The 72,089-nt window shown below is 39.4% G+C and overlaps 3 protein-coding genes across 4 annotated transcripts; 2 read left to right on the top strand and 1 right to left on the bottom strand.

Moving 5' to 3' along the window:
• Positions 1–44,663: 44,663 nt before the first annotated feature.
• Positions 44,664–51,378, top strand: LOC110912530. The gene is made up of 12 exons (XM_022157263.2): positions 44,664–45,173; positions 45,270–45,371; positions 46,674–46,754; positions 46,886–46,995; positions 47,078–47,213; positions 47,711–47,809; positions 47,903–48,008; positions 48,094–48,455; positions 49,539–49,718; positions 49,826–50,023; positions 50,681–51,010; positions 51,083–51,378. Exons 1-12 carry the CDS (start codon positions 44,901–44,903, stop codon positions 51,173–51,175), a joined length of 2,070 nt encoding a protein of 689 aa, XP_022012955.1. The 5' UTR covers positions 44,664–44,900; the 3' UTR covers positions 51,176–51,378.
• A 313-nt stretch (positions 51,379–51,691) lies between these two features.
• Positions 51,692–57,380, top strand: LOC110912531. 2 transcript variants are annotated; one of them, XM_035984239.1, is made up of 7 exons: positions 51,692–51,925; positions 52,907–52,981; positions 53,274–53,509; positions 53,599–53,857; positions 56,088–56,267; positions 56,734–56,889; positions 56,992–57,380. In XM_035984239.1, exons 2-7 carry the CDS (start codon positions 52,952–52,954, stop codon positions 57,157–57,159), a joined length of 1,029 nt encoding a protein of 342 aa, XP_035840132.1. In that variant the 5' UTR covers positions 51,692–51,925; positions 52,907–52,951; the 3' UTR covers positions 57,160–57,380. The 2 variants fall into 2 exon arrangements, with proteins under 2 accessions (XP_035840132.1, XP_022012956.1); XM_022157264.2 differs by lacking the exon at positions 51,692–51,925 and having other exon boundaries at positions 52,263–52,981.
• Positions 57,381–66,615: 9,235 nt separating this feature from the next.
• LOC110914245 (protein FAR1-RELATED SEQUENCE 5-like) lies at positions 66,616–70,302 on the bottom strand. Its single transcript, XM_022159051.1, has 5 exons — positions 70,284–70,302; positions 68,731–69,565; positions 68,227–68,485; positions 67,455–68,024; positions 66,616–67,335 (listed from the first exon to the last, which is right to left on the bottom strand). Exons 1-5 carry the CDS (start codon positions 70,300–70,302, stop codon positions 66,616–66,618), a joined length of 2,403 nt encoding a protein of 800 aa, XP_022014743.1.
• Positions 70,303–72,089: the final 1,787 nt, after the last annotated feature.

Raw genomic sequence — 72,089 nt, 5'->3', positions numbered from 1 at the left:
GATCGTGTAATACATATAAAATCGAATCTTGGAAATTCGAGTTGTCACATTATCCCCATCTTGAAAGAAATTTCGTCCCGAAATTTGGTACGCACTCACTGAGGAAGCTAGGTAAGTTACATCATTCACTGGTTTTCCTGGGGTGTCACATCATCCCCCCGTTGATTTGGAATTTCGTCCCGAAATTCAGTAGTAGTAGCTTCAGCCTCAGAAGTGGATGCATTGGTTTCGAATAACTGGGGATACTTTTCTTTCATCTGATCTTCGCGTTCCCAGGTATACTCTGGACCACGCTGGGAGTTCCAACGAACTCGAACAAGAGGGATTCTCTTGTGTTTGAGGACCTTAACATCCCGGTCCGTGATTTCAACTGGTTCCTCGACGAACTGCAACCGCTCGTCGATAGTGAGTTCCTTAAAAGGAACTATAAGGGTCTCATCTGATAGGCATTTCTTCAGATTCGACACGTGAAATACATTGTGAACTGCACCGAGTTCAGCCGGTAGGTTTAATCTGTAGGCTACTTTGCCAATCTTCTCTATGATTTCGAATGGTCCGACGTATCGCGGATTCAGTTTGCCTCGTTTACCAAATCGAACCACACCCTTCCAGGGTGAAACTTTCAATAAAACCCGGTCCCCGACCTCAAATTCCAATGGCTTTCTACGCTTGTCCGCGTAGGCTTTCTGACGGTCGCGTGCTGCCGCCATGCGTTGCCGTATCTGTGCTATCTTTTCTGTGGCGTCCACAACAATCTCTGGACCCGTAATTTGACTATCCCCCACCTCTGCCCAACAGAGAGGTGACCGGCATTTACGTCCGTACAATGCCTCAAATGGAGCGGCTTGAATGCTGGTGTGGTAACTGTTATTGTATGAAAACTCCACTAAAGGGAGGTGTTTTTCCCAGCCGTTGCCGAAGTCTATAACGCATGCCCGAAGCATGTCTTCAAGAGTTTGGATAGTTCGCTCAGACTGCCCATCCGTCTGAGGATGATATGCTGTGCTCATGTCTAATCGTGAGCCGAAGGATTTGTGCATCGCTTGCCAAAGCTCTGACGTGAATCGTGCATCGCGATCCGAAATAATAGAAGTGGGCACTCCGTGCCTCGAAACAACTTCTTTCAAGTAGATGTCTGCTAGTGTAGAAAACTTATCCGTTTCTTTGATAGCCAAGAAGTGAGCAGACTATGTGAGTCGATCAACGATTACCCAAATAGTGTCGTTCCCACGCTGGGATCTAGGTAAGCCTGTAACAAAATCCATGGAAATTTCCTCCCATTTCCACTGTGGTATCTTAGGCTGCTGAAGTAGACCAGCTGGTTTCTGATATTCAACCTTGACCCTCGCACAGGTTAAGCATTTTCCAACATACGTAGCGATGTGAGCCTTCATACTAGGCCACCAATAAGTAGTGCTGATGTCGTGGTACATTTTATCCGACCCTGGATGTACCGAATAGCGAGACTTGTGAGCTTCATCCATTACAAGTTCGCGTAAACCGCCATAAAGTGGGACCCAAATACGCCCCGTTACATAGTAGGCGCCGTCTTCCTTTTGTTCCATGCGTTGCCTTGAGCCGCGTAAGGCTTCAGCTTTGACGTTTTCGGGTTTCAGTGCTTCTAACTGAGCAGCTCGTATCTGTGCAGGAAGACTGGACTGAATAGTAAGCTGTAGCGCTCGCACGCGCTTAGGTAGGGTGTCTTTCCGACTGAGGGCATCAGCCACAACATTGGCCTTGCCTGGATGATACTTGATGGCGCATTCATAGTCGTTTAGAAGTTCAACCCATCTCCGTTGACGCATATTCAAATCCTTTTGCTTAAGAATATGCTCGAGACTCCTGTGATCGGTGTAAATCGTGCACTTGGTACCGTACAGGTAGTGTCGCCATATCTTAAGCGCGAAAACAACAGCTCCAAGCTCTAGATCATGCGTCGTATAATTCCGTTCATGAACCTTGAGTTGCCGAGAAGCGTAGGCTATAACTTTATCCCGCTGCATCAATACACAACCAAGCCCCTGTATCGATGCGTCACAATAAACCACGAAGTCATCCGTGCCCTCTGGCAATGAGAGAATAGGTGCGCTGCAAAGCCTATCCTTTAAGTACTGAAAAGCGGTCTCTTGCGTATTACCCCATCTGTAAACGACACCTTTCTGTGTTAGCATAGTAAGTGGTTGCGCGATCTTGGAGAAGTCTTTAATAAATCGCCTGTAGTAACCCGCCAAACCCAAGAATTGGCGTATTTCTGTCGGTGTACGTGGTGCTGGCCAGTTTCTGATCGAATCAACCTTGGATGGATCGACATGAATCCCATCCCTGTTTACCACATGGCCTAAGAAGTGGACTTCACGAAGCCAGAAGTCGCATTTTGAAAACTTTGCGTACAGTTGCTCCTTTCGAAGAAGTTCCAAGATAAGGCGTAAGTGCTGCTCGTGCTCCTCCTGACTCTTGGAGTAAATCAAAATGTCGTCGATGAAAACAATGACGAACTTGTCGAGATAGGGTTTGCACACCCTGTTCATAAGATCCATAAAGACTGCAGGCGCGTTCGTAAGCCCGAATGGCATGACGAGAAACTCGTAATGACCGTAGCGAGTTCTGAAAGCGGTCTTGGAGACGTCCTCATCCCGGACTCTCAGCTGATGATACCCTGACCTTAAATCAATCTTGGAATAGTAACACGACCCTTGCAACTGGTCGAATAGGTCATCTATGCGCGGAAGAGGATAACGGTTCTTCACCGTCACCTTATTGAGTTCGCGGTAGTCGATGCACATCCTGAACGTACCGTCTTTCTTCTTTACAAATAACACTGGAGCTCCCCAAGGCGAAGAGCTAGGACGAATAAAGCCCTTTTCCAAGAGCTCTTGTAGCTGCTTCGACAGTTCTTCCAGTTCGGTTGGAGCTAAACGATACGGTGCGCGGGCTATTGGTGCTGCTCCAGGAGCTAACTCAATCTGAAACTCGACTTGACGATGAGGAGGTAAACCAGGTAAATCTTCAGGAAACACTTGAGGAAATTCACGCACAACTGGTATATCCTCCAGCTTCTTTTCCTTTGCTGATGAGTCAGTGACAAGTGCCAGAATGGCAGTATGTCCCTTTCGTAAACATTTCTGCGCCTTTAAGTAAGAGATGATGCCAACCACAGCACCACTCTTGTCACCTTGTACTTCGAGAGGTTCCTGACTGGAGCGAGGAATACGAATAACTTTTTCTTTGCATAAGATCTCCGCATGATGTTGGGATAGCCAATCCATACCGATGACGACGTCGAAACTACCCAAAACTATGGGTATGAGATCAATCGAGAAAGTCTGACCCGCTAGAACAATACTACAACCCTTGACTACCTGTGCGGCTTCTACACTTTTACCATTGGCTAGTTCTACGACGTGTTTGGTGTCTAGGGGTGTTGGTGTACGTTTTAATAATTTACTCATTTTCAATGACATATAGCTTGTATCAGCACCCGAATCAAATAAGACAGTAACATAAATATCGTCGAGAAGAAACTTACCCATAACCACATTGGGATCATTCACTGCATCTCCTCGACCCAACACAAAAGCACGACCACGAGCTTCATTGCCGTTGTTGTTTCCCCCGTTGTTGTTGTTACCATTACCCTGATTGTTGTTATGATTGTTGTTGTGATTGTTGTTGTTCCGGTTCCTGTTCAACTGAGGGCAATGCCTTTTGAAGTGACCCTCTGTACCGCAATTATAGCACCCCTTGTTGCCCTGTTGCTGATTCTGTTGTGCTGGTAGCTGCTGCTGGTTCTAGTTCGCAGGTCGAGCGCTTCTACAATCTTTGGCCTCATGACCCATCTTGAGGCATCTTTGACAACGAACCTTATTACACTGGCCACCGTGATGTTTGTTGCAGGTGTTACACTTTGGAAGGTTTCCTCGATACCCTCCCTGTCTGTGGCTGCCTGAGGAGTGCTGACTGGGACTCTGGTAACTGTCTGTCTTTCGCTGTTGAGCTTGCGACTGCACTGAAGCTGATCCCTTGCTAGAATCCCCATCCCATTTTCTCTTACTTTCGCTGGGAGTAGCAAGTGTAGTAGAAGCAGTAGTGGCTGCAGTAGCACTGATACGCTTTGGCAGTTTGTTCTGATCCACTGCCTGATCGGTGATGCGATGAGCGAGACGCTGGATTTCCTGGATATTGTTGAGGTTAGCCGAGGTAACGTGGCTTTGTATTTCTGGTGCCAAACCTTTGAGGTACAACTCAATACGCTTGTATGGAGGGTCCACCATAGTTGGACATAACACAGCCAACTCATTTGATCTCTTGGTGTAAGCTTCGATTTCCGAACCAACCATTTTCAAGTTATACAACTCGTCCTCCAACTTGTGAATGTCTTCTCTAGTGCAGTATTCCCTCTTGATCAGTTCTTTGAATTCATTCCAGGGTGTAGCGTTAGCAGCTGCCAACCCTAAGATCTGCACTTGTGCGTTCCACCAAGTGAGCGCAATCCCTTCAAGTGTGCCAGTGGCGAACTTCACCCTGCGAGCCTCAGGGCATTCACACATTTCGAAAACCGACTCGAGCTTTTCAAACCAGTGGAGGAGTCCAACTGCTCCCTCCGTGCCACTGAACGAACTAGGACGACATTCCATGAAATTCTTGAAGGTGCACCCAGGTTGTTGCTGAGCGGGTTGACCTATTGTGTACGAATAGGGCAAAGTTAAGTACGAGAATTAATGTAGGATCTAAAGATCCTAGTGTCTATACTGCAGGGTATACTACCTGCTTGGGCGGCTGCAACTGCCGCAGCAACGAGAGCCTCTAGCTGGGCTTGAGTCATGGTAATTCGTGCGGCCATTGATCTTCACATCAAAGGCAGCATAAGTGAGAAAGGTTCGCGAATAGTGCGATGACAGAAGAGTGTAAGCACATAAGTATTCTCATGCAATGACAAGTTGTGAGCAAGGTAATGTAAGCATACTACGAGCAAAGTTCTATGCAAATTCTAGCATGTAGGCAATAAACATAAACCTTATTACCTAGGAAGTTGAGTCTTGCACGTGGAGCGAAGCGTCGTTGTGGATCGTTGAGAGCACTGTTCTGGTTATAGTCTGGTTTTAATAAAAACGTTTTTCCATATTAAAACCAAGTTCTCTATAACCAATGGCTCTGATACCAATCTGTCACACCCCCAAAATCCACCCGCGGAGTATCACCGCTTGGGAGCGTGACTGACCAGGATCAAGCCACCAATCATATTGAACATGCATTTAATATTAAGTAAAATAACTGAAAACCATCCATTCAATACAAAAGGTGATCAAACAAATCATCGTTTCAAAATGTAGCGGAAGCATAGTAAATAAACCAGTAGTAGTTAACAGTTTTAAGTGTCATAATAGCTCAACAGAAAAGCCACGATCCTTGTCCACAACGACCCGCTTCTCCAGTGCAAGCTCCAAGTACCTAACGATCTGCAAGGCATGTAACAGAATGATCAACAAACTAGTTGAGCGAGTTCACAGAAAGTAAATGCGTAATAGTAAGTTCGTTTGTAACAGGTGGCTCTACTGGGCCGTTTGTATGTTCTATTGGTGGTGGTGTTCCACGTTATTGGTGGTGGTGTTCCACGTTGCTGGTGGTGGTGTTCCACGTTACTGGTGGTGGTGTTCCACGTTACTGGTGGTGGTGTTCCACGTTACTGGTGGTGGTGTTCCACGTTACTGGTGGTGGTGTTCCACGTTACTGGTGGTGGTGTTCCACGTTGTATAACCACTAGACTACTCGTAACTATAGGTATCCTTCACAACCGAGGATAGTAAAGTGGTAGTCTAGTCATAGTGTCAATAGTGTATCTAATCAACCTTTCAATCCCATTCCCAACACCCCGGGAATCCCATGCCTTGGTAAGAGTGTGAACTCACCTTGGTTTGCTCGGTATGCTAGGTTATGCACTCACAAGAATTTAATCACGTCCTATTGTATGCACGTATAACAAATCAGTTCATGTTCGCAATGGCACGCATGCAATTTAATGTTCACATAGCAGTCAGTTTGCATATCAGCACAACACGTATTATTGCACGTATACAAATGTTAACGTTCATCAAGCATGGCATGCCAAATAAATCAAACATATAATTCCATCTTTCAAAGTAGGTTCATAAATCCCTAGTATCTTTCGAATCCAGCTATTATCTTTCGACAACAGTTATCACAATTATCCTTCGGACCGAATGTTATCTTTCGGTCAAAGCTATCTTTCGGTCCAAACTATCTTTCGGTCAAAGTTATCCTTCGGTCAACACTACTATGGTTCGAAGGACATGTATCTTTCGGTCACAACTATGTTTCGAGTAACTACCATCCTTCGACAAATAACAGTTACGTTTACACACAGTTTCCAAGTTTATCCGATTATCAATTAACACAATTTTCACAAATCAGCTAACATCAACAAGATCAAACAAGCATAATTCCCATGTTTATCAAGAACCCTAATCTGAATAACAAGATCATTCAAACTATCCAATTTACACATAGGTGCCGATTACATAAACATGTCCGATTACAATATTCGGCCGATAATAAACCTGATTAACATAAACATCTTAACGACCATGACAATTCAATTCGTATATTATCCGATCATCGTGCAAATAATGCCCGGTTCTAACAACATATTGCAATACTAACATACACATCCGGTTATCATAGCCGATCCACAAAACATTATCATTGAACATCATCAAAACAGATCCGATTAACATATTAACAATATATTGCAAGACAATTTATAAATCACGAAATCAAAGCATCATAAACCACATCACATACTAACCGGAAATCTGGATTATGGAATGAAATCCTTCGAACAGAGAGTAGGTCTGCTATATGCCGTCACACTCACACACAATGGAACTAGGGTTTTTGAAACTACTGCCGGTTTACATGCATCACGTATATAAACGTATCACAGGAATGGGCCAAGCCCATTAGAAAGGCTGGGCCGAAAGATGTCGAAGGATCTCTTCTTGGCCCGAAGGATATGTTTCGAGACCCTTCAAGCCGAAAGTTAATCTTTCGGATCGAAGGATATGTTTCGTGATCCTTCGATCCTTGAGCCATGTTTCGTGGACCTCCTTCGAAGGTTGGACATCCTTCGAAGGTTGTTTGTGTGATGTAATGTGTTTCACACTAACTAGTTTACACATTTACAAGTTTCACAATGTAACAAACAAACAACTATGTACAGTCAAACAATCAAAACGTATAAAATTTCATGGCAACCAAACGTGCAAATAAACAACTAGTCAATACATGATCGTGTAATACATATAAAATCGAATCTTGGAAATTCGAGTTGTCACAGAAGTGATAGAAAGTTGCTAACACTCTGTCATTTCTTGCAAAACAGAAAACAAAAAGAAATCGGGGCACCAAGCAACGACGTGTCGGTAGATTCAGCAACACCAACGAGTAAACTGCTGTCAGGGAGCAAAACATAATGTCTACACAAGAATTCTGGCTTTTCTCAGACATTACGCATCTCAGTGGGTAACACGTTGCGGCATATGGCTTAATGGTCTTGAATCTTGCGTTGATAGATTGCCAAAATCTGAGATTTCGGGTCTTTATATTGGTAATTCATTCGGAGGATATCATAGTCGTTCTTCTGCTGCATCCAGATACATGCTGACCTAGACGCTATGATATTCTTTTAATAATAAGTGCCTTAAAAAAAATAAAAAAAAGGCCAAACCCTTTCTAATAAGCGCCATTCTTGGCCAAAATCCATAATAAGCGCCATTTTTGGCCAGAATCCTTTGATAGATCAGTTTGGCAACTCTGCTGTACGATGGTACTGACCTGTTAGCCGAACTGTCTGTCTCAGCCCTCGATAGCTCTTGGAATCTCTGTTGTACGAAAGTACAGACCTGATCTCCGTTCTATCGTTGAAGAGAATGAAGCCAATATACTCACCTGTTATGAAGAATCTTTGTGCATACCTTGATCGCAGGGGTATGTCCTAATGTGGGACTCACGAGGGCGTAATGATTCTATTCTCAATAGCTTGTGTGGGGGCCATCGAAGACTTGTCAATATTACCGAAAACATGATAAAAGCGCTCTCCGAAGGCATGTTGAAAGAAGGATGCATGGATTTAAGTGGACAAACATACTGGCAGTTTTTCTTGTGCCCTGGTTAGTAAAATAATAATAATATATTAAGAATTTGGCAAGTGTTGGCAATATGATCTTCTGCAGGTAAGTTCGGTGAGCGTCGGATATTTCAAGGAAATTTGCATTAAGTGGAACCTCCCAAAGCAAGAAATTTGAAGTTCGGAGTCAAAATGGCCCAATTTTTAGCATTATTGTGAATATTTCAAAATAAACAATGTTTTAATCAAAAATGGGCACGTTTTTCGAGAAAGTTTGAAATCAACGAGCGAAATTAAAAACTATTTGAAAATGCAATCATGGCGGCGAAATTAAGATACCAGCGAACTTATAAGTTCGCTGGTTATCCTAAATTCACATATAAATATATTTTTTTTACCGTCTTTTACCATTCCAAAATTTTCAAACTTCTTTCAAAAACGGTTTCATCTCTTCCCGAGTAAACTTTCCGGTCAATCTAATAAATCAACACAAGATTCAGTTTCAATCAAGATCATCAGGTATGTTCTAATTTATCCTTCTTTCTGTCATAAATTCTACATATTCATCCGTTCAGATCAGTAATCCTTGTGTCAATCGATATGTGGGTTTGGAGTTTCAAGTATCTCTACATTGTTCTTGACATATCTTGAAATTTGTTAATGATATATGTTGCTTATATATGACCGGTTTTCGTCACTCATCGGAATGTCATGTATCTGCTTTGAACGATATGAATACTTGTAGAATCAGTGATAAAGTGGGAAAATTTGTTAAGGGTTTAACAAGGGTTTAATAAGAAAAGTTTGAAGCCAGCGAAATTAACATGAATGTGGCGAAGATAGCGAATTTAAGTGGGGAAGATCAAAAGTCTCGAACGCGAGTTCGAGCAACCAGCGAACGATCTATTTCGCTCGAGTAGCGATCTAGTTCGGTACCTTCGCTGGTAAATTGTTTCCGGAGACAAGACCTTGTCATCGTTTAAGTTCGCCAGCAAAATAAAAACCTAATCAGAATTTGGCTAACTGGATAACTGACGAACTTAGCGAAGACATGAGCTTGGTTCATGAGCGATGATAGCGACAATCAAAAGTCTCGAACGCGAGTTCGAGCATCCAGCCACATAATCTAAATCGCCCGGATAGCGATGAAGTTTATGGTCTTCGCTGGCAAGTCGTCTCCGAAACAAGACCTTGTCATCGCTATGTTCGCTGGCGAACTTAGACGCTGATCTAGCATTTTGTCTCGAGGACTAGTGCCAGCGAAGACATTTCATGACTTTGCGACGATTTTAAGTTAATTTTGCCAAATTCTTTTTGTAAATACTGTTTTGTGCATAGTTTATCATGTAATTATCCATTCTAACTTGCCTCGTTTTTCGTGTAATGTGCAGTATGGTGAAGAATCTGGAATGGGATAAAACGCTAAAGCACAATCAAAGTATAAATCTAGACGAAGTGCCTACTGATTTTGAAGATGTAACCAGATGGGTGCGTTCCAGCAGGATCGGATATGCTGTGGAGACATCTGTTATAGTCTACAATATCCACATTAAAGAGTTTTGGGAGAATGCTAAAGCAGAAACAATCAACAACAAAAGAGGCATAGTATCGACGGTTCGCAACAAAAGGGTAGAGGTGACTGAAGAGCGAATACGCCAGGTTCTAAAGTTTCAAGACAATGATCAAGATCCGTTAAGCCTGAGTCAAGATGATATACTAGACGGCTTTCGAAGAATGGGATATGTTGGAGATTTCAGCCATAAGAAAGAAATAAAGAGAGGCGGACTAACCAGAGACTGGAGATTTATTGTTCATGTGATCTCCATGAGTCTGGCACATCGAAAGGGTGGCTTTGACGGTTTAAACTTGGAATGGTCGGCGGCTATGTTGAATCTGTGCGTCAATCAGAAATTCAACCTCTCGGGCTTAATATTCAACTACATGCTTGAAAATGCAAGTGGAGCTACGTGGGCGATGTATCCTCGATTCATTCAAATGCTTATCAACGATCTACACAAGGATCTCCCGAATGATGGAAACACTTACAAGTTTCATGTCCCCACCAGCCGTCAATACACTGAGATAAAGACAAATGAATGGGTGCTGTTACATGATTGGATGTACCGAGCAGAAAGATTACCAATCGTCAAGGAAGCTTACAAGAAGTACAAAGAAGTTGTTCGGGAAAAACAGTAACGAGCTGCGCAAGCTCAAGCTGAAGCAGCCTCAAAAGGAGAAAGTGCTAAAGGAAAGAGGAAAGGAAAGCAGGCGGCTGAAGACGAGCCTGCCAAAAAGAAAAGGGCGCCTGAAAGTGGTGAGCGATTTATGGAGGCAGGTATTAGGGCAGGCGAGTCAGAAGCACAACGACAGCACATCAGAGATTTGAAAGTGATTCACGCTCTGCAAGAGAAAGAGAAAAGAGATTGAAAAGAAAAGAGATATCCTCCTCTGAAAGACCAGAAACGGTTCCTGAGGAAATTCAAAGAATGAACGAGTTTGTTGACACCTTACTTGTCTATCCTGATGAAGTCCAAGCAAGTCAAGGTCCTTCCACAGAGACTCCTGTAAAGCTGACAAGAATTTCAAGGCCGCCAGTACCTCCACAAAGGGTTCGCCCCTTTCAAGAACTGTACGACAAGCTAATTAAAGACACAGGGCCGTCAGTTGCAAAAGAAATCTGTCTGTTGAAAAATCAAGTGAACGACACAAACATCCTCAGGGAAAAGCTCAAAGATCAGAGGAAGAAAAACAAGGAAATGACTGCGTACATGGCTAAGCAGTTGCAGTTCATCAGATTTCAGCAAGCAGGGCTAGAGAAATTGTACAAAATGATGCGAAACGTGTGTGATAAAATGAAGGTCAAGCCCATGTTCACTTTCGACGAAATCTTTGACTTCGATGCTTTTATTGAAGAAGAAACATCTCGAAAGGAAAAAGAGGCTGAAGCCAAGAAGAGGCGATTAGAGTCAGTTGACAAAGTATCGGAAGGTAATGAAAGTGACGAAGAAGAAGTAGATCGAGATGATATGCCAGCAAAATTTCTCGAATGGGGTCTTGAGGAAGAGGTTCTTTATGAACAAGAGAATGGAAAGACATTTGCTCCTGAGCACCCCGAATGGTTCAAGAAGGAGAGAGAACGACTTCCGGATTTTTATCAAGTTATCACTGTGGAAAAGACTAAAGCTGCCGATAAGATTATCAGTTGGATGTATGATAATCTTCGAGGAATGTTCGTGGTGAAAAGACGGGGTGGAGTTATACAGTATTTTCAGACCGGCTTTGACCTTTTCTCTCTTCCAAGGTGGGATCTACGAGAACTTGGGCGTCTAGACTTACTAAACCATGAAGACAGATGAATCGGGAGGGATTTGAACGAATAATCGCCAAAGAATGTAACAAGGGTTTCCCGAATCACACTCCGCAGCGCCCTAGACGCAGAGTATCAAAAACCACCATTGATCCTGTTACCGGAAAAGGAAAAGTGACGTGGGTGATCAACCCAGCCAAAGTTGTCACTAGAATTAAGCTTCCAGAAGAAATCCCTGTCGCTCTCAAGGATTTCAAGAAATGGTTTTACGACAGCAAGACCGGTGAAGCTGTGATAAGGTCGAATGAAAATGTGGATATTCGCATTCTGGATCCAATGGATGTGTTTATGTTTGGGCTCTCAGACCTGACTGTGCTGAACGCTAGCCGTATTAATGTTGGAGCAGGCAATGCAAACTTGGAAGAGGCAGCGTTATTTCAAAGAGCGGTAGAACGTGCCTGGAGATTGAAGAGAGAAATGCTGGATATGGTCGATAAAATGGAGAAGAGGAAGGAAAAGGAACAAAAGAAGAAAGAAGCAAGGAAGAAAAAGAAGCACGAGCGAACGAAGGAAGGAAGTTCTGTTTCAACAACTGAACCCACCACAACCTCACAAACAACACCAACACCTCCGGCCTCATCCACATATGAGGCCACTAAGGAGGACCAACCAACTTGTGAAGCTACTGTTACTCAAGAAACTCCGGAAGCACCAACCGAGACAGAGGCACCACCAGAAACAACAACTAACGAAGAAAATCCAACAGAGCCCGAGAAGCAAGCTACTGAGAATCCAGCCGCCACAACTGAAGAATGAGAAGATAAGTATGCAACGATCTAGGGGGGATATTGTTAGAACTTTTGAGATCGTTGATACTTGTGCTGGATCAGTTTAGTCTCAGTTTGTAGCTATTTTGAATGTATAGGGGCTTGTTTTGTAATTCTCTAGAATTAGGAATCCTGACTTGGTGTAGTTAAGATTCCAGCAAATTTATAAATTTGCTGGCAAGTCAGGAGCTCACTATAAATACCCCAAGCATTGTAACCTAGCCAAGCTTTTGGCTCTTGAATGAATATTGGTGTTGTTACTTTCTCTTGCTGATCTAGTGCTCAAATCTGATATCCAAGGTTGTTTATTGCTATATCTCATTGTTTGGATTCAATACAACACTTGTTGTATTCATTAATCCATTAGCTTCCCTTCATCTTTGATATTTCTTAACTTTTCATATCTCAAACACCTAATCAATAGGTGTTATGGGTTAAAACAACCAGCCACTGTGATCCGGATACGTTTTGGGATCTACACCTCTTACCTTCAATGGTACTGAAGGAGTTGTAGGCCTTCTGCATTGGATTGAAAAGACTGGATCGGTGTTCGAGATGTGAGAATGCCCTACCGACAATCGGGTGAAGTTTGCTACTGGTACTCTCGAAGGGAATGTGCTTTCCTGGTGGAATGCGCAAGTGCAGATGCTTGGATTGGCGGGTGCCAATGCCACTCCTTGGAATGATTTCAAGGATATAATCAAGGAAGAGTACTGTCATCGGGATGAGATCCATAAGCTGGAAATGGAGTACTATGAATTGAAGATGTCTGGATCCAAAATTGAAGCTTACACTAAGAGATCCAACGACTTGGCCGCTCTCTGCCCCAACATGTCGCAGCCTGCCTACAAAAGGATTAAGCTTTATCTGAAGGGTCTGGCCCCTGAAATTCAAAGTTTGGTGATCGCATCCAATCTCACCACAATTCAGCAAGTCATTCGTCTGGCACACCATCTCACAGACCAGGCTGTCGAACAAGGAAAGTTGCCCAAAAGAATTAGCGCTACTACTGACGTTTCTGGAGACAACAAGCGCAAGTGGGATAACAACAAGGGTTCTACTCCACACAGCCTCAAGCTCAGCAAAGGAAGGTCGATGGAAACAAGGGTCCTAATCAGCAAACTGGTGGTTATCAAGGATTCCGACCCAAGTGCGACCAATGCAATATGCACCAATATGGGCCTTGTGAGAGGAACCGTTGTCAATGGTGCAACAAAATGGGACATGCAGCTAAGGATTGTAAGAGCCCACAACCAGTGAAGCAGAACTAGAGACCCCAGCAGCAACAACAAAGACGGGGAAATGTCAAGGGGTGTTTTCAGTGTGGCTACAAGGGACACTTCAAGAGGAATTGCCTGCAATTGAACCAGAACCGCAACTACAACAATCAGGACGCGGGAAACAACAACAACAAGAATAACAACAATGGTGAAAATGGCGCAAGAGGGCGCGCGTTTGTGATTAGCGCAGGAGAAACAAGGAACGACCCCAACGTTGTGACGGGTAAGTTCCTACTCGATGATCTTTTTGTTTCTGTACTGTTTAATTCTAGAGCCAACGCTAGTTACATATCATTAAGTGTTAGTAAGATGCTTAAGTCTCCGCCGACTCCTTTGAACGCTAAGCACGTCGTCGAATTGGCCAATGGTAGAAACATCGAGGCACATCATTAACGATTGTAAACTAGTATTGTCCAGCCAAACTTTTTCCATTAATCTCCTTCCTATTATTCTTGGAAGTTTTGATGTCGTTATCGGAATGGACTGGTTATCCTAACAACGGGCGGAAATACTCTGCCAAGAGAAAATTGTTCGTATCCTCGTTCTATCGGTGAACCTCTTGCTATTCAAGGCGAAAGGAGTGGTGTTGTTGCGGGCGTCATCTCATTCTTTAAAGCCCAGAAATGTCTACGAAAGGGGCATACCGCTATTCTAGCTCTTGTTACCGATACTCAAGCAAAGGAAAAGAAGGTTGAAGATATCCCTATCGTTCGCGATTATCCCAAACTATTCCCTGAAGAACTACCTGGCCATCCACCTCATCGACAAGTCAAATTTCAAATCGAGTTAACTTCTGGAGCAACACCTATAGCTCATGCACCTTACCGTTTAGCCCCGACCGAATTAGAAGAAGTATCTACGCAACTTCAGGAGCTGTTAGATAAGGGTTTTATTCGTCCTAGCTCTTCACCCTGGGGAGCTCCAGTACTCTTTGCCAAGCAGAAAGATGGCACTTTCCTTATGTGTATCGACTACCGCGAACTAAACAAAGTGGCTGTCAAGTACCGTTATCCACTTCCTCGCATCAATGATCTATTCGACCAACTGGAAGGGTCAAGCTTCTATTCTAAGATCGATCTGAGATCGGGCTATCACCAGTTGAGAGTCCAAGATGAAGACATTTCTAGAACAACATTCAGAAATCGTTACGGCCATTATGAGTTTCTTTTATGACATTCGGGTTAACCAATGCACCTTCGGTTTTCATGGCTCTCGTGAACCGAGTGTGTAAACCTTAAATCGATAAGTTCGTTATCGTTTTCATTAACGACATTCTGATCTATCCAAGAGCCGAGAGGAACATGAGCAACACCTTCGTCTTGTTCTAGAACTCCTCCGAAACGAGCAACTCTACACCAAGTTCTCGAAATGCGACTTTTGGCTTCGTGAAGTCCATTTCCTCGGACACGTGATCAATGAAGCTGAGATTCATGTTGATCCAGCTAAGATTGACCCCATTAATGTGACACCCCGTTGAAACGTTCGCACTCATACTAGCTTGACAGTGGCTGCCTTAACTTTCGGGATGAAAGTTCTTAAAACTTGGGGATAATGTGACACTTTGGGTTTTCCTGAGCAACCTTCTTGTATTAGCAATGTGTACGTATGAATTATTAAATGAAAGATGTGAATTATCTGTATATGCTATGTGTTGCTGATAACGTGTATGTAATAAATATATATATATAAGTGTATAAATACTAGTGGGCCGAGACCATGACTCGATACCACTCGGTCTCGAGTGAACCGTAAATAGTTGGGGCCGGTTGGGCCGTAAATAGTTGGGGCCGGTTGGGCCGCAAACCCACTTGGGGTGCACCACCTAGTATATAAGCCTAAAACCCTCACACACTCTCCTCTACCCTCTCTCTCACCTCATCTTCTCTCTAAAAACCTTAAACCCTAGCAACACCACCCTCTCCTCTTGTCTCGGATCAAGTGTAGCAAAGATCAAGCTCCTGTCCTAGCTCGAAGGTCCTCCTTTTCGGCTGATTCCATACTATTCTCACACCAAACACCATTCGGTTAGCATTTCACACTTTTAGAATTTGTGATGCTTGATTGATAAATGATATGCATGCTTTGTTTAAATGTTTTCCATGAATAATTTGTATGAGTAAATAATGTAGATGATCGGTTAAAGATGTCGAGTGATTATATGTTCTTGGTTGGAAATGATCTACATGTTAGTTATGCGTTAAATTGAATAAGAATGTTGTTAAAAATGGTGTGCAAGATTCTTATGACAAATGCATAAATACACTTGAATCTAAGGATGAACCGGTGGCTATGTGCTAGATATAGGACAGATGATGATGATTGAATTGTGACCCGGTTTGGGGTTATGTTGGAATGAATGAACATAGGTTTATAGGACGAACATGTTTGATTTAATATGATGAACTGTTTGAATGTATTATGAACATGATATGAAGATTTAAATTGTGTGTTTTGATCTGTTTTGAATAAAGTTTAGACAAGAAAACATGTTTGTGAACCCACATTGGATAGTACACAATATCATGAAATCAGAATTCCATTGGTTAGTACAAGTCTTGGCAGGTATTTCAGAAACTTCAGACAAGCGAGTCGAGACCCTCGGTTGCGACTCGAGACCGTCTAAGTGATGGCTCGAGACCATTAGGTTGCGACTCGAGACCGCGGTGATTGCGACTCGAGACTGGACTCGAGACCTCTAAGGTTGCGACTTAAGCCGGCACTACTCGAGACCGGAAGTCTATGACTCGAGACCTCCTGGTTGCGACTCGAGACCGCATGTTCTCGAGTCGAGACCACTTAGTCTCGATCGGGTTGTCTGACTTAGTTATTGGGCCACCAAATGTGACAACGTGTTTTGGGCTCATATCTGTGCTACTGTGCTATGTGTTGATTGAATGTTTAAGGATTGGAACAAGCCCAATAACTTGGATGATGACTGTATGTTATGCATGCTATATGTTAGGTTATGTGTAAAATATACGTGACATCTCTATACCCAAACCTGACCCATACTGGTAACCATGCTAGGACGTAGTGACCAGCGTGCTTGACCAAGTAACCTAATCTGCCGAGCAACCCAAGGTGAGTTCACACACTAAAAGCATGCGTCCCAGGGAGGGACACGAACAAACTGCCAACTTTGGGAAAAATACTTTTGAACTATTATTTCCGGGGGAAAAACGAAGGGGTACTTTTAACTTACTATCTCCGGGGGAGATACGTTTGGATATTATTTATAAATCACAACTAGCCAAGCTAAACGAAACTCTATCAACTTAAGTCCCTGCTTACAGTACCGATTAATCGCCGGGGGCGAACGGGTTATTAGTTGATAGCGCTATTAGGTTTGACAACCTCACACCGTGACCGGGGGCATCGGGCGTGAACTAGTAGACCTTGCATCTTGGTCAATGACGATAGACATTGACTCGGGGCACAACAACTTTCCGTCAATAGTTTCGGTATCTACAGATTAGTGAGCTTACAGATGGGGTAGCTCCCCATAACGTGATTATAAATGCTTTATCTAAACAACTTACGTTTTTAAAAACTAAAACTTGACACCTCGTGGACTCGCCAACATTATGTTGATACCTTACTGCATGCTTTGCAGGTACCCAGTGACTCAGGAGCTTGCAGCTTGTGGATGTGTAGTGGTCGTCTAACCCGTGTGTTGGGTTCTAAACAAACTTGAACTAAGAACCTTGTTTTAAACTATTTTGTCTATGCTTCCGCTACTTATCTGAACTACCACTTGAACTTAAAACTTTGAACTTTGACTATGATATTTGCTAACCTGGTGGTTGGTGAGTATTACTTATTTTATTAACTAAATTGCTCAGTATAATTGGTGGCTGGATCCTGGTCAGTCACGCCTCCAAGCGGTGGTACTCCGCATGTGTATTTTGGGGGTGTGACAATTAAGAACTGGCCTGTACCCAAAACCCCAACTGAAATCCGTCAATTCTTGGGTTTGGCGGGTTACTATCGTAGATTCATTGAAGGATTCTCGAAGATCGCGCAACCCCTCACAACTCTAACTCAAAAGAATTGTCACCTACAAGTGGGGTGATGCTCAGGAGTCCGCGTTCCAGCAACTGAAGGAAAAGTTGTGTAGTGCACCTATCCTCTCGTTGCCCGACGGAACCGACGATTTCATTGTTTACTATGACGCGTCCATCCAAGGACTTAGATGTGTGTTGATGCAGCGCGAGAAGGATATAGCTTACGCATCACGTCAACTCAAGATTCACGAGTAGAACTACACTACCCACGATTTGGAACTAGGAGCCGTAGTGTTCGCGCTCAAGATATGGAGACACCACTTGTACGGTACCAAATGTACGATTTACACTGATCACAAGAGTCTCCAGCATATTCTGGATCAAAAGTAGTTAAACATGTGACAACATCGATGGGTGGAAATCCTAAATGATTTCGAGTGCGCTATCAAGTATCACCCAGGCAAGGCAAACGTCAGCCGTAAGGACACCAAGCCGAAACGTGTGCATGCGCTTTAGCTTACTATTCACTCGAACCCTCTCGAACAGATTCGTAATGCTCAAGTCGATGCTCTGAAAGAAGAGAACCTGCTAGCAGAATCCCTTCGCGGCATGGAAAAGCAACTTGAATGCAAGGATGACGGCGTCAACTACTTCATGGGGCGTATCTGGGTTCCACTATATGGGAATCTCCGAGAGCTTGTAATGGATGAAACTCATAAGTCTCGCTACTCGATACATCCAGGATCCGACAAAATGTATCACGACCTCAAGACCATGTATTGGTGGCCGAATATGAAAGCAATCATCGCAAGGTATGTCAGTAAATGTTGGACTTGCGCTAGAGTTAAGATCGAATACCAGAAGCCGTCTGGATTACTGCAACAACCGGAGTTGCCGACATGGAAATGGGAACAAATTTCCATGGATTTTGTTACCGGCCTACCAAGGTCTCAAAATGTCGGACCTTTCGAAATCACTGAGAGAATCGGTAAGGTAGCTTATAAACTGAACCTACTTGAGGAGCTGAGTGCGGCACACAACGTGTTCCACGTGTCGAATCTAAAGAAGTGTCTGTCAGATGAAACTTTTATCGTTCCTTTCAAGGAACTCACTATTAATGATCAGCTGCGTTTCGTGAGGAACCAGTTGAGATTATGGATCGGGAAATCAAGACACTTAAGCGCAGCAAGATACCTATTGTCCGCGTTCGTTGGAACTCTCGTCGTGGCCCAGAGTTTACATGGGAAAGAGAAGACCAAATGATGCGCAAGTATCCCTAATTGTTTAAAGACATGGAGCCCAATAATGAAGTTACTAGTTTCTGCAGAATTTCGGGATGAAATTCTCAGTGATTACGAGTGCGCTATCAAGTATCACCCAGGCAAGGCAAACGTCAGTCGTGAGGACACCAAGCCGAAACGTGTGCGTGCGCTTCAGCTTACTATTCACTCAAACCTTCCCGAATAGATTCGTAACGCTCAAGTCGATGCTCTAAAAGAAGAGAAACTGGTAGCAGAATCCCTTCACGGAATGGAAAAGCAACTTGAACGCAAGGACGACGGCGTCTACTACTTCATGGAGCGTATCTGGGTTCCACTTCATGGACCGTCTGGATTATTGCAACAACCGGAGTTGCCGACATGGAAATGGGAACAAATTTCCATGGATTTTGTTACCGGCCTACCAAGGTCTCAAAACGGAAACGATACCATTTGGGTGATCGTAGATCGCCTAACCAAGTCTGCGCACTTCCTCGCGATCAAGGAAACAGACAAGTATTCGAAACTTGTTGCCATCTGTTTGAAATAAATAGTTGTTAGGCACAGAGTACCAACTTCTATCATCTCTGATAGTGATCTACGTTTTACATCCGGGCTGTGGCAAGCTACGCACAGATCCTTTGGCTCACATTTAGACATGAGCACTACCTATCACTCGCAGACTGATGCTCAAACCGAACGTACCATCCAAACACTCGAAGACATGCTGCGAGCATACGTTATTGATTTTGGTAATGGTTGGGAAAAACACTTACCGCTGGTGGAATTTTCTTACCATAACAGTTACCACACTAGCATCCAGGCAGCTCCATTCGAGGCATTGTATGAACGTAAATGCTATTCTCCTTTGTGTTGGGCGGAAGTTGGCGAAAGCCAAATTAGTGGCCCGGAACTTGTACTTAATACAACGGAAAAGATTGCCCTTATCAGACAACACGTGCCGGCAGCTCGAGACCGTCAGAAAAGCTACACCGATAAGCGTTGGAAACCCTTGGAGTTCCAACTTAGGACCGGGTTCTACTAAAAGTCTCACCTTGGAAAGGTGTGGTACGTTTTCGCAAAAGGGGCAAGCTTAATCCGCGATATGTCGGACCTTTCGAAATCACTGAGAGAATCGGTAAGGTAGCTTATAAACTGAACCTACTTGAGGAGCTGAGTGCGGCACACAACGTGTTCCACGTGTCGAATCTAAAGAAGTGTCTGTCAGATGAAACTTTTATCGTTCCTTTCAAGGAACTCACTATTAATGATCAGCTGCGTTTCGTGAGGAACCAGTTGAGATTATGGATCGGGAAATCAAGACACTTAAGCGCAGCAAGATACCTATTGTCCGCGTTCGTTGGAACTCTCGTCGTGGCCCAGAGTTTACATGGGAAAGAGAAGACCAAATGATGCGCAAGTATCCCTAATTGTTTAAAGACATGGAGCCCAATAATGAAGTTACTAGTTTCTGCAGAATTTCGGGATGAAATTCTCAGTGATTACGAGTGCGCTATCAAGTATCACCCAGGCAAGGCAAACGTCAGTCGTGAGGACACCAAGCCGAAACGTGTGCGTGCGCTTCAGCTTACTATTCACTCAAACCTTCCCGAATAGATTCGTAACGCTCAAGTCGATGCTCTAAAAGAAGAGAAACTGGTAGCAGAATCCCTTCACGGAATGGAAAAGCAACTTGAACGCAAGGACGACGGCGTCTACTACTTCATGGAGCGTATCTGGGTTCCACTCTATGGGAATCTTTGAGAGCTTGTAATGGATGAAGCCCATAAGTCTCGCTACTCAATACATCCTGGATCCGACAAAATGTATCATGACCTCAAGACCATGTATTGGTGGCCGAATATGAAATCAATCATCGCAAGGTATGTCAGTAAATGCTTGACTTACGCTAGAGTTAAGATCGAATATCAGAAGCCGTCTGGATTACTGCAACAACCAGAGTTGCCGACATGGAAATAGGAACAAATTTCTATGGATTTTGTTACCGGCCTACCAAGGTCTCAAAACGGAAACGATACCATTTGGGTGATCGCAGATCGCCTAACCAAGTCTGCGCACTTCCTAGCGATCAAGGAAACATACAAGTATTCGAACCTTGCTGCCATCTATTTGAAAAAAATAGTTGCTAGGCACAGAGTGCCAATTTCTATCATCTCTGATTGTGATCCACGTTTTACATCCGAGCTGTGGCAAGCTACGCACAGATCCTTTGGCTCACATTGAGACATAGCACTACTTATCACCCACAGACTGATGGTCAAACCGAACGTACCATCCAAACACTCGAAAACATACTGCGAGCATGCGTTATTGATTTTGGTAATGGTTGGGAAAGACACTTACCGCCGGTGGAATTTTCTTACCATAACAGTTACCACACTAGCATACAGGCAGCTCCATTCGAGGCATTATACGGACATAAATGCCATTCTCCTTTGTGTTGGGCGGAAGTTGGCGAAAGCTAAATTAGTGGCCCGGAACTTGTACTTGATACCACAGAAAAGATTGCCCTTATCAGACAACGCATGGCGGTAGCTCGAGACCATCAGAAAAGCTACGCCGATAAGCGTTGGAAACCCTTGGAGTTCCAGGTTGGGGACCGGGTTCTACTAAAAGTCTCACCTTGGAAAGGTGTGGTACGTTTTCGCAAAAGGGGCAAGCTTAATCCGCGATATGTCGGACCTTTCGAAATCACTGAGAGAATCGGTAAGGTAGCTTATAAACTGAACCTACTTGAGGAGCTGAGTGCGGCACACAACGTGTTCCACGTGTCGAATCTAAAGAAGTGTCTGTCAGATGAAACTTTTATCGTTCCTTTCAAGGAACTCACTATTAATGATCAGCTGCGTTTCGTCGAGGAACCAGTTGAGATTATGGATCGGGAAATCAAGACACTTAAGCGCAGCAAGATACCTATTGTCCGCGTTCGTTGGAACTCTCGTCGTGGCCCAGAGTTTACATGGGAAAGAGAAGACCAAATGATGCGCAAGTATCCCTAATTGTTTAAAGACATGGAGCCCAATAATGAAGTTACTAGTTTCTGCAGAATTTCGGGATGAAATTCTCAGTGATTACGAGTGCGCTATCAAGTATCACCCAGGCAAGGCAAACGTCAGTCGTGAGGACACCAAGCCGAAACGTGTGCGTGCGCTTCAGCTTACTATTCACTCAAACCTTCCCGAATAGATTCGTAACGCTCAAGTCGATGCTCTAAAAGAAGAGAAACTGGTAGCAGAATCCCTTCACGGAATGGAAAAGCAACTTGAACGCAAGGACGACGGCGTCTACTACTTCATGGAGCGTATCTGGGTTCCACTCTATGGGAATCTTTGAGAGCTTGTAATGGATGAAGCCCATAAGTCTCGCTACTCAATACATCCTGGATCCGACAAAATGTATCATGACCTCAAGACCATGTATTGGTGGCCGAATATGAAATCAATCATCGCAAGGTATGTCAGTAAATGCTTGACTTACGCTAGAGTTAAGATCGAATATCAGAAGCCGTCTGGATTACTGCAACAACCAGAGTTGCCGACATGGAAATAGGAACAAATTTCTATGGATTTTGTTACCGGCCTACCAAGGTCTCAAAACGGAAACGATACCATTTGGGTGATCGCAGATCGCCTAACCAAGTCTGCGCACTTCCTAGCGATCAAGGAAACATACAAGTATTCGAACCTTGCTGCCATCTATTTGAAAAAAATAGTTGCTAGGCACAGAGTGCCAATTTCTATCATCTCTGATTGTGATCCACGTTTTACATCCGAGCTGTGGCAAGCTACGCACAGATCCTTTGGCTCACATTGAGACATAGCACTACTTATCACCCACAGACTGATGGTCAAACCGAACGTACCATCCAAACACTCGAAAACATACTGCGAGCATGCGTTATTGATTTTGGTAATGGTTGGGAAAGACACTTACCGCCGGTGGAATTTTCTTACCATAACAGTTACCACACTAGCATACAGGCAGCTCCATTCGAGGCATTATACGGACATAAATGCCATTCTCCTTTGTGTTGGGCGGAAGTTGGCGAAAGCTAAATTAGTGGCCCGGAACTTGTACTTGATACCACAGAAAAGATTGCCCTTATCAGACAACGCATGGCGGTAGCTCGAGACCATCAGAAAAGCTACGCCGATAAGCGTTGGAAACCCTTGGAGTTCCAGGTTGGGGACCGGGTTCTACTAAAAGTCTCACCTTGGAAAGGTGTGGTACGTTTTCGCAAAAGGGGCAAGCTTAATCCGCGATATGTCGGACCTTTCGAAATCACTGAGAGAATCGGTAAGGTAGCTTATAAACTGAACCTACTTGAGGAGCTGAGTGCGGCACACAACGTGTTCCACGTGTCGAATCTAAAGAAGTGTCTGTCAGATGAAACTTTTATCGTTCCTTTCAAGGAACTCACTATTAATGATCAGCTGCGTTTCGTCGAGGAACCAGTTGAGATTATGGATCGGGAAATCAAGACACTTAAGCGCAGCAAGATACCTATTGTCCGCGTTCGTTGGAACTCTCGTCGTGGCCCAGAGTTTACATGGGAAAGAGAAGACCAAATGATGCGCAAGTATCCCTAATTGTTTAAAGACATGGAGCCCAATAATGAAGTTACTAGTTTCTGCAGAATTTCGGGATGAAATTCTCAGTGATTACGAGTGCGCTATCAAGTATCACCCAGGCAAGGCAAACGTCAGTCGTGAGGACACCAAGCCGAAACGTGTGCGTGCGCTTCAGCTTACTATTCACTCAAACCTTCCCGAATAGATTCGTAACGCTCAAGTCGATGCTCTAAAAGAAGAGAAACTGGTAGCAGAATCCCTTCACGGAATGGAAAAGCAACTTGAACGCAAGGACGACGGCGTCTACTACTTCATGGAGCGTATCTGGGTTCCACTCTATGGGAATCTTTGAGAGCTTGTAATGGATGAAGCCCATAAGTCTCGCTACTCAATACATCCTGGATCCGACAAAATGTATCATGACCTCAAGACCATGTATTGGTGGCCGAATATGAAATCAATCATCGCAAGGTATGTCAGTAAATGCTTGACTTACGCTAGAGTTAAGATCGAATATCAGAAGCCGTCTGGATTACTGCAACAACCAGAGTTGCCGACATGGAAATAGGAACAAATTTCTATGGATTTTGTTACCGGCCTACCAAGGTCTCAAAACGGAAACGATACCATTTGGGTGATCGCAGATCGCCTAACCAAGTCTGCGCACTTCCTAGCGATCAAGGAAACATACAAGTATTCGAACCTTGCTGCCATCTATTTGAAAAAAATAGTTGCTAGGCACAGAGTGCCAATTTCTATCATCTCTGATTGTGATCCACGTTTTACATCCGAGCTGTGGCAAGCTACGCACAGATCCTTTGGCTCACATTGAGACATAGCACTACTTATCACCCACAGACTGATGGTCAAACCGAACGTACCATCCAAACACTCGAAAACATACTGCGAGCATGCGTTATTGATTTTGGTAATGGTTGGGAAAGACACTTACCGCCGGTGGAATTTTCTTACCATAACAGTTACCACACTAGCATACAGGCAGCTCCATTCGAGGCATTATACGGACATAAATGCCATTCTCCTTTGTGTTGGGCGGAAGTTGGCGAAAGCTAAATTAGTGGCCCGGAACTTGTACTTGATACCACAGAAAAGATTGCCCTTATCAGACAACGCATGGCGGTAGCTCGAGACCATCAGAAAAGCTACGCCGATAAGCGTTGGAAACCCTTGGAGTTCCAGGTTGGGGACCGGGTTCTACTAAAAGTCTTACCTTGGAAAGGTGTGGTACGTTTTGGCAAAAGGGTCAAGCTTAATCCGCGATATGTCGGACCTTTCGAAATCACCGAGACAATCGGTATGGTAGCTTACAAACTGAATCTGCTTGAGGAGCTGAGTGCGGTACACAACGAGTTCCACGTGTCGAATCTGAAGAAGTGTCTGTCAGATGAAACTCTTATCGTTCCTTTCAAGGAACTCACTATCGATAATCAGCTGTGTTTCATCGAGGAACCAGTTGAGATTATGGATCGGGAAATCAAGACACTTAAGCGCGGCAAGATACCTATTGTCCACGTTCGTTTGAACTCTCATCTTGGCCCAGAGTTTACCTGGGAAAGAGAAGACCAAATGATGCGCAAGTATCCCCAATTGTTTAAAGACAGGGTGCCCAGTAATGAAGTTACTGCAGAATTTCGGGGTGAAATTCCCAATAAAGTGGGGGATGATGTGACACCCCGTAAAACACTTAGTTGTCCAGTATTCGTATGCTAAATTTCGAGACGAAATTTTCGTTAACATGGGGATAATGTGACAACTCACACGTTCCACTTCATACTATTCCTTTTTATGTGTAACAATGTTCATTGTTAAGTGATATTAATATAAAAAGGGTTTAAAATATTAGAATATATATATGTTAATGTGTAAAGATTATTGTTAATATTATTAGTATTAGTATTGTTATTGTGATAGTCCAGCCGCACATACTGAGCAGCAAAACACTCTTATCAAACTCACACACTTATAAAAAGTTGGGCCTGTACCCTATTGAGCCCAACCTTAATAATCCGCACAGTGGTTAAATCTTGGGCCACATCTTCTGACCGCACACCTCAGCCCAAGTCAAGACCGCACACATGTGAGGATTTATGTGTGCGGCACACATTACAGCTAGATACCAATAAGCGAATGTGCGACATATGGAGTGTGGCTATTTATGGGTATCCTACCCTAAACCCTAGGAACCTTTTCCCCAAAAACATTCCTCAGCTGCCACCATCTCTCTCTCTCTCTCTCTCTCTCTATCTCTTCCCTTTTTAGTAATCTTTCCCTTTTGGGAAAAACCCTAGACTATTCATCTTTTTCGAAGAAATTCAGAAGATTTGCAGCTCTCCTTGTGAGGATTCTCCTGTCAGCTCGCACACTTCATCTCTTACACTCTTGTTCTCACATTTCAGGTTGGTAACCATAACTGTTGGTAGTGTCATTGCGTGTAAAAGTAGGTGTTCCCATTTGATTGTTTGTTAAAGGAGTAAATGAAAGATGAACGGTGAATTAATGTTCTTAATAAGTATAAGTATCAGCTTCAAGAAAATGAATAGGAAAGATTCATAATGTGGTGAATGAAATAGGGTTTTAGTATTTGTTCCAAAGTGTCATAACTGGTTCTATGAGTATGAATGAGTTAGAAAGATTTGAACTTTCGTATGTTTTTGTATACCATGATGTTTTGCAAAATGTTTGAATGATTGCTTTCGGATGATGCTAGAAATGTTAAAGTGTTCACAGAATGTTAAGGAGTAGCACATACCACTATTTTGATTTCATAGTGTATAAGGATAATTTAATAATTACTTGGATGAACAACCCCATGATATGAAGATTAGAATATTGGAATATATATATTCAAATGATTAATGATTTGAGGATTGTATAATAATGAGATTGTGAATCTGCTTAGGATGGATAAAAGGGATAATAAATCTTATAAATTTAGGATTAATGATTTGAAGAAATATAAGTTGGTTTGTTTGGTTGAATCCTGTTTGTGTAAATGTATAACATAAGCTGCATAGTGTACAAACACTATGCATACCGTACACTCAGGGGTTGTACACTCCCAAGTGTACAACCCCTGATGCTCATTGTACAAGAGACTACAAAAGGACCACACATCTCCGGAATGTACCATTTATTGTGCACAATGTACAAGGGGATCCATTCTGAGTCGCACACTCAGTGGGGTCGCACACTCCCTAGTGTACGACCCCTGTTGCACAAGGTACAAGCCGTGTGTGCATGACCGTACACTCAGTGATCCGCACATTCATCAGGTACAAGTCACTAGGCGCAGTGTACAACCCTGCCTTGCATGGCCGCACACTCATCAGTGGGTCGCACACCTTAGTGTGGACCGCACACTGATGAGTGGGCCGGACACCTTGTTATAATGGACCATGTTTTCAGTGGGCCGCACAGTAGATCATCTTTGTCTGCACAACCTTGGGTTGAATTATAGTGGGTCGCACACTACTATTGGGCCGCACACTATGAAGAAGCCCAAGATAATTCAATGATATTCATAAAGCATGCATTCCCAATGGTTTAGAACTTCATACACTAAACGAAATTCTACCTAGAAAGTCCCTTTATCACTTATAACGATTAATCACCGTCCGAGGCGAAGGAGATATTAGTTGATAGTGCTATTAGGTTTAACAACCTCACACCATGTTGGGAGTCGTGCGTGAACTATTATATGGAAATCTGGTCAATGATGGTAGACTTGACCAAAAGGGCAAAATAACAGTTACGTCAAAGTTTCGGTACAACATAGTTTAGTGGTTCATATATGGGATAGCTCCCCACGGCATGTGTTGATAACATGGTAACTTCATAAAGCGATGTTTTTGGATAAAACAAGAAAACCTTTTTTGAAAACCATGAACTCGCCAACTTTATGTTGACACACTACTACATGCTTACAGGTCCGTAGATGATGCGCTGGAGTTTGCTTGGAGCGTTGTGGTGGTCGTCTAGAATCCGTTGTCGGATTCCTACTTTGGAACTTATGTTTTAAACTACTTATGAACTTAATGCTTCTGCTAAATATTTGGACTCTTCTTTAAACTTGCTATGTTTTGAACTTTATTTCAAACTTATTTCATTTTAGACTTAATCGTTATGTCATTAATTATTCTGATGATAGTTTTATACTACTTATAATAAATGTTTAATGTGATTGGTGGATTGGTCCTGAGCAGTCATACGCCTCGCGGTGATACTCCGCATGTGGGATTTGAGGGTGTGACACCCAATACGAATGAGTCGAATGAATTAGAGTGAGAATGTAAAAAGGATGATCGGATGATGATCCATTATGGACGGGTCAAATGAATTAGAATGAGAATGTAAAAAGAATGGCCATATGATGATCCGTTATGAACGGGTCGAATGAATTAGAATGAGAATGTAAAAAGAACGGCCGTATGGTGATCCGTTATGAACAGGTCGAATTAATTAAAATGAGAATGTAAAAAAGAATGGTTTTATGATGATCCGTTATGAACGGGTCGAATGAATTAGAATGAGAATGTAAAAAGAATGGTCGTATGATGATCCGTTATGAATGGGTCGAACGAACTAGAATGAGTATGTGAAAGGATGGTCATATATTGATCCGTTATGAACGGGTCAAATGAAAAAGAATAAGAATGAAAGTGGTGAATAGTATGGATATCATCTTTGTTGGAAGTTAGAATTCTATGTTAGTATGATGTATTCTTATATCAATGATAAGTATTCTTGTTGTTGTGTTATAGGCAGCGGCGGACCTAATGCTTTATCAGCCGTAGCACGGGCTACGGCTCAAGTGCGTATTCGTAGTGTATTTTTTTATTTTTTTTATTTTTCTTTTTTCGGTTTTATACTAAGGATACCCCTAAAATAATACAAGGATACCCCTAACCAACCCAAACTTGTCGAATAGAGGAGCCTGATTGAAACAGTGGCCCAATTGCCCAAATTATTAATAATATGATTGAAATTGTGGCCCAATTAGTTAGCTATTTGTTTTACTTTATTCATTTATTATCGTTTTTTTTATATTGTGTGATTGCACGGTAAAAAAAACTGGGATACCCTGAATTAATGGGCTAGTTCTGCCACTGGTTATAGGTAAAGCTCCAACCTAAATGGCCACGCTACGCTCGGAAAGAACACACTCCATATCGCCCTCAACATGCTTCTGACCTTAATTTATGTTAACGGGTCAAAATGTTTTGAATATTATGTAGATCATGTCTAGTTGTAAAAAATTTACCTTAAGACTTGTGTTTCATAGTTTTTGTAAAGTGATGGAAGGTTTGCAAATCTTGAATTTAAATGGATGTTTGTAACTATGGTTCTAGTTTTCAAGTAACGTGCAAAAAGCTCAAATTTGGTCGTATTTTCTATTGTTTTAAGTAGAATATGAAGCCCTTCTTGTAGGGTTGAGACTAGCTCAAAAAGTTAAAGCAAAAAATGTTGAAGCCTTCTTCGACTCACAACTGGTGGTAAAACATGTTGGTGCAGTTGTCTGTCGACTACATCTTCGTTCGAGTCTTAGAATAGGACTGATTGTATAATATACGGAAAACGAGAAAATATATAACAATTAGGCCCATTAGTGTTTGGACCGCTCGAACGGACATATGTTAGGTCTGCTCGAACGTCAAACAGTCTGGACCGCTCGAGCGGATGAGTATGGATCGCTCGAACGACATTATGTAGAACCGCTCGTATGACATTATGTAGGACCGCTCGAGTGTAAGATGTCTGGATCGCTTATTGGGCCTGTCCAATAAGCGATCCCAGTGGCCTATATATAGCCTATGAGCGATTTCATTTGTAATAGTTGGAGAAATCGTGCCGAAGTGCTGCCGGTGCGAGATTTGAAGTGTAATCAGTGTCAAATCAATAAAACAAGTAGTTAAAGTGATCTGCGTGCTATTTCTACCTTAGTTTCTTGTTATTCCGCACCTGAAACCAAGGAGAAAGCCTCTGAACGTCTCATTTCGGGTCAGCAAACGATCCTACAATTGGTATCAGAGCTCAGGAGGAGGTTCTCTGCAGAAATTAGCCGGATTTCATCACTTTTTCTTACTTCTACACCTTCTTTTCTTCGTTCGGAAAGATTTAACGGTCGGAATCGTCTCAAAATCTCAGGGATTGTGCGCAATGGTACAGAGATAAACCTTTGAAAGTTTGGAGCCAAAATTCGAAGGAAAAACAGGTCCGATTGGTAGTTCGCTTTTTCGGACAATTGTGGTTCGCTTATTGGACCATAGGTGAATCGCTCATACGACATTTTTTTGGAACCGCTCGAACGGACATTGCTTGAACCGCTCGAACGGACATTGCTTGAACCGCTCATACGGTCGGTTTGGATCGCTTATTCAGACCGCTTATCTGTCCGACTGGTTCGCTCATACGGACCGCTCATTGATCATCCGGTTCGCTTTTGTGTCCAATTGCTGATTGGTCCGATTTTCGGTCACTCTTGGTTCACTTATTTGTCAACAAATACGTATCGGGATTTTGTGAAGAATGGCGATGGTGTTTGATGAACAGGAGAACTATTATTTTGAAAGATTTAATAAATGGCATCACGGATTTCTTGATGACAGTTATAGAAATGTGAAAAAGGATGGATGGGTCAAAAGGTTTAAATATTTTGTATGTTTGAAAGATGAAACTTTGGAAGAGTTAGAAAATCGATATAGTGTCTTACTGAATTATTTGAAAGATCATGAGATATATCCGTCAAATGTTGAGAAATTGGAGAAATTTGCAGATGCATTACCGATTGAATGGGGTGAATGTTTGAAAAATTTAAGAGAGGATTCAAATTTTTCGAAACTACCTTTAAATCAATTCATCAGCAAACTTAAAGCTCATGAACTTGAAACCAGAAAGAAAAAGAAAGAAATGATTAAGGTTTTGGAGAATAATGTGCTAGATCTGAGTTTAGATGTGTTTGAGGAGATGATCAAAAGGATTGGTAAATGTATCAGGGCAAAACATGTGATGAAATACGATTTTCAGAGAGGTTGTTATATTGATAATAATGGAAATCCTCTTGATTTCGTTAAAATGTTCTGTGCAGGTACATTCATAGCAAAGGAAGAAGAAACTCCAAAAGCTGAAGAATCGGTGAAGAATGAAACAATGTGCTCAACATGCGATAACGTCAAGACTGATAATGACAAACTCGTGCAAGACATGGCAAGTTTGGCATCTGAAGTCAAAAAGCTGAAAGACGAGAAGCACGCTGCTGAAAACCAGATTCTTTGGTTACATGAAAATTGTGAGAAACTAAAAACAGAAAATGACAAACTGTTAAATGATTTTAACAGTTTAACTTTAAAAAATCAAGAATTTGAAGAGCAAATGAAAATTCTTGAAGATGGGAGAAATATGTTCAGTAAAAACAACATTGAAAAACAGAAAATGATAAATTTCCATCTTCAGAAAATTATCGAACTTGAGAAAGAAGGTGAATGTGCTCAAATGAAAATCAAAGAGTTGGAAAAAGAGCTTGAAAGCAAACAGAAATCTTCAGAAGATTTAGATTTCTGGATAAAGCTTGAGAATAAGAATCTAAAAGCAAATGAATCGAAATTTCAGGAACAGATAAAAGTTTTGGAAAATGAAAAGTCTGTTCTTGAAAATTTGAACATTGAGAATGAAAATTCTATCAAGTCTCATCTTGAGAGAATATCTCAGCTTGAGGAAGAAGCTAAGAATTCCAGGATCAAGATAGATGAACTTGAGAAGAAATTGATCAGTTTTGCGACTAAATCTGACAAGTTAAATATTACTTGTCCAAAACCGATCAATTCAGTTCCAATAAGTGACGTAGTCACAAACTTTGACTCTGTCAAAGTTGAAGATTGTGATGAGACATCTGATGATGAAAATGTTAAAAAAGAAAAAAAAATTGTTTTTAAATTTGAAAGAAAAAATTCAGAAAACTGTTTTGCAATCGACCGAAAAAGGTGAATGTTCTAAACAAAAGCCTTTAAAGAAGAAAGTGGAACAGAAACAAAAAGAGAATAAAAGTTCATCAGATCAATCATCCAATCAAAAGAAAAAATTACAAAAAATAAAAAATGAAAATTCAAAATTTGTTGGTAATAAGTGGTGCAGGTCAGACCACAGTGCTAAAGCGTCAAATCCAGCAAATGTGAGGAAGGAATACCACCAGGCCAAACAGTGTTACGACTTGAATATTTGGAAAAACGGTGGTAACTGGTATGATAACAGGGTGTGCTACCGCTGCGGCTATCAGGGGCATATTGCTGTTAACTGCCAGTACTGGTGTTATGAGACCAGAAGGTGCTATAACTGTAATATCAAAGGTCACATTGCCAGAGATTGCCCAAGAAGATCGAATGACAGATTAAGGGCCAATTCTCAGAAAATGGCAAAGAAGAAACCAGTCGTTATCAAGCCCAAAGAATTGAAAGCTTCGGGTCAAAACGTCAAAGAAAAGAAGGTCAAAGAATCTAAAGTTCAAGAAACAAAAGTGAAGCTTTATCAGGGGCAGAAAGACCGACTGAGGAAAAAGAGAAAGAAGGCAAGAGAGTATTTAGAGAGAATTTTGTCCTCGGATTCACGGGACAAACAGAATAACAGTTCTGATGAATCTACTCCCTCAGCTGCAAAGACAAGCAAAAAGAATTCATCAGATACATATCTGGGGACAAAAGAGGAGAAGAAGAAGGAAAAGGTCGGCGATGAATCTGATGTGCCGAAGTCAGACAAGCCACCTTCAGGCGATGAATCTGACTTATCAAAGTCAGACAAGCCTAAGTCAGGCAATGATTCTAGTTTGTCAAAGCTAGAGGAGCCATGTGTTGAGGTAAAGGTCGAGAATTCTAGTTTAACAATGGATGAGAAAAACTTTCCACCATTGTTGAACAAGAATTCAAAATCACCCAAGGCTGGTCAGGCTTGGGTGAAACTATTCAAAGAAAAAAAAACCCTGACTTGCCGGAGCTCCCAGGTTGGTAAGCGTGGAGCATGAATCGGCATCTTTCTTAAAATTTTATTCGTTAATGTCATTCATTCAAAAGGTAAAAGGTTTGTTTGTGATTGATTCAAGTGGTTCAGATTTTGAATCAGATCAATCCTACAAGTGGTTAATCAAGGTCATTAAATTGAACTTGAGTTAACTACATGATTTGATCCCCATAATCTACAAATGATTGGTAAACAAACTAAGTTTTCCGGAATTTTGATTAAAACAAACTTAAGTGTTTTGAGTTCACAATGGAAAATAGTTTGTTGAGAGGGGGAGTTCTGATTGTTTACGCCATGTGGATGGAGAATTGATGCGATTTTCTTCAAGTTGTCAAAATTTGTACAGTTTGTTTCAAATTTTCCCATAAAATCAAAATTGAAACATATTTTGATTTTAGGGGGAGTAAATTTTAAAAAATTAGAAAATTTGAAAATGTCAAAAACATTAAAAATTTAAAAATGAGTTTTGTTGTGAAAAAGAGGAAATGATTGTAAATCAGTGGACTATCACAGCACGCTAAAGAAATGTAATGCCAAATGTAATAAATGGTCTCACTGATGATGTGACGATAGGTTTTTGTACATTTAGTAGATTTATTCGGGATATAAACCTAAAATTTCAAGCTTGTGAAATTCGTGGGGAACACTACTTGGATATATAGGTAACCCCTGAAATCTCGTTTGAAAGGTCTCGTATTCTGATATACTAGGTGTTTATACTCTATGATGTCTGGGGTATTATTCCGGGACTTCTGCTGAACGGTAGTTCTGACCTAGTCCTTGGCTAATACTTTCCGCAAAATGCTTGAAACATAGCATAAAGCCCTCAGCTGATTAGACAATAAAATTGATAATCATCTGTTGTAGCTGAAAAGATCCTCTAAAGGGGACACACTGCTAAGTCGAAGCTGATATCTCTCTGCTGAACGGAAGTTCTGACCTGAGATCCCTCAGTTCTCGCATTTAACCCCTAATTTATGTACAGATATCATTGTAGTATTCATACCTGTAAGACTGAATATTGGGATTCTAGATACAGGAGTATATTCAAGAGGTGGGACACATGAATTGAACTAAGTTCATAAAACACTTAAATAGTATCCTGAATAGATTGAAAATTGTATGAAAATTTAAGAGGACAACTATATCGTCAATCTACGTGAATCGTTTAGAACTTAAAACGATTAGAAGCTTAACGGTGCTTGTGATGTGTCTCAAAAACTGATATGATCCTCTTGCACAAACTCACAAAAATATGTTTGTACATATTTCATTTCTGCATTTAATTTCTGTCTTTGCATTTATGTTTCTTATTTTGAAAAAATCCAAAAAGATTTTCGACAACTGATGTTGGAGAGCTGATTTTCAAAATCTCAAAGGCTAAACATGATGAACAGACAGGTTGGTTAATGGTTTGAAATGTTTAAGATAATTCATTAATCTGAATTAGAAATTGGAATGTTTCAAATCTTATCAGTTTTAAATGTGAAGATTAAAACGTCAAAATGGTTTATTAAACTTGTATTCTAAGTTGAATGTAAACCTACATATTGATCTTCATAGTCTTTAAAATGATTAAATCTGAAACGATTTCTTATGAAGTGTTTGAGATGTATGCAGATGATGAGCTGAACAGAGAAAAGCCAGGAGATGATTTCTATGGTGGTAACAAATCCCAGACGACAATCCTAGCAGGATGATAGGGGAAGTCTGACGAAAGTTATAGCCAAAGAAAGATCCAGGTAGAATCCTGAAGAAGACCGAGCAATATCCGAGAATGTCATGTTGAAGACTCTCACTGAAGATTCCGTCAACATTCAAGGGGGAGTCTGTTGGTGCAGTTGTCTGTCGACTACATCTTCGTTCGAGTCTTAGAATAGGACTGATTGTATAATATACGGAAAACGAGAAAATATATAACAATTAGGCCCATTAGTGATCTGCGTGCTATTTCTACCTTAGTTTCTTGTTATTCCGCACCTGAAACCAAGGAGAAAGCCTCTGAACGTCTCATTTCGGGTCAGCAAACGATCCTACAAAACAAGTCAATGGGGAATATGATATAGAGGATGATAACCATGGCAGGGTACATCAAGTAAGTTAAAGAATTGACAGCTCCCTTCGCTACCTTCAAGCTCAACCACGTGTCTCGGGGACAGAACTGAAAGGTAGATTGGCCTCAGTTGCTTTTGAACACCTGGCTAAAGAGGACAACGTAGAAGTCTTGACAACTCCATCTATCAACCACGAAGAAGTTTTAGCAATAAATGAAGAGGAGGAAAATTGGATGACACCCTTCCTGAAATATCCGAAGGAAGGAAAGCTACCTGAAGATACTCAGGCTGCAACAAAAATCCGAGTTAAGGCTCCGCAATATGAAATCATTGAAGGGTAGTTGTGCAGAAGGTCATACTTGGGCCCATCCCTCAAATGTGCGGATAAGGAGGAAACCAACTATGTCATTATATTTGTCTTATACCCTTGAAATGGTCGCTTATTCTCACGTAGGAGCTTGGTCACAGACCCCCATCCTGGGCTCTCTGTGACGAGGCTAACAGTTTTCTCTTTTGTAGGACTTTCTAGTCTTAAGGGATACGTCATAGTGAGTCTTCGTCAGCGGACACGCCACCATGTTGGTCTAGGACTCAACACATGTATCTGTAGGATCGTGTAGCTGACCCGAACGAGTTAATCAGAGAAGGTTTGATCAGTTTCAGAGGCGGAAACTAAGAAACTGACTTAGAAACAACTTGTTCTTTACTTTAAACACCTTTTAGATTGATATAGCACTGATTACAGTCAAAGGATAAACCGGCAGCACCTCGGTATCCAAGATCACAAAACTTACAATGATTTCGCTCGACCTCCTATTTATACTGATCAGATTCCGCTTGAAACACACATACATCAGTTCAAGCGGAATAAGAAGTGTGGTGATTCCGCTTGAAAATGACCAATGTCATTTCAAGCGGAATAAGCATCCTCAAGCGAAATCAGGTCTAATACATACATACACTTCCTATTTTCTCGTACAACGTGCCCTGATCTAACATATCTAGTACAAGACTCGATACAAGACGAAGTCGACAGATGTATGCACTAACAGACTCCCCCTCAGATGTTGACGAGTCTTTCGTGTCGAGTCTTCACATCTTCAGTCTTTGGGCTTCACTCTTTCTAACTTTCTCTCAAAAATCTTCAGACTCCCCCTTACGATGTGCTGGCATTCCTTAAGTTCATCAGCATCATCTGCTTCAGGATCGTAATCTGGCTCAATTCCTGCTTGGGATCAGAATCTGGTTTTCACAGGTTCAAGATCGTTTCCTGGCTCAACCTTTGTTCACAGAGTCCTCAGGTATCGGAACCTGGCTTTTTAAACACAAGCTTCTCAGTATCAATCAACCTGGCTCTTCTATATCCAAACTCCCTTTGATACTACTCCAAGATCGTGCCCTAGCTCTCATCCAGCTTAGGTTATCTGCACAATCTCTACCTCAAAGTAAATTTCACACATTTAAACATTTCAAATTAAGGTATTCAAACTCCCCCTCAAATTTAACTAGACTCTTGATGAACCACTTTAAGATTTGATCAAAACACATTTGTTTTCAAACACAAACTCCCCCTCACAAAAATGTCATCATGTTTAGCACTTGGAACTTTGAAAATCAGCTTTTCAACACCAGTTGTCGAAAATCTTTTTGAATTTTTTCAAAATTTTATGCTAAAACACACACAAAATCTTTTTGGATTTTTAAAATACAAAGAAATTCAGTAAAGAAATATTTACAGACAATATTTTTGTGAGTTTGTGTAAGAGGATCATATCAGTTTTTGAGACAAATCACCAACACCATTAAGCTTCATTTCATTTTAAGTTCTAAACAATTCACCTAGATTGTCAGTATATAGGTCCACTTAAATTTCCACACAAAGTTCAACTGTTTCGAGATACGATATTAATGTCTTAATCACTTAAACTTATTCGCGTGTCCCACCACTTGAATATACTCCCGTATCTAGATCCCAATATTCAGTCTTACAGGTGAGTATGCCACAGATGATATCTGTAAAGGGGTTAGGTGTGAAACCGTGAGAGCTCAGGTCAGAACTTCCGTTTAGAGAGATGACGGTTCGACTTTAGGTGTGTCCCCTTTAGAGGATCTTTTCTTCAACAGCACATGATTAGCATTTTTCAATGTTTCATCATTTTTTATGCTGAGGGGGGTGCTATGTTTCAAGCATTGCGGAAAGTATTATACGGGGACTAGGTCAGAATTTCCATTCAACAGAAGTCTCGTGATAATACCCCAGATATCACTGAGTATAAATACCTAATATCTCAGAAAGAGGGACCTTTCAAACAAGATTTCGGGGGTTACCCATATATCCAAAAAGTTATTCCCCACGATATAAGCAAGTTTGAAATTTAGGTTTATATCTCGTCACAATCTACTAAATGAGCAAAAACCTACTGGCATATCCACAGTGAGATTGCTTATCACATTTTTACTTTCCATTTCTTTAGCATGTTGTGATAGTCCACTGATGTACTATCATTTCCTCTTTTCACAACAAAACTCATTTTTGGTTTTATCATGTTTTTGGCTTTTTCAAATTTTCTAATGTTTTTGGATTCCTGAAATTTTTACCCCACCTAAAATGCAAACACATTTAAAGAATTTTGAAAAACAAACTATACAGAAAATGACAACCGATATCGAATTGCTTCAATTCGCCATCCACTAGGCATAAACAATCAGAACTCCCCCTTTCAACAAGCTATTTTCTCAATTTGATTTCAAAACACTTAAGTTTGTTTCAATCAAAATGATTTTTCTGGAAAATAAGTTTTGTTGATTTTACCAGTTGTAAATTAGGGGTCTATTCATCACATTGTTCATCAATCACTTGTATTAAGATTATATCAAGTTCAAGTTCATGACCTTGACTAATCATTCTGTAAAACCAAACCTGTACCAGTTGTAAAATAAAGTCACTTTTAGGACTATGTGTAGGAATAACACATCTACACAGATTCATTTTACCAATAAAAATGCTGATTCCTGCTTCACACTTACTTACCTGGAAGCTCCGGCTAGTCCACAACCTATACACACTAACCAATTTTAAATTTCATTCACAAAACAATTTTAAGAATGATGCCGATTCCTGATCCACGATTACAAACTTGGGATCTCCGGCAAAGTCAGATTTTTCAAGGGAAAAGAATTTCCACCCAAGTCTGACCAACCTTGGGTGTTTTTAACTCTTGTTCAGAAGGGTTATAAGTTTCTTTCTTTGTTGCATAAAAATCTTTAACCCATTTGGCCTTTCCCTCGACCATTTTCCCAAAAATTTTCTTAACATTCCCATTGAATGTTTTTTCGACATCAAATTCTTTCTTCTCGGAGTAAAACTGATCCGAGATTTCAACCTTACCAACATTCTTCAATGATGGAAAACTAACATCATCCGTTGAAGGTATTTCTTTCACCTCAACCTGTGGCTCTTCTGGCTTTGTGGAACTAGAATCATCATCAACCTTCTTAACAATCCACACTTGATTACCTTTTGCTTTCTTTTTGTAAAAATTTTTCTTTGAACACTTACCAACCTCATAAGTTGAGTTTTCAAAAATTTTGAATTTCTCAGTTGGTGGTTCAACATCAACAACTTTTCCTTTAAGTTTTTCAGAAACTCCCTGTTTTGTCTTAATATTTGTCGGACAATTCCATGCAATGTGACCAGCTTCATTGCATTTAAAACAGGTTCTAGTCTCTTTTGGATGAAAAACTCCAGTTCCTTTTCTTTTCTTCTCAGCAAGAAACTCCTGGTTTGATTGTTTCCAGAAAGGTTTCTTCTGTTCCTCTTCAGCACTTCCTCCTGAAACAAATTCTGTTTTTGTTTTAGAATTTTTCTCATTTTTATCATTTTCAGATGGAATAAAACCAAGTCCTTTCTTTTTGAAATTACCATTATGGTTTGGTTTCTTTTGAAAACCAGAACCAGACTTGTAATCTTTTTTCTTGTTTAATCGTTGTTGTACTCTTGAAGTGTATTTTTTAGGTTTTCCATTAAGATTTAAATCTTTTATTTCAGAAATATTAATTTCTGTCATTTTGAAAACCTTTTTGATCATTTCAAATCTAACACTTCTTATTGGAAACTTTTTGTCAGAATATAATTTGTCAGAATCATTCAAAGTATATGCTACTTCAAATGTTTCATCATTCAAATTTGATTTTGATAATAAAAACTCTTTACTGTAAACTTGTTTAACCGACGATTTTGGACTATTGACTGACGAACTTGAACCTCCAGACTCAGACTTTGACTCAGACTCTTCATCAGTATCAAACACCTGATCGACCACCTTTTTGATTAACTCAGACTCATGATCAGTGTCAGACGATGTGAAAGTAACGTCAATATTTTCTAGTAATTCATCAGTTGTGTCGGTTTTTAACTTTATATTGACTGCCTTTTCGACTTGCTCCTCATTTGGTTTTCTGGGAGAATAACCTTCCCAGATCAGAGGCGGACACTTGTTATAGCTAACAGTCGGTTTCTTACCAGTATCTTTCTTCTTTGGCTTGTCGTCCTAAAAAACTTTGAAACCTGCAACAGTTGGATAAATTCGATCAATAAGATAATCAGAACTAGAATAACTTTGTAGTAAACGTCTGATTCTCTCATTCTCAATTTTTTCGGTCTCTAACTCTTGTTTCCATTTTGCACTTTCTTCGATGTAGAAGTTTATAGCCTTCTGTTTTGTCATCATCACAGCATTCATCATGGTTAATGCTTGTTCTCTTTCAGAATTCGTCTTTTGAAGACCCGTTACTGTTCTGTTCAACACATCATAAGATTCCTTCACGTAGTTGAGATTGAACAGCAACTGTTCTTTCATCTTCTCATACTCAGCCAGCTTTTCATCTTTTGCTGCACACTCCTTGCATGGTTCTAGACACTTTGTGCAAGGCTTGATGACTTCCACAATCTTTTCAACTTCTATGATCTTTTCAACTTCAACAACTTTCTCAACTTCAGTCCCCTTTTCTGCTTCACCAACCTTCTCAGTCTCAACAATCTCCTCAGCAACACTTTTATCTTCATCATTTTGAGCAATTTCATCTTTTTGAGCATCATTTGCTTTTGTTCTTTAGCTGCTCGTCTCTCCTTCAGCTTCTCCAAGCGATCTGCAAAATAAAAATGAAAACTTTCAGGAGAGAGATGAGATTTAGCAACATTAATATGTCGTTCTTCTTCATCATCACTACTGTCATCAGTTGGTGATTGATCGAACTCAATTGACTTTTCAAAATTATCATCCGAAGAACCAGAATCAGATGGTGTTTTATCAAAAACAGCTTCTCTTTCTGAACTTTCATCTGAACTCTGTGAACTTTCTTCTGATGAAACAGACTTTTCTGCTTCATTCTTCACACTAACACCGATTGATTTCATCCATCTGGTAAACATATCTGGTTCTTTTACAATTTTAGCAATGAAAGCTTTAAACTCTCCTTTCTCATCAACAAACATATCCCAGCTAAAACCTTCAGGTAGCCTTTCATCATCTTGATTGATTAGGCATGCTTTGCTGTCGGATGAAATGTATTTGTTCCAATCAAAATTTTCTTGATTCACTAAACACGCTCTCTTTGAATCCTCTATCACTTTTCTACCATGAGCCACTTGTGGTTCTTGTTGTTGTTGTTGACCAACTTGTTTATATATGGCTTTCCGGTAGTAATCATCTTTTCCGAACGGATTTTTTGCTTCACTAGCTTCCCTATTCTTGCTTCCCTCTTGAAATGACCTTTCTCCCTGCATCGAAAACAAGTAACTTTAGATTTATCAAAACCTAAAGTAGAAACATGTGCATCAAGAAAGTCATTTCTTCCAGTAATCAGTTTGAACTTTTCTGCTCTTCTAAGAACACTAGCTAGACACCATTTGATGTCCATGAGTTCCATTTCTTCGGCGTCTATCTGATCATAATCCTCTTTCGTCAGCATAGGATTGCCGATCCTCCCTGCAACCAAACCTTCATAGGATAGTAGCACGGAACCAAGTAATGCCATGTGATCTTTTGCAACTTCTTCAGAAAAACTTTGACCATCAGGAATATTCAATGCAATGTTGCATTGTATCACATAACCATTTCCACTTTTAGAACTTTAATGCTGGGATGTTGTTTCTTTTGGATTAACACTCGGATATGATGAGAATCCACTACTTTTTTTTGAACTTTGATCAACATTTTCAGATGAGTCTCCAGCACTAAAAGCAGTTTGAATCTTCGGACTTCTTTCAGCTTCTGGAACACTGCCTTTGTAGTACACTTTCACATCTTGTTGACCACTCGGATTGTTCATCCTCGCAATCTTTTGCTGTTCCAGATCTTGACCTTCAATCTTCTCAATAAACTGAGAAATTGTTAACCCATCATAAACTCTAGTGTTCTTCAAGATCATCAAGTAAGTACCCCAATCTTTCTGAGGTAAAGCATCAGTTAACTTGTCGACCCATTCTTCACGATCTTTGGTTATGCTTAGCATTGACATGGATCGCACTAAGTGGCAATATCGTTCAATTAACTTCTTTGTATCTTCCCCGGGCAAACTAGTGAATAAATCAAATTCTTTCTTAAGCAGTGCCTTTTTACTCTTAATCATATTTTCACTACCCTCAAATTTGATTCGAAGAGCATCCCAAATTGATTTTGAAGTTTTGTCATGCTGAAGCAACACAAAGATATCTTCCTTGATGGCTTGCTGAAGAAGACTAATCATCATCTTTTCGGCTTTGTACATATCACGTTCTTTGTCACTAAGTTCCGAGATCTCTTTTTCAACTTGCAGATCAGTACGTGGTAAAACATACTTTTTCATAATACACTCCCATGATCTTAGATGGTTAGCCTGAAACCAGTTTTCGAATCTATCTTTCCATCCGTAATACTCTTCTATGCTCATTAGCTTCGGGGGCTTTTGTAAAGTTCCGGTCTCGTTTTCCAAATTCATGTTCTGAGCTATGGAAGCCGGAGTAGTCGGGGTAGCAAACGCGTTGCAAAACTCGTTCTCCATGTTTCAATAATTAATTTTCCAAACACAGTCAAGTCCAAGAGAAATAATCAAACAACAGTTTCAAGCGGAATACCAAAATACAAGTTCAAGCGAAATAACCCACTTATATCTTCAAGCGGAATAACTTGTTGGAGCGGAATCACTAGCAGCCTTCAAGCAGAATCTGAATGAAACAAGATCACTGATTTCGCTTGAACCTTTTCAAGCGAAATACCTACTTTCGAGCGGAATCAGATGATGTTGAAACGAAATAATAGATTTCGCTTGAAAATATCAAGCGGAATAAGGCATACTCAAGCGGAATCCCAGATGTTCGTTCGAGCGGAATTAGTTCAAAGGTCCATTTTTGCCATTTTTAAGCCGTATCTTAAGCTGAAACTTTCAAGGGTTTGTTACAATGCAGTTTTACACAATCTGTAAGAAATTGAGCCAATTTTGACCGTGAAAACTTGCACAATTCAAGAAAGAAGGTGCAGAAGCAAGAAAGCACAATGAAATCCAGCCGAATTCTGTAGAACTCCTCCTCCTGAGCTCTGATACCAGTTGTAGGATCGTGTAGCTGACCCGAACGAGTCGATCAGAGAAGTTTTGATCAGTTTCAGAGGCGGAAACTAAGAAACTGACTTAGAAACAACTTGTTCTTTACTTTAAACACCTTTTAGATTGATATAACACTGATTACAGTCAAAGGATAAACCGGCAGCACCTCGGTATCCAAGATCACAAAACTTACAATGATTTCGCTCGAACCTCCTATTTATACTGATCAGATTCCGCTTGAAACACACATACATCAGTTCAAGCGGAATAAGAAGTGTGGTGATTCCGCTTGAAAATGACCAATGTCATTTCAAGCGGAATAAGCATCCTCAAGCGAAATCAGGTCTAATACATACATACACTTCCTATTTTCTCGTACAACGTGCCCTGATCTAACATATCTAGTACAAGACTCGATACAAGACGAAGTCGATAGATGTATGCACTAACAGTATCTAACTAATAGGCTAAGTTAACCCAATTATGCAGAATCCCATCTACTTGACTATTAATTGATGTGTTCCAAATACTAGCAGCTGCATGCTTATAAGGATTCCAGTTAATTAGTTTATAATCAAACAATAACATACCATAATCTAGCAAATGATAAAATCATCAAACTTATCATATATTTCAGATTATCAACACCATTTTTTTATTCACAAATGATAGTTCGAACACGAATCTATGATTGATTTGCAAAAGAAGGGATCCGATTAATCAAGGTAAGGTGGGAGGGAAAAATAAAACACTCTCATTTACCATTGGTATGCACTGTCACATAACCCATTTAATACCAAACACCAACTCTCTTAAGTTATTGAACAATAGATAAAAGCAAACAATATAATCAAACACTATATTCATAAATTAGAAATCAAATCGGTAATTTAACCCAAACTAGGATGGCCATTCGTCTAAGTTACTATGATAACTCTTCATGTTTTCTACCTTAATATTAACAATTTTATCTGAAAAACAAATTACCGTACTCCTAAATACTCACAAATCTATACCTTGTAACATCTAAACCTCTATAGTGTACACGTAAAACTTACCATCACACAATGTCCTTTCACCACTCTTAAAAATATCTTTTTATCATATTGATAATATGTAGTGGAATATAATCATAATGCATCTCCCTTTGGCATGAAGCGACATGTGGCAAATGGGGCATTATGGGAGGTGAAGTTAAAAAGTGGTGTAGTGACATAATGTCTCATTCAATCATTACCCTATTATTTATTTTTAATTTCTTTTCTTTTTAAGAAAATTAAAACAAATTATATATCATTAACTAAAAAAATACATTAACACTAATTAAAATACTAAAAAATAAAGACAAGACGTGTAAAGTACTAAAAAACATACGATTGGTTAAAAAAATAAAGCTCTAAAGTCCATATTTGTCGTAAGTTTGTTGCCTACGCATTTGTGCTAGGATTAAGGCGTCTCCTTGGAGGTGATCGATCGATTTAGACAAATACTCGATGTCTCTCTTCATTTGCCTTGCTTCTTGGATCGCGACAAACTTTTTATTTTTGGCGTTTCTTTCTTGCAACGTTTCTAAACGCCTATGCCCAAAGTCTCATATATCTTGAAGTCGTTGGTTCATCTCCTCGAAATCTTTTTTTATTTCGGCACCCACCGAAGACGACCCTGCCCTTCCCCTCTTTTTCCCACTTCTTCTATCGGGAGGTCGGGGAAAATCCATTTCCTCCTCCTCGTAATCCTCATCGATAGGGTTGTTTAAATTGACGTTTCGAGCATCGGAAGTAGGCGTTTCCAGATCAACCGAATAGGAGGTTTTCGACCATTTCGCTTTACGCCTACTACTAGACATCATGGTTGGTACGTTAGCCCACTTAGGACTTCCACAAGCTCCCAACACTTCAAGTATGCAAATGTCCCTCGCGTCGAGTTGTACTCGTCCAACGCTTTTGTTAATATATCCGTGTCGCTTTGACTGATACCCCAATTGTCCTTCATACGTTGGAAGACCTCTTGAAACCCATGGCATTTGTCATTTATATCGGGCCACTTGCTTGATATCGAATCCTTGTCCCAATATTCCCCTTTACCCATAAGCGCAAAAAAGTTTGCTCTAGTTTTTATCCAAAAAGGGATAGTTTTTGATAGTTGGCTACAAAATTTAGAACATATATATTATTATACTTTATTTTAAAAATAAGTTTAAAACAAAAAAAAATAAAACTTACCAACTTCGAGATCCTCTGAGATGTCGAGCTAAGCCCGTGCGAGCTTGTACTCCTCGTCTTTTGTCCAAGGTTGGTAGTTCTTTTTTGCACGAGGAGCGGTAACCGCTTTTTTAATGCGAGCGTTTTCCACATTGAGGGGCCTCGGGTTCGCGCTCGGCTTGTGTCTCCGGCACCGTCTCGATCTCGGGCTCGGCTTCGTCTTGGGAACCATACGTACCGCCCTTGTTGATGTTCATATTTGATGCAAAACCGAGTGATCCGTTTAAATAGGTGAAAAAGTTAATTCAAAAATTGAAAAATAACTTTTTTATACCGTTACTCAAAGGTAACATTTCGAAAATTAGACCATCGACCAGCGTTTAACCAAAACGCCCAACCCAAAAATTAGAAGATAACGCCGATGAGGGCAACGGTTGGGACGTGTTCGGGCGAACAAAAGTCCAATTCACGGGCCACTATGGTCTTACAAGATATGATCCAAACGTGGGACGAAAGAGATGATATTTGACCTGGCATCATCATCGGTGGCCGCCATTAACAAAACTAACTTCCTAATCAATCCACCCCCCTCATCCCCAAAACCACACCCCACCCCACCCCTTCATCAATGGATTCACCCTCACCGTCACACGTAAATTGGGAAGCCCTAGATGCCCTAATAATCGAATTCATCAAATCCGAAAACCTAATCGAAGAACCACCGTCTCCTCCTCCTTCTCCATCTTCATATTCCTCATCATCTTATCAACACCGTCTTTTAATCCTCCAAATCCGACGGTTATTACAATCCGGTCACATCGATTCCGCCGTTGATCTCTTGCGTCTCCACGCTCCTTCTGTTCTAGACGATCACCGCCTCCTTTTTCGGTTGCAAAAGCAGGTGCCAGATTTGTTGTTTAGGTTATTTAAGTTTTTATTTAATCAATTGAATCATTTGTGTGATTAAAGTATTGTTTATGTTTTGGTTTTTGTGAAGAAATTTGTTGAGCTTTTGAGGAAAGGAACTGAGGAGAGTCGGAACTCTGCGATTGATTGTTTGCGGAATGCGCTTGCTCCCTGCGCTCTTGACGCGTATCCGGTGTGTTGTTTTATATGTTTGTATGTTTTTAGAGGTGTTATGAGCATTGGCAGATCTTGAACTTAGTTTTCGGAAATTTTCGGTAACATTTACACAACGAAGCGAAAAAACAGGGGGGGGGTTGTATTGCAAACTGTATGTGCCACTAATATAGGCTTTGGATTCGTTGATTTTGGATGTTACTTTAAAGAGGAAGTAAATTAGGATATTCTTATTTTTGTGACTAATAATACTGAATTTTGCATCTTTGTGGAAGATGTTAACTAAAATACAAATGTTCTTGAGACTGGATGAAGAGGGAATGGAGCTGTTGACTAAAAATGGAGTGAATAGATTTAAGCTTGAAACTTTATGATTGTATGTTAGATGAGGTCTTCTTCTTATGTATCTTATTGCTGGTTAATATGAGTGTTCTCATGATTTAGCTAAGTCCATGAACATGTGAAACTTTAGCTGCATTTAGAGTTTCTGTAGTATGGACATAACACAAAGTTCATAGCGTTGAATACTTTGCAACTCCAAATATATATTATATACATAAGGAACAAAAAAAATGTCTAATGGGCAAACAGTGTATTTATTGGTAAATGCTACACGGATTGATAGACAAGATAAGACATGGCACGATGACTTGAGATGCTAGACACAAACATGGCACGGTAACTTATCGTGTCATTTTTTCCAAACATGAACACGACATGTTTAGAAGCAGGTCAACACGAAATGACCTGTTAACAAACCTGTTTAGGGACATGATAAATATCGCATATTTAGGAACCTGTTTAGTGGAACAAAAATTGCCAAAAGTTTAACTATACATAATTCCCAACATAATAATCCTTAACATATTCATCCTTAGCAAATTTAAAACAAATAAACCATAAAAGTCAAATCATAACATCTATTACAAATATAAACAGGTCGCTGACAGGTTAACAAGTCTGTAACGTGTTTAGACATGAATTTTATCATGTTTAAAACGTGTTGACCTGTTTAAGACACGAAATCCGTTTAGGCCAAACACGAAACTGTTAAGAACGTGTTATGTTAACTTGTACGTGTTTGAAATTGCCAGCCCTAAGAATTTGTATTGGAAACTGAACTAAAATTTAGCCAAATGTGATCTTTTTGGGGCCTTGAGGGTTGGTTTCTTTGGGTTAGCGTTTTTTCTTGTTCTTTATTTGGAATTTATAGTGCTCCTGATTTTGATAAGTAAACTAGTCACTTGACCTTGTATATTTTCTTATTATATGTATTTGCACCTTGTATTGGTTGTGACATGACTCTATTCTTGATTCTAAGGAAGCATATGAAGAATTCAAGCACGTGTTGCTTGCCTTTATATATGATAAAGATGATCAAACTTCTCCGGTCGTGAATGAGGTGAGAGTTCTCTACAGATCCATCACTGTAAATTATATCTTATGGAGTGATATGATCTCTTTGAAATAGCATTATATGTTTATATATGCTAATTCTTAGCAAGTAATAAACTGTACATGATGATTGGTCAGTGGTCCGAGAGGAGGCTGTTTGAACTTGCTGGATTGATGACATCTGTATTAAGAGCTCATTTACATGCATATGATCCCGTTTTCTCGATGGCAATCAGATACCTAATCAGGTCTCATAACTGTTTCCTATTCTAAAATCCTTGTCAGCAATTCCCACCCCCCCTTGTTTTCTCAAGCATATCATTCTTTCAGCATACACAAGGGATTTTGCTTTCGCCAAGGGATTTCTTCTCCGATAACAAATCTTACCGAGAGGTTGCTGCTAGAGGAGCGCGATCTCCCTGCCACTCCACAAGAGAGTTTGTTTGAAGCACCCCCGTTTGATGAGGTACTTTTTGTAATTTACGTTTTCAGATCTCAGCAGTTTGACCTTTCTAACATGATAGGTCAGGGTGTGAACTTTGAGGTTAGAGTAAAGTACACGGATGGTTTCTATGGTTTACCAAAATTTTGGATTTGGTCCCTAGGTTTTCAAAAGTACACGGATGGTCCCTGTGGTTTTTACTTTGTAGCGCATTTAGTCCTCAACTTTTTCCAGAAGTGCATGGATGGTCCTTGTGGTTTGCACTTTGTAATGTCTTTAGTCCCTAACTTGGACCTGCTGAAACCTTTATATGTGTTGGCAGGGGACTAAATGTGTTACAAAGTGCAAACCACAGGGACTATCTGGTGTACTTTTGAAAAGCCAAGGACCAAATCCAAAACGTTGGTAAACCACCGGGACCATCCGTGTATTTTTACTTTTGAATTTTTAATTGTCATTTCTTGTTTTGCCTATTAAGCTTGTATTTATTTTTTCGCTTTTATTTTTATATCTGTGATTAGGTGGACATACAAGCCCTTGCACATGCCGTTGAGCTTACAAGACAAGGGGCAGTTGATAGTTTAAAATTTGCAAAGGGTGATTTATTTCAAGCATTTCAGGTAAGCTTATCTTGCGATGGTACACTTGCCTTTTAACTAATTATTAATATTAATATTAATGTCACGTTTCTTGACATATATCATTTGTTACAGAATGAAATATGTCGTATGAGATTGGACATCACCATGCTCGATGAACTCATTCGCGAGTACTGCGTCTATAGGGGCATTGTGAACTCTGGTGGCCCAAACGCTTCTTGTGAGTTACCCTCAATTTTTATTTTTGGTTCCCCTTTTAGTTTATTATCATTATGTTGATTACTTGTGATTCACTATTCCTTCAGCCCAAGGAACGCTGCTAGCACACGAACCATCGGTTTCAAACCAACCAGAATCAGAATCTACTTTATCTGCAGACGTCTCTCTGGAAGTCAGAAGTGGATCCAATAAGCTTGCTGACACCGACATGGATTCACCTGGAACTGGTGATGCCAGCATTCAGAATCCCGAAGCTGAAGAACGGCACCCTTTTGGCAGTGCGGTCGGTAGTCATGAAGACTGCAGTACCAGTGCAATGTATCGACATAAAGCTTCTAAAATCCTTCAAAGAAATAAGAATCGTGGAATCTGTGATAGGAACAAACGTAAGAGGTGGAAGGGAAGACATGAAGTACAAGTTAATGCCAGTATGTCAGAGGAGCCGCAGGTATGCTTTGATTTTGTGACCTATATATATATATATATAGGTGAATAATTACAGAGAGAAATCCTTGGTGAGTTAAGAAAACCAAGGAAACTCAAATGGGTGGACACAAAACATGCCACATGTTACACTTTTTGACAGTCGCTCTTTTTTATGACATTGTTACATTTTTCGTGTCAAAGGAGAGAATGTGTGAATGTGTTGCATTTTTTCAGCGTTGCGTTTTTTTAACTTCACCTGTTACACATTTTACGGGTTTTGATAGCAGTTTTTTCAAATTTTTTCAACTTCAACTGTTACAGTTTTCAGTATTTTCATAATTTACGATGTTGCATGTGACAGTATGTTACATTTTTTAGGGTAAAGTTCTTGTACAAATAATCTTAACATACTAAACATACAAATTGAAGGAAAACTCAAAAAGACAAGGTGGCATTTTTGTAATTATCAATAACTATCAAAGTTACTCTACAAATATACCTAAAAAAACCTAACCACTCCCCCCACCCCCAAAAAAAACCTAAACCCCCCCCCCACCCAAGCTAAAATGCTAAAAACTAAACCCCCAAAAAACCTAAAAAAATAAAAAAAACACACAAATTATTTTATTTTATTTTTTTAACATTTTTTATTAAAAAATCGCTACTTTTAGTAGCAGCCAAACAAAAAAAAAAAAAATTTTTTTTTTTTTTTGCTAACGAAATGTAGCGATTTTTTAATAAAAAATGTTAAAAAAAAATTGTGTTTTTTTAGGTATTTTTGGTTGTAACTTTGATAGTTGGTGGTAATTACAAAAATGCCACCTTGTCTTTTTGGGTTTTCCTTCAATTTGTATGTTTAGTATGTTAAGATTGTTTGTATTTGATCTTTTGCCACATTTTTTATAGGAAGTTTTTTTGCGTAACAATTATAGACAGGTACACGTTTGTGTCAGACTGTTACAAATTCTGAAAAAACACTTTCGTTGTACTTGATTAATCTCCACCATAGATTAAATGGATGGTTGGTGGAGATGAGCTTTCCTTGGTTTTCTTAAATCACCAAGGTTTTCTGGTGAATGAAATTTGACTTACTTTTGTGGTGCAGGTTTCTGAAATATCATCTGCTGGAGATGCTAGTGGTGATAAAGAGGATACATATGAGATGATGCTGGCAGTAAAGGAGTTGGCGAACAAAGGAATGGCTGCAGAGGTTGTAGAAGAAATAAATGATATGGATCCGACCTTTTTCGCCGAAAATTACATTTTTCTCTTCCAGCTAAAAAGGGTGAGTGATATATATCTATATGGTTGGTTAAATCCAGTCTTATAGTGTGTCCACCGTCTAATGTAAAAGACAAACTGCTGACCTTTGACCTTTGCCACCGATTCCAGATTGAATTTTTAAAGCTGGTGAGCGTGGGTGACTATTCACGTGCACTAAAGGTTGCGTCTTCTTATTTGGGACCTTTAGCAACAAGAGATCCGGCTCTCTTGAAGCCCTTAAAGGAGACTTTGTTGGCTTTACTTTCACCAAATGAGAAGTTTTCCGGGGAAAGCTTGCCCTTTCATGCTCTTTCCACTTCACTCCAGGTCATTATTCTCTTTATTGATAATTATTGTATTCGGACTGTTTGTATGAAGTGCGTTGTCGTCGTTAGTATTAGTTGATATAAATTTCTCTTGTTTTGTGTTAACAACTAGAAGTGTTTTTTTGCAAAACAATTGCACCTTGTACTTCACTTCCCTTTCCAACTCGCAACACTTCCCTCACTTGTTCCACTCGAGCGTACGGGATGAGAATTCCGCACGTTATAAATCTCAAAAACCATAAATCCGCATGTTGGAAAACCATAAATCCGCATGTTGGAAAACCATAAATCCGCATGTTATAAAACATCAGGTGTTAGTCATAAAATCCGCATGTTATAAAGACGCAAGGCGCAGGCGAGGCGCATCGGCCTCGCCTGGACCCTAGGCACAAGGCGCAAAAAAAGCGTAAGCAATGTGGGGAAGGGGATACTGGGATGAGTAGTTAGGCAGGTGAGTGGGGATGGAGGGTAGGGAATTTTTGATGGGTGAAGTTGAAGAGTAAAATTTAAAAAAAAAGAGGTCCAATCTGGGTCATGATCTATATCTATTTTGATTAGTTGGGTCGCGGCCCGTGGGTCAGATCAAGATCCATTAGTGAATTGGTCAGATGACGATTCATTCATTTAAACCTCATGAACTATATGTTACTTTTATCAGGTTGCAATAGGTAGAAAACTGGGCATCGAAGAACCTCAGCTTATGAAGATAATAAGAGCCACCCTTCACACGCACAACGAGTGGTTCAAGCTTCAAATGTGCAAAGATCACTTCGAGGGTCTTCTAAAGATTGATCTTTTAAAACAAGTCGATTCTTCTCTGCTAAACGACACGCTCTCCAAGTCATTGAGCAATGACGTATGCAGTAATACTTGTTCACAAGGCACTGCAACTTCCAGCAGCAAAATGCATGACGATGGCAGCAGTCCTTCTCAAGTGTCGTCCACCGGAGACATTGCACCCGATGAAGCCGCAATACTCAAAGTCATGGTGAGTCATCAACACCTTTATTTTTGTTGGTTATAGATAGCAATTTAATAATTTTGGATGATGTTTGTGCAGGAGTTTCTTGCTTTGCCTAGGGCTGATGCTATACATCTCCTAGCACAATACAACGGAAATGCCGAGACTGTCATTCAGCAGATATTTGCTTAGTATGCATGTATTTATGTACAATTGTACATTATACGTTATACGCATCTTGTATCCAGTTTGATGCGTTTTCGTATATTAACATACATTGTTTAATTTATTTGTGCCATACAAAATATTTATACGAAACCTGCGGATAGGGTGATAAATATATGCTGTATTAAATTTTATGCATGTTAAAAAGAAAGAAGAGTTGAATTTGTATATGTTAACAGCCTTTGTAGATAGTAGTTTATAGGCATAATTGATAAAGGACTGCTGCTCACGTTTTTTGAAAGATACATTTTTAATAACACCAACCATAAATCAACTATAATTAATAAACAAACTTTACATATCTTTGCAAATATACGGATGAAACTATAAACCAACCACAATGCCCTTAACTTTGAAAGTTTACAATTAATAATTTAAACATGAGATACCTATGATATGAGTATAAGTGAAAATGGTGTTGTATAATGATTTGCAATATGTGTCCTATAAATACAACTTCTTAGATCTGTTATCTATCTTCTTCTGTCGCATTTCATTTCACTTTTTAATTACAACTTCTTAGACCCGTCATGTTACTTCTTAGCATTTAATTCTATTTCAGCTTCCCAAACAGTGCATCCAATAGACCCGTCATGTTACTTCTTAGCATTTAATTCTATTTCAGCTTCCCAAACGGTGCACCCAACACCCTCTCAACTTCTTCAAATCACGTCTTCTATATGTGCTTTACAAGAATTACATCCTTCGACATTAACCGTAAGACCGACCGTCTTAGTTTATTTTTTTAACATTACTATTCTACATCTTGCGGTATGCGCATATAATGTATATATGTGTGGGCGCTCAGGGGGCAAAAGTGAAAGTGCGCTAATTTTAACGTTATTTTACTAATTTCGTGAAAATAATGTTAAAGAGGGGGATGGTTAATGATCCATCATGTGGTGGCGTTGATAGCCGAAAGACAAGGGTGTACATGCACTAATTGGCCTTTGTCTTAATTGCCGAGTGTTATGTGCCTTATGTCCAAGGTTTGATGCAAAACTACCATTGAGCCGGGGGTCTCACGGGAAGCAACCTCTCTATTCCTACGGGATAGAGGTAAGGTTGTCTACATCTTACCCTTCTTAGACCCTATCTTAGCTTTGCTATTGGTGAGATTTACTGGGTATGATGATTAGTTTTCTACACCTAAATACCACCTAATTTTATACCTGCAAGGATTTAAACTCACGTCACTTTTTTAAAGCGCAAACAATACATCGTACCATTAGACACTAGGTCATGGATGAGCGGCTCTTTGATCACGTGTTACACGCTTTAAATCCCAACTAACAAAATGGGTGCAATCTGTAATGTTTTGAAACCTAAAGGGGTCTGTCTGAAACTCTACAAACATTTAACACATCACCAACAGTAGTCATTCTACAAACATAGTATTTAACACATCACCAACAGTAGTCATACAAATTAAAACACGGGTAGTCTGTCGGTATCACGAAAAGTTCCCCAAAATGAGTCAAACTATTCAAAAATCTTCCAGTATACACGCGAATTTGTGCCAAATTTATCAGATTCTGCCGTATGGGTACGAAAAATAATCCGATTTTATAGACAAAATCCTAAAAAAATTAAGAATTTTGATCTTGAAAAGGGGTGCACACCAACTGTTTGTTAAAAATCCTATCTTTCTATGATCTTCACAAGATCACAGCTCAGTTAGGTATGCTCGTGATTCAGTGTCATAAAGAAGTGAAGAACACAAGATCTTGTGAAATCACTTAAATGGCTGAAAGTATGGTGTTCTTTAGTAAGGTATGATTATTATTATTATTATTACTTTTCTATATTGGGTTTTAGTTTTAGTTTTACTTTTTTTTTTGTAATGTATTTGATTTTTTATGAATTTGTTAGCATAAATATTTTGTATTTGAGCTGGGTTTTTTCCAAGATTGGAGTTTTGCCCAAAATTGTGACCTAATAATATTGCAAATTGTTATAAACTTCAAATCTGCAAAGATATGAAATGGGTTTAATTGGTTGAATGTTATTTATTATTATTATTATTTTTGTTTTAGTAAGTTGAATGAATTCACTTGATTTACAGGATGTTCTCATAATCAAACCTCCAAAGAAGTCTGCAGTGGTATTAAGACTGATTGTATTTACATTTTCAATGGTGTTTGGTGTTTATGTATGTTCCATCTGTTTTAAGCAAATAAATATTCAAACCAAGAACATGTTTCTCGACAATGAAGTAATCGAAAGGCCCTGTTGCAACGCCATCGTTGATCGATCACAAATCCCCTTCTTGCATTACCCAAAGCCCAAAACTTTCGATAGGTAATTCCGTTATTCATAACACATTTTTGATCCACTCTGTTGGAGACTTGTGTATCGGTATTTATATTGGTTTTAGTTTGTATTTGTAGGTTGGAATGTGCAGGGAATCCTGTGCGTTTGTTTGCGATTTTGTCCATGCAAAGATCAGGGAGTGGGTGGTTCGAGACTTTATTAAATAGTCATGTAAATGTCAGCTCTCATGGTGAAATTTTTGGTCCAAAGATTAGAAGGGAAAACATTTCATCGATTATTAAAACGCTTGATAGCGTTTACAATTTGGATTGGTTTACTAGTTCTTCCAAGAATGAGTGTTCTGCTGCAATTGGATTCAAATGGATGCTCAATCAGGTATTTTATATGTTTGTTTATCTGTATATTATATGTTCAGGTCACCTTAGTTTTCACAGGTTGTGCAACCGTACAAACTTTTAAGCTGTTAGGATTAAGGGTATAAAGTTGTAAACGAGCCAAGATGTGCTCGTCAGTCGAGCTCAGCTTGTTTAGCTTAAGAGAGCTCGAGCTCAAGTTTGGCTTGTTTTGGGCACTATTTCTCAAGCATAAGTTTTGCATGTTTCGTTTCGAGCCATTTACAAATATAATTCTGTGTATATATTTATAACTATAATTTTATATATAGCATAATATATATTATGTTATATAGGTTTTTTTATGAGTTAATTACTGTTTTCGTCCCTGAGGTTTGTCAAAAATAACGGTTTCAGTCCATTAGTTTAAAAATTGCGATTTCAGTCCATTAGTTTCATTTTCGTAACCATTTCAGTCCACTAACTTAACTCCATCCATTTATTTTGTTAACTTTGACTTAACTAACTAATTCAGGGACGGTTTGCGTCAGTTTTAGAAACACAGGGACTTAAGTGTAAACTCTAAAACATTAAAACAAAAAAAATAGTAAATTCCAAAAAATCAAAAAAATTCCAAAAAAACCAAACAAATTCCAAAAAAATCTAAAAAATAATAAAAATTCTAAAAAATCATAAAAATTCTAAAAAATTCTAAAAAATCCAAAAAATCCGTTTCGGCGCGAACTGTTTCGAACCCGAACTGTTTCGAGCTTAACCATTTCGACGCGAACTGTTTCGACCCGAACCGTTTCGAGCTGAACCGTCCGTACCATTTCGACGCGAACCGTTTCAACCGTACCGTTTCGAGCCGAACCGTTTCGACCCGTACCCTTTCGAAGCCGAACCGTTTCGAGCTGAACCGTTTCGAACCGAACCGTTTTGAAGCCGAACCGTTTCAAGCTGTACCGTTTCGAACCGAACCGTGCCGTTTCGAACCGAACCGTTTCGAGCTGAACCGTTTCGAACCGAACCGTGCCGTATCGAACCGAACCGTTTCAAGCTGTACCGTTTCGACGCGAACCGTGCCGTATCGAACCGAAACGGTTCGGGCTTCGAAACGGTACGGCTTCGAAACGGTTCGGGTCGAAACGGTACGGTTCGATACGGTTCAGCTCGAAACGGTTCGGTTCGATACGGCACGGTTCGGTTCGAAACGGTTCAGCTCGAAACGGTTCGGTTCGAAACGGCACGGTTCGGTTCGAAACGGTACGGCTTGAAACGGTTCGGCTTCGAAACGGTACGGGTCGAAACGGTTTGGTTCGAAACGGTACGGGTCGAAACGGTACGGGTCGAAACGGTTCGCGTCGAAACGGTTCAGCTCGAAACGGTTCGGGTCGAAACGGTACGGACGGTTCAGCTCGAAACGGTTCGGGTTCGAAACAGTTTGCGTCGAAACGGATTTTTTGGATTTTTTAGATTTTTTTAGAATTTTTATGATTTTTTAGAATTTTTATTATTTTTTAGAATTTTTTGGAATTTGTTTGGTTTTTTGGAATTTTTTGATTTTTTGGAATTTACTATTTTTTTTGTTTTAATATTTTAGAGTTTACACATAAGTCCCTGTGTTTCTAAAACTGACGCAAACCGTCCCTGAATTAGTTAGTTAACTCAAAGTTAACAAATTAAATTGATGGAGTTAAGTTAGTGGACTGAAATGGTTACGAAAATGAAACTATTGGACTGAATTCGCAATTTTTAAACTAATGGACTGAAACTGTTATTTTTGACAAACCTCAGGGACGAAAATAGTAATTAACTCGTTTTTTTATCATCATTATATACATGATAATGTCTATTATGTAATTATATTTTTGTTATATATTTGTATAAATAGTAAGCACGTTTAGGCTCGCTAGCCGAGTTTAGCTCGGCATATGAAGTTAGGGCTTGAACTCATTTGTCTAATAAGCTCCAACTTAGGGTCAAGCCCGTTTGAGCTCTACTCTAGTCGAGCTTTTAGCAAGCTGATCTCAAGTAGTTCACCAACAGCTTGGCTCATTTACACCCCTAGTTAGGCACCATTTGACTGTATCAGGCCTAAAAGTCACTGATATTTGTACCATATGGATCAAAGGCTGTATGGGATGTGAAATACAAGTTAAGATCATACCTAATGTTTTTTAACTATATAGTGTTTGAAATTCTGTTTTTTAATGATTTCCTATATTTTGAGAAACCATATACGTTATTTTCAATTTTTCATATAAATGCAGGGTCTAATGGAACACCCTGAAGAAATCAAAGACTACTTCAACGATAAAGGCGTATCCATTATATTTCTTTTAAGACGAAATGTGCTTCGTAGATTGGTTTCCATGCTTGCAAATTCGTATGATAAAGGTGCCAAAGTTTTAAATGGTGTCCATGTGTCTCATGTCCACTCACACGAAGAGGTCTGTCTTTTTTCTATTGCAACCAAAATCGTTAAAAACTCGAGTACACAATTTATTTATTTTTGTCCTACAAAAACTATGAAGACAAATTTTTGTATTCCATCATACTCAACTCACATGGCCGGCCCAAGCCCAAGTATTTTGAGGCTTGGGCTTTAGGCCTCCAAATTAATAGGGCCTTCAATTTTTTTAGAAAAAAAAATTATAATAATATTTGGGCTCTGAACTTATCTTTACACATGCAAAAAATATACAAAAATACAAAAAAAAAAATTCGCCAACAATAAACCTTTTAGTTTATTTTGTCGGTCCCAAGCGGTAAAGAAGGGTTTTTTTTTTTTTTTTTTTTTTTTTTTGAAAAAGGCCTCGAATTTTTTATTTGCTTCAGGCCACCAAAATGGTTGAACCGGCCCTGCTAACTCAAAAGGCACATCTCTTTAGTATTAATTTTCCATCATACCTACAGGCTTCGGCACTTTCTAAATACAAACCTACAATCAACATATCATCACTCGCGTTGGATTTAAGAGAAATGGAAGCAACTGCTATGAAAGCACTTGAGTACTTCAATAGCACCAGGCACATGATTCTCTACTATGAAGATCTTATCAAGAACCCTTCGGTAAGTACAACTATTATTGTTTTTTATTTTATTTACGGTAAGTGTAAGAATTGTTACCATAAAATTCACGGTACCCACCAATATCCTGCTAACCAATTGCAGAAACTGATGGAAGTTCAAGATTTTCTGAAGCTTCCGCGTATGAAGTTGACTAGCCGGCAAGTCAAGATACATAAAGGGCCATTGTCGGAACACATCAAGAATTGGGGCGATGTTAATAGGACTCTTTACGGAACAACTTATGAAAAGTTTCTTCAAGCCGACTATTGATTTGTACGATGTAAAAATGTTGGTAGAGTCGGGTGGTTTGTCTACCGAAGGATCAAGACAGGAAAAACGACATTTTGAGTTTGTTGTCGCTTGTTGTAGGTTACCTAGGTTTTTCATGTAGTTTATAGGTATTCATGTTGCTAGCTTAGGCCATTTGTTAGAAGTGCAAATAAGCTTGTATGTAAACATGATTCTCTTTTATTTTCTTTGGTTCATTGTCCTTTTTTTTCTTTAGGATATCGGTAATTATAAATTTAGTTCTTTAAGTTTAAAAATTCACACAAAATTCTCACTATCAATTATATCACCCTCATCTACTCGCGCAAGCTAATCAAATTTCCACCGGTAATCAAGTTACGTGTGAGTGGAGAAACCAGGCGTCGTTTGGCTGCAGACGAGAAACTCTTTCAGCAGGCCAAGGCTGAGCTAACTTAGAAGCAGGCGCAATTTGAGGCAGACAAGAAATCTGAAGAACGAGGTGCGTTGGGCGCTAAGAAAAAACTCAAGGCAGTGGAGGATACACTTGCTGAAGAGCATAAACGTTGGGCCGACACTTGCAAGCGAGACAATGCAGTCATGCATAAGACTCGCGAAGAAAATGTAAACCTTAAGGCACAGGCTGAGACCTTGACGAAGAAAAATGCTGAACTCCAGGCTCAACTAGATGAGGCCTGATCACACCGCGAGCGTGCTGAACAAAGACAGGTTGAAGCTGAAGCCACTTTTTTAAGACAAGATATTGAAATTAGAAATCTAACTGCCGAATTGTTTGAGCAGGAGGAGCTTAAAGAACAACTTGCCGCGCGCGACAGATATTTGTCTGGTAAAAACGTAGAAATCGTCGGGTTAAAACGCTGCTTACTAGACACCCAAGTAGGGCTGTAAACGAACCGAACGTTCAGCGAACAGTTCGTGAACCGTTCGGCGGGAAGTTCGTTTATGTTCGTTCGATAAGCTTAACGAACGAACACGAACAAAAAATTTCGTTCGATAAGCTTAATGAACGAACACGAACAAAGGCCTCGTTCGTTCGACTGCGTTCGTGAACGTTCGGTAATAGTTCGTTTATGTTCGTTCGTGTTCATTCGTTTATGTTCGTTCGTGTTCGGTTTTTTATGTTTATTTTTCTAAAAGTTTTTAACTTTTAATGTTTTATTAATTTTTTACTTTCCCTCATATGTATTTCCCTCTCTCTGGCCCTTTCCCTCTTTAATATCACGCTCCTTCATTCAGCCTATCTCCAATCGATTGAACCCAATATCATCCATCCCTTCAATCTTTAAATGGTACAATGTTTAAGATTAACGGTGCCTTTTTTAATTTTCAAAATTAAAGTTCATTTGTGTTCGTTTGCATTCGTGGTTAGTGTTCTCAAAATTAAAGTTCATTTGTGTTCGTTTGCGTTCGTGGTTAGTGTTCACGAACTGTTCGCGAACAACCAAAATTCCTTAACGAACGAACACGAACACAAACTTCTGTTCGTCATGTGTTCGCGAACAGTTCACGAACATCCAAATTTCCTTAACAAACGAACACGAACATAGCCTTGTTCGTGTTCGTTCAGTTCGTTTACAGCCCTACACCCAAGATAAACGTGAGTCACTGGAGATCGACTTGGGTGCAAAAAGAACGTGCTGATGCTGCCGAAGGGGCGCGCAACGTGGCTCAGACGTCCTTGAATGTTGCTCAAGATAATTATGTTGAGGCACAGGCCATGCTAGAGACGTTAGCGAACAATTCAATGTGGCTCCAGCATCATGGCATCATTCACGTAAGTGTTATCCTCTATGTCTAAAAATTTTCCATATTTTTATTAAACGTGTTGTTTGCGTCGCACAGGTCGCCAATGACGTTCTCAACTGGGTCGAGCTAGATGAAACTGTTGCCGCGCTCACGGTTGCTTGCTGCACGCTCGGTCGGTCATCAAGAGGGTTACCACAAATGTGTCGCGCACGTAAACGAAGACCTGAAAGTTCAATGGGACGATCGGTTCTCTACCTCACATGGAAAAAATGTTGAAGGTGTTAGCTATGTAAACTTAATTATGTTCGTGATTAGTTTGACACTTATATAAGATATGTAATATAACTTCTAAATCATAGAGATAAGCCGGTTGAAGGATCAAACCGTTTATGACGGTTATTCCCGCCATATTCAACCGCCAAATATCTCATATATATATATATATATATATATATATATATATATATATATATATATATATATATATATATATATATATATATATATAGGGTAGGGATATGGTAAAAAGTGTCCAAAGTGTAAGAAGTGTAAGAAGTGTTTTAAACCATTGGATCTTTGATCTAATGGTTGAGATCAATAGGGTATTAAAATGTAAATTGTGTTTTAATTAGAAGGGGCTTTTGTAAAATTGAAGGGCAATAGTGTCTTTTCCATTCTTTCAAATATGGTAACCGTATCCTACACAACCAAAACCCCCTATCAATCTCCTAAAAACAAGCGACGTTCCCGTCAAAGCAAGAGTTTTATACTTTCCGGATACTTTCGTCTATCAAACTACATTGCAAAGAAGCAGAGAAGAGTTTTATAGGTAAACGGAGAAGGGTTCGTCGTCAAAATCCAGTTGAACGTAAAGGTGTTTTATTTTTCACTAATCAGATGACAATGGTGTTCTATTAACAGGAGAATCAAGGATCAACGAGTGTTATATGGACCCAAAAAAAGGAACTATGAAGCCAGCAGGTTCGAAGAGGAAGCGAGAATTATCCGAGGCGAAACCAGGTTAGTGTTTTATTAGTGAGTTGATGTTCGGTAAATGGCATAGTGTTTTATTAGTGTTTTATTAGCTATTTGAAGTGTTTTAGGGTTTACTGGTTAGTACTTTAGGGTTTTATAAAGGATTATTGGGTGTAATATGTTATGTAAATGAGTTAATAGTGTAGTATAATCAGTAGACTTCGGTTTGTTTTAAATGTGGTCGAATTGTAAATCGGTCTGTTCTTTGGCATCTCTGTTTTTATTACTGCAGGGTTTTTTAAAATTGGGGTTTTAGAAGTATAGTGTCTTATGAAAGAATAAAGGGGGTTTTAGTGGGTGTCTTCTCTGTTTTGATTACTGCAGGGTGTTTTAAAATGGGTTTTTTAAAAATGTAGTGTCTTACGAAAGAATAAAGGGGGTTTTAGAAAAATAGTGTCGTATGAAAGAAAGGTAGTGACCTATGATAAAGGGGGTTTTAAATTTGTCTGATTGCATAAAGCACTACAATATTTGCATAAGCCTCTATTTGTGATGAATACTTTAGTGCATACCTTAGTGCACACTAGACTTCTGAAGTTAATGAATACTTTAGTGCATACCTTAGTGCAAAAAACACTAAATTTTGCATAAAACACTTTATATGCATAAAACACTACAAGTATTGCATAAAACACGAGAAGTATTGCATAAAACACTTTATATGCATAAAACACTACAAGTATTGCATAAAACACTTTATATGCATAAAACACTACAAGTATTGCATAAAACACCAGAATTATTCTGTTGTTTGTAGAGTGTTATATGGAAATGGTTGTAGATGGTGACATTATTGCATAACAAACTAGACTTCTGGAGTTAATGAATACTTTAGTGCATACTTTAGTGCAAAAATACACTTTATTTGCATAAAACACTTCTGTTTCTGACACAGTGTTAAACTTAAATGGTGGTTTTGAAATAGAGTATGTTGAGTAGTTTATTGCATATAACACAACTAGTCTTATCATTTCGTATTTGAAATTCCTGGTTCGGTAACTAATTGTAAAAAGGATTTAATTTTAGTCCGGAGAAGCGGCCGAATACCAAAAATCAAAATGGGAAAGGGATTCCATAACACAATTGGACAAAGCATCCAGTTGAGCGATTCGGATAATGATAACGAAATGCAAAAAGGTATACGTAAAAAAAAATTAACTACGCATGTAAAAAACAGTTTGTGTACACTTTACTTTTAATAATTTGTTATGCACTATGACGTTTTGTCGGAATTCTTGCACCAAGTCTCACCAACAAAAAAGTACGACACTTTAATTATATTGAATTTGCTGTTTTAAAGTAATAAAATGTGTTCGGTTTGTAGCTATAGCAACACCCGATGCAAACAACGATGACGACTTCCAAACGCCGCTTTCGGTACCGTTCGCGGAAGGTAAGAATTTGAATAACTGAAATTAAATGTTGGAATCTTTCGTATGATAGGGATCATAATGTAACATCATCTAACATTTTGTATTAGTTCCAACTAAACACCATACTGATGCTGATATAACACACCGTGCCACGGCCGACGACGACGACTTCGTGACGCAACCACCAACGACAGATCAATCAGGTAACTTTGCACACAAAAGTTGTAACCACAAAACACTTTTCGTTTCATTGAAAATATAGTCTAACTGATGAGCTGTATATGGGTTACAGCTGCCAATTCACAGGAAGGCCGTGACAATGTTGACAACCAACAACCATGCGATGGAAAAAGACGTAAGTCAACAGCGACTAGGAGGAAGTCGACGAGACCACCAGCATCATTTCAATCGAAAAAATATGAGCCCTTTACCGGGCCAAAAATTAAACTGAAGACGTCTCCGGATAATCTGGTTATATTGGTTAACAGCTTGAATAAAGTTCAAAAAAACAAGGTCATAGAGATGGGATTCGGTGCATTGCTGAATTTCAACATACATCATGTACCGACGCGGCTAGCATATTGGCTGGCAAGCAACTATGACGACGCTGCAGGGGTGTTGAACTTTGGAGATACCCGTTTACGAATCACATCAAAGTTGGTGAACACAATATTCGGAATACCAAACGGGGGTATAAAGATTGTAGAAAAAGAAAGAGCGAGAGACAGCAATCCGGTTGTGAAAGAATGGAGGGATCAGTTCAATGATAACACTAAGGTGTCGCCAGTCGGGCTGAAGGACATGATGGTTACAGACACTTCAAGTGGCCGGGCATTTGAATTGAACTGGTTGGTGTTATATAATACTATACTTGGAGAGATAAGCGCATGCAACACAGTTAACCAGCGCTTCTTGGGATGCGTGTACCCAAATGAAAAAATATCGAGCTTTGATTGGAGCAGCTACATGATAACCTGCTTGGATCGGACGACGAATGCATGGAACCGGAAGAGGAATGACGCTTTTAGAGGCCCGATCGTGTTGCTAGCGGTATGTGACTCTACTGTATTGTTTATGATATGAAAGTTAAAACACTACGTGCATAAACACCACAAAAAAATTTATGTAACATCGTAAAATTGGTTACATCAGCTACCATTGCATACAAAACCATTAAAGTCTATTAAACCAGTAATACACTATGTTACATTGTATAACACTACAGACACATAGTGTATTAAGAGACTGCATCAGTGTACTATGTAAAACACTACAGTCGAACCGTAGTACGCTATGTTACAGTATATAACACTACAGTCACATATATAGTATTACAAACAGGTCTGTTTTGAATAGAATATTCCATAGCATACATATTAAACCGTACCATCATATTAAGACACTGCATCAGTTGACTTCGTAAAACACTACTGTTGACTTCATATTAAGACACTGCATCAGTTGACTTCACAAAAAGTATAACACTTTTAACAAGCATGCATAACCAGTAAACATGTGTACATAATCCTTATAATTTAATGCTTATATGTGCAGGCTGCATACGCGTACGACCAAATGGATGCTTTGAAGCGTAATAAGAGGGGATGTAAACCGATTGAATTGATAGATGACGGGATGCTTGACGAACTGCTCGGAAAGCTTGATGACATACTTTGGGATTCTCACGTAAAGCATAACACCCCAATGATACCCAAAATTCATGTAGATGCAGAAAAACCGATGAGTGATAAGGTTAAGAAGATACCTGATGATAAAAAATCAGCATCAACCAGCGCTAAAGTAGTTGAAACGGCAGCAGAAAAACGTGCGGATGACAACAAGGATGGTGGCAACGAAGAATACAGACCGTACGAAGAAGGGGACGACGACCATATGGGAATATATAAACATTGCAAAAGTTATCTGTTGTCACAGCCAAGTACACATGAGCTGCCGTTTGTATGTCAAGTTGGGGCAGACGGCGAGTTTCGGATCCCAATGGTATCACAGTATGGGACGCCGCCCGTCTACTCACAAGAAGAAAAAGATAGTGAAGAGGTACACCACTTGATAACCTTTTTAACGTTTGGTGTAATATCAGGAGTATTTATACTTATATACATCTGACAACGTTTTGCATAACACTTTATAATTTGGTTAGCAGGATATGGCGACAAATCTGGATGATGCACTTAAGGAATTTGAAGATTGCGTTGAGAAGATAAAAAATGCAATGAGGGAAGCTTTACGTTTGCACCCCAACAGTGAACAAATATTGAGTAGGAAAACGTCATGGATTGCGAGTGTCCGCAAACTTCTAAAGGACATTGCGGATACTGTGGAAGGCGATGAAGTGTCAGAAAAAACCCCCACAGCTGTCAAAAACACTGGACTGTTGACACAAGGTAATCAATCTCCTTTCTCGCCCATGACTTCATCAGTTTGCGCAGAAATAGATGAACTGATATCTGCAATACAATCCGTACGACACCCAGGCACACAATCGAAAGCTGAGGGGATCGAACCAGTAAACTTGCAAAGTGAACTGGACAACGTCGCAACAACTTCAAGTATTCCAGCCACTGAACAGGAAGGAAACGCCTTACTGCAGTATAAACTCCAAAGGCCAAAAAGAAACACCAATCTTCCAGATGTTTTCAGGTCACCGTACGTGCAGCGTGTGGTTTCGTTAACAGATAAACGAGAACAATTGGAATCTGCATTGGCTAGCTGTATACTCAGCGCAACGGCAAACAAATGGTAGGCATCGAAAACAACAAAAAAATTAAATAATTGAACAAATTTGTTTCTTAATTAATGATTGAGTTTCATTTTATCACGTAGGGATGTTATATTCGATTGCCCAGCAGGTGTCTCGATTTTGAGAAGCTCGTTTGAGACGATGTACCCGTCATTATGCTTGGATGCAGATATTATATCCGCTTGGGCCGCAGTCCTTAACCACGAGGAGCGGTTAAGGGCACCTGGTACCCCCGCGAGGCTGTTTTGCAATGCCGGAATGTTGGTAAGATACTTTTCACACCTTATAGAACACTACTTCATAATGTAGACCAGTTGATAAAGTAGACAAATTTATAACACCCCAATACTAAACATAAATTAAAAAAAATACTTATAACACTATATGCTGCAAAGTAGCTTATAATACGGCTTATAACACTACAGCCCCCAGCTTATATTATGCCTTTATACATATAAAACAGCTTATAACACTACACCCCCCAGCTTATAACCCAGATTTTTGAATATCGTCGAAATAACAAACGGACAAAGTTGCTTATATAAACTAAAATCTGTTATTTGTTATGAAACAGGTGGCAGGCGATTTTGAAGAGACCGATGAATACAGAAGCTTGATGTTCAGTAGCCGGATGGAAACAATACTAGGCCAAGCAGATAACATGGACATCAGAAACTTCCAAATGGTATTCGTGCCGGTGCTGTATAATACACACTATATTCTAGTGTTCTTCAATCTCGCACAATCACAAATATTGGTGATCGACAATATCGAGGGTGATGTCCCTATCTACATACGATACAACGGCTACGTAGGAAAAGTTGTAAGAACACTACCATTAAAAAATATTAGTTGACATACAATAAGTATAAGTTTTAAAAAACCCCATTTGACGTCATAAAATTCACAGGTCAATGCATTCTGCTCGTATGTCAAAAACCACTCTCCTGCAATTGCTAAAAAACTGCGATCAACATCACCAGTTAGTCTGAAGTTCCCGTGGCAAACATTGTATAACGGAACAGATTGTGGAATATTCGTCATGCGTCATATGGAGACTTTTAAAGGTGTTATTGTAGTTATAGTTTTATTATTAAAGTTGACACTGGCATGCACCCTAAATTGGTTTGCATTTCTGTTCACTAGGGACAAGTGTGCGCGAATGGAACTGCGGGCTATCGCCAGAGCGAGACATCACGGGGGAGGTGTTGAAAGACCAATCGATAGAACTATGTGACTTGCGAATAAAGTACTTATCAAAAATCTTGTTAAGTGACATAAACTCAATGCGGTCTAAAATGGAGAAAGAAGTACATGAGTATGCAAATAAGAGTCAAGATGAAAGACTGGAAAATTCTAGGACTGCAAAGGAAAGGATCGAGCTACGATTGAAATAAGAATAGCACATAGTTCTGAAATGTTTTGATACACGTTATAATTAGACTGGTTTCATTTTGTCTGGTACAAACACTTTATTTTAGATATTAGCCTGGTAGCATGGTTCTGAAATGTTTTGATAAACGTTATAATTACACTGCTTCATTTTGTTTGGTACAAACACTTTTGCAAAAGTGATGGTAGTGGTCTATTTCGTTAATATAACACTATATTTCATTACAAAACACTACATTTATAAGTAACTGATGGACTTTAAACTAACTGTATATGACAATAACAACATACTGCAGGTCCCTAATACTGCATTTAACACTATAATTAGATAAAACACTATAGGTAAAGATCAGCCTTTAAACTAAATATAGAACCTGTAATAAAACACTACAAATCAATTATAAAACACTATATGTCATTACAAAACACTGCATTTATAAGTAACTGACGGACTTTAAACTAACTGTATGTGACAATAACAACATAATGCAGGTCCCTAATACTGCATTTAACACTATAATTATAGATAAAACACTATAGGTAAAGGTCAGTCTTTAAACTAAATATAGAACCTATAATAAAACACTACAAATCGATTATAAAACACTATATGTCATCACAAAAACACTGCATTACATAATTTGACAGCAATTAAGTCTTTGATTCAGATGATTATTGTTGTCATAGTTTAAACTATGATAAAACACTGCATCTAAATATAAAAAACACTATATTATAAACCAAGGAATTCATGTATGTTAATTAAAAAAAATTACAATTTCTATTCATGTTGACAAACAAACAAATTCAAAAAACATAAAACACTATAATTATAGTTAAAACACTATATGGTAAAACACAGACCTTAAACTAACTGTGTATGACAATAACACCATACTACAGGTCACTGTTACTGCATTAAACACTATACTTATAGATAAAACACTATAAGTACATGTCAGACTTTACAATAAATTTAGAACCTGTAATATAACACTACAACTTAATTATAAAACACTATATTTATAAAATATGATAAACGACCTGGTCATTAAGTAATAAAAACGTCAAACACAAGGAATCCAACAAAAAAATTAAACGCCATTAAAAAAATAGAAATAAAACTCAAAGTTTGCATAATTTATTGATCAACTACTCTTGCTCTTCATCGTCTAGGTCCTCATCATCGTCTTCTTCACCAGCCACATCTTCTATCTCCTCTTCGTCGTCTCCTTCAAGATCCGCTTCATCACTTTCTGAGGAGTCGTCGGCATTTTCCCTTGCTGGGTACGAGCAGGTACGTCTATTATGGCCCCGACGTTTGCAATTGCCACACTCGCGACCCTTTTTTTTCTTCGCAGATTGAATAATGGCAATTTCACGATTACTCTTCATTCTGGAAGGTTTGCCCATACCTTTAAATCTAACGGTTTTCGGCATACGAACAGTTACAGGTGTTTCTTGCGTGTATCCAGTTATTTCAGCAAACCTATCGCGACGACTCCTAGGGGGAGCGTTCACGACTGCCTGATCAGCGGTCGATTGATACTGGGCAACATGGTCCCTAAAAGCGCACAACGCATCAAAGTTATAAACCAACCTGTTGATAAGAGACTCGGCTGACCTTGTTATCTCCCTTATAACACCATTAACTTGCTGGTACCGATCATCACTTTCACTAATCCCCAAAATCGCTCCCGGCGCACTGTTAGGAACAGCTTCCCTTGTCCAACGTCGCATTATGTACCTTTCAGGGAACTGCCTGATATCAAGAAGCCGCAAAACGCAAAAAATATGCGCACACAGAAGCCCAAATTGTTCATACCTATTGCATGAGCAACTAACGGTCATGTCTAGCTGCCGCATCATAACCTAATACATACAAACAAAAAAAAATGAGAACAATAATATATACTAAATCAAAACTATAAGATAAAACACCATGCACAAAGAAAAATTATAAACAAACAATTGTTACATCCTATAGTTACCTGAAAAAATGTAGTACACGCTTGAGAAAAGTCCTTCACAGAGAAGTTCACAAAGTTATCCTCTCTATCCTCCCATTTTCCAACAGCACACTTGTGAATGGCTGTCTGAATTTCAAGTTGCGCATCAAAGAAAATTGTCCGTGTGTATATGTTTGCCGCCTGTTGCTCTAAGACAAACTCTTTTGCAAATATTTGGGGGTTCGTGTGCCTAGTATCGTGATCATTCTTCCTGTGCTCGTGTCTTTGGGCTTCGATTGCAGAATCAAAATGCCCTAAGAATTCAACAAGGGTACAATTCGGGTTGCAAAACTGCCCAAAGAAGTGGTTCTCACTCTCCGAACGTGATGAGGTACGCATCAGCCCAGACATGTGTTGATCGCGATAATATGCAGGGATCCATGTATCCCTAATCTGATACATTGACTGTAACCATTCATGATTCAGCAAATCAAAATCAGCCAATATAACACCCCATTCATTTTCAAACTGTTCTGGCAGTAAGGCATCGGTCCAAACAATATCACACAACCTCCTCTTAAAATCAGTGCTATTGCATAGGTTGGCGCCAACCTAAAAAACAACGATTCAACAATGAAAAAAATTAAATAAAAAAAATACATGATAAAAGCAGATAAAACATTATATAAAAGTAAAACGACGTCAATAAACAAAAACAGACATATTCATATATAAAAAGGTACAAAAAACACAAAAAAACCAATTCCATTAAAATAAATAACGTCGTAAAACATAATTTTGGTATTTAATAAACCTTGGTAGTGAGTTTCTCCATTATATGCCACATGCAAAGCCTGTGCCTACTTTCAGGCCAAGTATCTTGAATAGCTTTCCTCATCGCGGGGTCTTGATCAGTTACAATCACAGGTGGTGCGCGCCCAAACGCCTGCCGAAATGCGTTGAGCAACCAGCTATATGTTTCGGCAGTTTCATCCCCTATAATAGCAGCACCCAAGGTAACATTACGATAGTGATTGTCAACGCCGGTAAAAGGTACGAACATCATATTGTACCTACAAAAAAAAAACGGGAGTGATCACTGATTTGATATTGTAAAATCCATACAATATTAAAAACATGAAACAACATACATTTTTAAGTATTTGCAAAATTAAAACACTATTAGTATGATATAAAAGTTACAAGTCTTTTCGTGCATATACCAAAACAATATAAAGACATTATCATGCTGATAAAACACTATGATATGTATCTATTATGGATGTAATGTATCTAGAAACAAAGGAAGGATACGAACTTGTTACGATGATAAGTAGCATCGAACGACACAACATCCCCAAAAATATTAAAATTTCTCTTTGTATCACCATCGGCCCAGAACAACGCACGTAAAACGCCCTCGGCAGTTGTAAGGTATTCCATAGAGAAATTGGGCATAAATTCTTTCTTCCTTCTTAGGCGTTTGATAACCATGTCAGCATCGTACTCAGCTATATACCTATTTAAGTCTCTCTTAAAGTTCTTGAAGTCAACTTTAGTTGCGCCTACCTTATCGAAACCTCCATAAAGAGTCCTCATAATGTTAAACGCTCTAACTGGACCAACGTTTATGGCACTCAAAGCATTCACGGCTTCTTCCTGTATGTAATTCATAGATCTGTTTTCAGGAAGCAAGTACCTGTCATCTTCGGCAACAAATGAGTGATTATGCGACTCCTCGAAGTAATAAACCACGTAAAGATTATCCGGGGTTATTAACTTAACCCGAATGCACGCTTCACATCCGGTCCTTATAGAAGGAACCCTGCGAGTAATCTTAGACTTCGAGTTAACATTAGAACTACCAGCTTCCTGGGTCGAGTCAATCGCCTTTAAGGGTTTAGTACCCTCTTTTGAGCATACGAACCATTTATTACGTATTAAACCCTTTCGAGGCTCGTATTGAGTACCCTTCCTAGCTGTGAAACCTCCCGCCTTAGCATATCTTTGGTAAAAAAGATACGCATTTTCTAGCAAATCAAACGTCATATGCATCTGAGGTTTAATGAAATCATCAACATCTGGAATAAATGTCCTCCTTCCAGAATTTGGGGACACCTGAACATTACCAACGGGCTGGTATGTAGGAATATCTACAACGAAAAAACGACAAATCAGTCTTTTATAAATACATTGATAATAAACACTATATCAAGAAATAACCCTATCTGTATGGAATAAAACAGTATTTGTGACGGGAAAAACACTATGAAAATAAATTAATATTCCTGTATATAATATAACACTACACATTGTGGATAAAACACTATGCATCTGATAAAAAAAAATACCTTTCTCAATGATAAAACACTAGAACGGGACTAGAACATACAACTAAATGTATAAAACACTATGAATGGGGATTCAGATGTGTGAATAGAATCTAACACTGTTGTTCTTACATATGACACTATAACACACTACAACAAAAATTACTAAAACATAGGTAAGCAATTCAATGTATAAAACACTATGAAAGGGAAATATGATGCGTGAACAGAATATTGATCATGCATATAACACTACCCATCTAAAAACTATAAAACAGAAAATTGATCTTGCATATATCTCTAGACTATAAAACACTACAGATCATGCATATAACACTACAAAACTAAATCAAGAAAAAACTTTAAAATAACAATCCGCCTAAACAACTAAATGTATAAAACACTACGTACACACAAAATCAAACAAAGAGTAAATGACCTGTAAAAACGACATACTAAACAACAAAACGAGGAACAAAAACTACTAATTATCGGAACATGCTAACTATTAAGAGATTAAAACACTAATATACACATTAACCTGCATCTCCGGACTCCATTGAAATTGATATAAAACACCAAAATCGAAAAAAGGCGCAGAAGTTAAACAACTGGAATGGGGATATTGATTTGATAATCGTTTATGTATTTATAATTAACGATGATTGAAAGATACGTAGAACACAATCGTATTGTATCTTGCAGTAAATTACAAAATTCGTTCAAATCCCTAAACAATCTCATTGACGGTTATTTTTGGATCAGATATCCTGAAATTGAATTAAATGACAAAAAATGTGCAATTACAAATCTACCCTTTTGAATTAATTAAGAGTATGGACACTTGTCATTCCAGAAATATTTCTTACACTTCTTAAAAATTATGCCCTTTGTACAGGATCCCAAACCTATATATATATATATATATATATATATATATATATATATATATATATATATATATATATATATATGTTATAACCGGCAACAATGTCCGGAACCAAGACATTCAGAATTCTCATTCGAATTGTCCATTATTCTCTTGTTATCCTTTCATTTCCAGTTCTGCATACATTTCCTTTTGTATACCATGAACATCAATCCTAATACTAAGTCTAATTCCGCTGCAATGCCTAATGATTTTCAACATAGTAGTATCAGAGCCACGGTTCAAAAGGAAGAAGAAATCCGTCCGACGTCATCAACAATGCCATGCCAACATTGCTCCGATGAAAAACATGAAAGGCAGAAGAAAGTCTCTCATGTTAGATTGTGTTATTATTATCATGAACCCGGTCATCGGATTTACTCATCCAAAGCAAAAGAACACGTCGAGGCCACTCAATTAATCCGACAAGCGATTAACACGGGAATTCAACGACAGAATGATGAAGCAGTTCTCAGGCAAGAACTGATCGTTACAGGAACTGAAGGGGGACAATGGGGCGACATATGGTATGTGAGTAATGTTTTTACTCATCATTTTGCCGGAAATCTTAATGTGTTTAAATGGATTAAACACTTAATTGGGGTAGAAACGAGAACAGGGGAAGACAATTTCTTGTTTATTCGGGGTGTAGGGACCGTAGAGGTTAAATCAGGGAATGAAATGTTACGTATACAAAGCATATTTTATACACCGGAACTTGATCGCAATGTGTTAAGCATGGATCAATTAATATTACAAGGGTATACGGTTAAGAAATCTGGCGATACATATAAGATTTATCCAATGTTCTCTGCACCGATTACAAACACGGTGAACGATATAACCGGATTAACCAAAGAAAAAGAAATTGGTATGAAAGAAAAACAGAGAGTGATCGATCAAAGTGCAATAAATGATGAATACAAAGAGAATTATCTCAATTCATACTTTGAAGATCTAAATTTATCTTCACAAGAACCCGATTGGAGTTTAATGATCATACATGCCATGGAATTTCATGACTTCTCTCACTGCAAATCTGACACAGGCTATTGTGATAACAAAACTCCACCAGGAGATAAAAAGTTCCAAATTCAATGCAACGTCAAAATGATCTGGTTCAAAGAGTTTTAAACAGGCTATTGTGATAACAAAACTCCACCAGGAGATAAAAAGTTCCAAATTCAATTCAACGTCAAAATGATCTGGTTCAAAGAGTTTTAAACAAAACATAAAGAGATAAAACCAAACACTCCACAAACTTGGGAACTTAAACAATAATAAAATAAAATAAGTAAAGGATAGAATTTAAAATAGATTAGGATCTCCTGATTCTTCAAGTCGGGTTCTAGAACTGGCCCGCCGGGTCTGGATCAAGTGTCGGGTCTGGGCCATTCGGGTCCGGGTCTGGATCGACAT

Source organism: Helianthus annuus, chromosome 15 (assembly GCF_002127325.2).
Source record: "Helianthus annuus cultivar XRQ/B chromosome 15, HanXRQr2.0-SUNRISE, whole genome shotgun sequence".
Lineage (NCBI taxonomy): Eukaryota > Viridiplantae > Streptophyta > Magnoliopsida > Asterales > Asteraceae > Helianthus > Helianthus annuus.
The sequence above is the reverse complement of the archived record's forward strand: the minus strand, read 5'-3'. Positions and strand labels throughout refer to the sequence as shown.

What these genes read in the sequence shown, in the direction of transcription:
- LOC110912530 (XM_022157263.2), top strand. Translation starts at nt 44,901, where the DNA reads ATGGATTCACCCTCACCGTCACACGTAAATTGGGAAGCCCTAGATGCC. An exon ending in CTTCTCCGGTCGTGAATGAG is followed by an intron (nt 46,755 to 46,885) that starts GTGAGAGTTCTC and finishes ATGATTGGTCAG; the next exon opens with TGGTCCGAGAGGAGGCTGTT. An exon ending in TTCTCTTCCAGCTAAAAAGG is followed by an intron (nt 49,719 to 49,825) that starts GTGAGTGATATA and finishes CACCGATTCCAG; the next exon opens with ATTGAATTTTTAAAGCTGGT.
- LOC110912531 (XM_035984239.1), top strand. Translation starts at nt 52,952, where the DNA reads ATGGCTGAAAGTATGGTGTTCTTTAGTAAG. An exon ending in AAGCCCAAAACTTTCGATAG is followed by an intron (nt 53,510 to 53,598) that starts GTAATTCCGTTA and finishes TTGTATTTGTAG; the next exon opens with GTTGGAATGTGCAGGGAATC. An exon ending in ATGTCCACTCACACGAAGAG is followed by an intron (nt 56,268 to 56,733) that starts GTCTGTCTTTTT and finishes TCATACCTACAG; the next exon opens with GCTTCGGCACTTTCTAAATA.
- LOC110914245 (XM_022159051.1), bottom strand. An exon ending in GCTACTTATCATCGTAACAA is followed by an intron (nt 68,486 to 68,730) that starts GTTCGTATCCTT and finishes TTTTTTTTGTAG; the next exon opens with GTACAATATGATGTTCGTAC. An exon ending in CGTGTACTACATTTTTTCAG is followed by an intron (nt 67,336 to 67,454) that starts GTAACTATAGGA and finishes TGTATGTATTAG; the next exon opens with GTTATGATGCGGCAGCTAGA.